Below are 69,523 nucleotides of genomic sequence, written 5' to 3'. Positions count from 1 at the left end.
GGCCAACAGAGAGGCTGAATTTCAGAGTGGAAGAAATCCGAAAGTGAAATCAGCTGACATGTGAATGAGGGGGAAGTGGACGCACGAATTTCAGCCATGAAGACCAGCACAGACACAGCGGATCTGTTGGCAGGCACTATGGGACCGGGGATGGCTTGCCAGGCTGGTTGTGTGGGACAGAATCCACCGGAGCATATAGTTTGATTAGAAAGGGGCAATCGTGAAGGAACAGATTAATACAGGCAAGGGGTACCAGATGATCAACAGGGATGGTTCTCAATAGGACAATACAGAAGATAGAATATCTTTTGGATGGAGAAAACACGCTTCCTCTGTGTGGCAAGAGGGAAGGAAGACAGGGATAAAGCAGCAGCTGTGACAATTGCTGGCAATGTCCAAGTGCAAAGGTTGCAATTTGACTCTGATCCGTCAAGTGTAGGCTGACACCATTAACTGACAGGGAGAGCCACACAGAGCAGGAGCCCAAAGAAGGCAAGGTAGGGAAAGGAGCAAGTAATTCTTCAAACATGAAACTTGTTTGTTTGGTTTAAGGGATAATGTAGGGAAAGTTTTGCCCAGATGGGCCTGGGTTAAAAACATAATAATTCCGTTCATATGAAATGTTGCCTCCTGGGAAATGCTAGTTCTAGTCCTACTTCTCAAGCTATTTGCTTCTTTTTGGAAAAATTTTATTTACTTAGTTGAAAGGTGGAGTGAAACAGAGGAAAGGAGAAACATGGAGAGAGAGCTTCCTGCTGCCACTGGTTCTCTCCCCGCGTGGCCTCAATAGTCAAGGTGGAGACAGGCTGAAGCCAGGAGCCTGGAACTCCATCTGGGTCTCCCACGTGGGTGGCAGGGGCTCAAGTACTTGAGTTATCTTCCACTGCCTTGCCAGGAACATCAGCAGGGAGTCATAACTGAAGCTGAGTAGTTGGGACTCCTCTATGGTGGGTGAGCACCCCAAGCACCAGTTTAACTTGCTGTGTGGCAGCACCGGCCCCAGATTTATTTTATCTTTGCTATTTTACTGCCTCTGCTTTACTTTGCATTTTGAGAAGGAATTTCATGTAAATTTCAAATCTAGGCAAATTCTCACTTCGTTCCTGCATTTCTCGTATCTACAAAGATGGTATCTTGCTTTTTTTTCTCAGTATATCCAAACTGAAAATCAAAGTCATCTGAACTCTTCCCTGCTCAAGCTCCTTCTGTCAGTCCTTCCAAATTGATTCTCACTGGCCTTTCTACCTGCTTTAAACTCTTCCCTTAAAATTGAGACTGCAGCCACACACTATGGTAACAATGACATTTTCAGCCCTTGAGGAATGTCAGTCAACGAAACAGACAAAAATCACACGGAACTTACTATAACGCAGAAAGACAATAAGAAGTAAGCACATCATTTTGTATACAAGAAGGTAATAAATGGTTTGCATAAAGGAGGGATAATAGATTTAAAGGCAATTGGAGTGTCAGGGGAGCAGATTAGAGCTTATCCACAAGGAGTTAGCATGGATCCACGTGACAGGGTGACAGCCACAACCGTGTCTGGCACAAATGCCTCTGGAGATTGTTGGGCTGAGTAAGGAACAGCATTCATTCAGCAGGGAGAGCAAGGACATGAGACCAGGAGTTACAAGGCCATGATCACGGAGAGCCAAGGAGGTCACCGTAATGATCCTGGTTATTATTGTGAATGACGAGAGGACCATCAGAGCATCACAGGATTCTGAACAGAAGTACGTGATCTGACTCCAACCTAAGTCACTGCATCCCCCATACCCGAGTGTACTGACAGCTTGGTAAGTGGTTTTACAAGACATCAGGTGCTATTCCACGTCAAAACACATAAAATGCTGTTCAGAGAACTTCTAAGTTAATTTTTAAGACAGAATCTCTGAAGGAAAAATACTTATCCTCATTTCTACCTCCAACTCATGTGTTGTGTCTGCCCCATGACAGCTCTGCCGAATCATCAGTACCAATGGGCTTGCTTACCCCGTCGAACTAAGGACATGAAAATGTAAAGGTACCATCAGGTCAAAGGATTCAAGAAGTTAGACTTTAATGGATAGGATGCAATGATGCAATATGGAAACAAAGTGAGGCCAGGCTAACACGGGATGATGACAGAGAGAGAGAGAGAGAGAGAGAGAGAGAGAGAGAGAACAGCTTAGTGTACTTGTGGACTTCTTGCCTTTGGGAGGAAGGCTCAGAGGACACCCATGTTGACTGGATGCCTGGCACAGGAAGAGGTAAGGTGTGGATCGGCACAAACTGGAAGCTTCTGCTGTTCTTTTTGACCCCATAAGCTGTTCTTACAGACTCTTCCCATCCCTCCTTCCTCAACACATCTGGGGAGCCAAGCGCCACAACTCGTCCTAGTCCCATCAACTTTGCTTTACAGGGTTCCATTACCTTGGGCCATCTGGCTTAGCAGTGCACAGATAGTGCAGGTCAGCATTAGGAGATTCATAGTGCTCAGGAGAGAGGAGCTCTAGGTCCCCAGGAAGCAAGAACGGTTTGCAGGTAGGGCTCTAAATGGGCACCTTGGCTGGCCCATCATGGGTGACGAACCAGAGAGGGAGAGAATGCCATGCTGTTCAGCTCTCCAAGTCAATCCTTGCATCACTGAGTGTGCATAACACCACAATGCCTGGTTCTCAAAATTACTACAGGAAACAGACACCTTCCTGGATGATACCATAGGACATGGGACTCCTTCAAGAAATCTTTTTGAGTCTTAAGTGAAATCCACTGTTTCTCTTCTATCCAAGTGCAGCATCTTGTACATACCCACTGGAAGCAGGACACGGGAAGATCCCACTTGTGGCAGATTAGCAGCTGACTACCTCCACTAGAGGGGTTGCCTTTCCATTGGCGTCATTGCCCCACTCTGAATTCCTTTGAAAAAAGGAAGACAGCTTTTCAACTATCGAGTTCATGTGAATTCATTGATTATGAGAATTGGAATGGGAAGAAAATAGAAAACAGATTTTATTGCTGGTTCCTCTGCTTCATTTTCCTATCAGTTCTCTCTCCCATTCACCATAACCAATGACAAAAAAAAAAAATTTAGAAATAAATTGAACGAAATAAGTGGAAGATGTGGGATGCTGGCATCATAAGTAGTGTGTGGCCTTCCGGGCTGTTCCAAACTGCAATGCCATTCCCAATGAGCCGAAAAATTAAAATATTTAGGAGTAAATTTATCCAGAGAAGTGAAAGATTTCTATGATGGTAATTATTGAATGTCTATGAATGAAATCATAAAGGAAATTAATAAAAGGAAATATAGTCCATATTCATAGATGGGAAGAACAATGCAGTTCAAATGTCCATATTACCCAAAGAAATATACAGATTCAATGAAATTCCCATAAAATACCAATGATATACCTTATAGAATAAAAAAGATCAACCTTTTTTTTTAAAGATTTATTTATTTTTATTACAAAGTCAGATATACACAGAGGAGGAGAGACAGAGAGGAACATCTTCCGTCTGATGATTCACTCCCCAAGTGAGCCGCAACGGCCGGTGCTGTACCAATCCGAAGCCGGGAATCTGGAACCTCTTTCGGGTCTCCTACACAGGTGCAGGGTCCCAAAGCTTTGGGCCGTCCTCAACTGCTTTCCCAGGCCACAAGCAGGGAGCTGGATGGGAAGTGGAGCTGCCGGGATTAGAACCGGCGCCCATATGGGATCCCGGTGCGTTCAAGGCAAGGACTTTGGCCACTAGGCCATGCCACCGGGCCCAAAAAGATCAATCTTAAAATTCACCAAGAACCATAGAAAACCTATAATAGTCAAAGTAACCTTGAGCAAAAACTAAAAGTAAGTAAAGCTGAAGGAAGTATTTACAGTACCTAGCACCAAGTGTACTGTAAAATTTTAGTAATAAGACAGCGTGGTCCTGGCATAAACATTGACACTTGGATCAGTGAAACTGAATAGAGAACCCAGAAATTAATCCAAGTACAATCAACTGATTTTGACAAAGAAGTTAAGAACATAGATTGGAGATAGTCTTTTAATTACATTGTGCCAGTAAAATATATACATAAATAGAGAAATGAAATTAGCTTCCTACTTCTTACCATAAAAAATAAACTCAATATAAATGGAAGATCTAAATTTTTAAAAACTGTTTTCTCCACCCACTCTTACATTGTAATTTCCTTCATTTTAACAGCAAAAGTAAAGAAAATTAAAAATAAGGAAGAAAACTTTTGCCTTTTATAAATGATAATTTTCAAAAAGATTTACTTATTTTATTGGAAAGGCAGATCAGATTTACAGACAGAGCGAGAGACAGAAAGATCCTCCATCTGCTGGCTTACTCCTGAAATGGCTACAACAGCTGAAACTGAGCTGATCTGAAGCCAGGAGCCAGAAGTTTCTTCTGGGTCTCCCACACAAGTACCAGTTCTTAAGACTTTTGAGCCACACTCTACTGCTTTCCTAGGCTGTAAGCAGGGAGCTGGATGTGAGTAGAGCAGACAGGATATGAACCAGTGCCCATATGGGATCCTGGCACTTGAGATGAGAATTTGCCATTGAGCCATCATGCCTGGCCCACAAATGAAATTTTTATTCTTTTCCTGTCGTAAGAACAAGAGATGATTTAACAGCTTCCGACAATATCAGGTACAGGCAACTTCCACGGTTATATTATTCCTGGTTGTATCCTTTTGCCCAGCAGTTATCGATGGGTTACATTGTCTCCAACATGAGCCTGGTTCATACAGAAGGAAGTGGGATTGGCCAAAAGTGGGATGGTGAGATGCCTCTTGAAGCTTTGCTCTCTTTCTTTTAAGGATGTCACTAGACACCTCTGAAAGATGACATGCTTTTTATTTTTGGTCACTCCTGTGCCACATTTCACCTCTGCGAGTTTTCAAGGTTTGGGACAACTGTCTATATGGGTGCATTGTTGTACCCAGGCAATTGCTCAGACAGATCTGAGGATAACAAGAAAGCAATGAGCATGCCAGGATTGTATTCAGAACTCCAAGGGTCTCACATAACAGATGGCCCTCTGTGCAAAAGGCAGCACGCGCCGTAGGGCCAGGTTAATGAAGCCTTGCTTAGAACATCACGGTCTAATCTTGTGGACACAGCCTGGGCTCTGGGCACTGTCCCACAGGGTCTAGAAAGGAACTGAACATCCTTACCATGTCCAAAAAACCAGTAGGTACGATGTACTAGATAGGAGGGGTTCAATGCTTCCAGGGCTCAAGAATTTTGAGAGATGATACCAATTTATAATCCGTGAGATACACAGGGACTTGTCAGAAATTGCCAGAACACAGTCTATGGCTATGAGTCCCAGTGAGACCCACTTCAAGGTTCAAATGCCTTCATGTAGGGTGCCAGTTGCCCAATTAATTGCTTTGGCCCCAGTTATCTACCTGGTGAATGCCATTTGTTTGCTTTTGATTTAACAAATAGAGGAACACAGATAGGTAAACTCCAAAGCTTACCATTTGAAAGTGATGGCTTGCTATGGTGAGACAGCTGGTCAATAAAGGAAGGCATTCGTAGTAAAATATTGAGTAATTTTTTGATAAGAAGTCCATGATCTAATTAGAGATAAACAGTACCCAGAGGGGCTCCTTCCTGAAGCAGGTGAAAATGGGCACTATCTCTTTGTCCCTGTCAAGCCTCCTCACAAGTTGGCCTTACAGTGCTGGAAGAGCTTGCTGCCTCTCCTTAGGAGAAACAGCGGCCGTGGAGAGGAGCAAACGCCAGTCTCCTACCATTCCAGCATGTTCCCCAAGGGGTCTCTTTTCTGTCTCGCTTCACATAGAACACGGAAAGTGCTGGCCTTGCCAGGCTCTCTGGAACTGGCAACAGGACAGACACCATGCTGTCATCCCTACATGTTCATCAGACTTGAAGAAGTCAGAAGACGGAAACTTCTTCTCCGGGAGGGGGGGCACCCCAATTGGCATCCTAACAACTAAGTCAAATAGCTGCTTAAGAAGCTTATTATTTTTAAGTTTACTATTATTTTAATTTTTCGTTTTCTTTTTATTATTGTTTACACAACTGAGAGGGATGCATGCCTATGTGAACCTCTGATTAGGGTGGAGAGAATCTGATACTCAGGAAGGCGATGTGGGGGACATGTTTCAGTCTTTTTTCTCCTATGACCTCAGGGGAGGAGGAGCAGTGAGTTGCTCCTTGCTGTCCAACTACATCAGCACCTAGATATGGGGGACGGTCCTTTGATGCCTTACAGACCCAGTATGGGGAAGAGTACGCCAAGGGTGCCACCTGAATGGTTTTGATAATTTTGAGAAGTTATTGGTTTTGTTGCTCTGGGTTTGAGAAAATCTTTCCAAGGTCTACTGATTGACAGAGTTCACCTGCCACCTGCAGATCTAGGAACATACTGCTACATTGACCAGCAGAACTCTCCAACCTATTCTGCTTTCCATCCTCTAATGAGGCAGTTAGTGTCCCCTCCTGGCCTAGATGAACTGGATGTTATGCTGTCTACTGCACAGGTGCCAGAAACTGAGGAGGTCCAGTCCCAATACATGTACCCCTAGGTTGGATCACATGTCCTGTGATTTTCCAGGATGGCAGGGGTATGAATCCAGCAAGTCTAGTTGGGAAGTCTCCAAGGAACCTAACCTGGGGTGACCTCAAATGTGACTTTTTTGCATGTGCCAACCAGTGCAGGGTCAGAGCCTATCTGTCACCTGCTCCAGCCAACATACATACCACTGGATGCAGCTTCCAGCTCGGTTCTTGTCCCAGCCCCATCTCTCACACAAACCAACAGGTGCTACAGCTCAGCCCAGCCAGCCCACGAAAGACCCGGTCCTCATGCATACCAGCCTATTTGGCATGTGCCAGCTGGTGCTGTAGTCTGGCATAGCCCAGCATTCTCCCAGCCCCAGCTCCCGCAAGTGTCAGGGGAGTTCCTGTCAGGTGAGTTCTGTGGTCCAGCCTGGCTTGTCCCATCACTACACCCAGCTCTCTGTGCGAACAGGTGGGTGCTGCAGTCCCACAGAGGTGAGCCACAAGTCCTCTACAGAAAATGCCCCCAGATCTGGTTATCTCACAATTCTGGTGTGTTCTGTGGCCCAGTCTGACGTGGCCCACCTCCGGCTCTATCATTCACAGGTAGGTACTGCTGCCTAGGCCAGCCAGACATTTTCCCCAGCCCCAGCTTTTGCGTTTGTGGGTGACAGGCAATATTATTTCATCCAGCCCAGATCTTCCAAACGATCTGCATTGGCCCAGACAAGCCCTCTGGCTTTTCCCTTGGCTTGGATGTGAGGGACTGATCCCAAGTTGAAGATTTTTAGGGTGAATCAGGAATGCCTGTGCAGATGGGAGCATGAATGGGGTGCAAAGAAGACAGGATCTTTGCGCTAGGCTGGTAGTAGAAAATCTAACGGAGTAGGCAGGGAGGGAGGCAACCATGGAATTAGGCTGACCCAATGTTTTGCAAGAGATTTGGTTGAGCAATGCCTTAGTGGTTGATTGTACATGAAAGCAAAATTAGTTGACCAGTGCTCACTTGGCAGCACATATAATGAAGTAGGAATGATACAGAGAAGATTAGCATGATTCCTGCACAAGGATGACACACACATTTGTGAAACATTCCATATTTTACTACCTATAAAATAAAATTAGTCTTGGAATAACAAATTAGTTGAATATTGAAATTGGAGTGAGGAGAGGTTGGGCATGGGCTGATTGTTGGGTTTTGAAGCTGGGTATTTGTTTTAGGGAGCTTGATTAATATTGTTTATCTTGAAACCAGGGCTTGGATGGAAATAGGATGGAGGTAGGATTTGGAAAGGCACGGTAGTCTGAAAAACTCTCCAGACAGAAGAAACAGCCTCTAAAAAACAAGTCAAAAATTAGATTAATGGTTTACCAAGATTAAAAGTTGTTTGTGAGACCCGTGTTGGGACATGGGAGGAGGGGCTGTAAATAAGATGACCAAGGTGAGAAGAAGCTTAGAATGGACTTGTATAATGGTTGTTGAGGTCACGGAAAATGTTTACCTATTAGTGAGACAGGGAGAAAGAACACTTCCTCCAACTGGTTCATTCCCCAAATGTCTCAGTGGCCAGACCTCCCATGTAAGTGACAGAGTCCCTAGTACTTCCTGAGAGTGCACATGTTGCCTCCTGTGTTTACATTAGCAGGAAGAATCAGGAGGTGGGGCCCATCATTTGAAGCAAGGGTAGCAACAGAATGCACAGTGTATATTTGCGTTCGTTCACTAGGGCTGCCATCACAAAGGACCACAAACTGGGTGATTTCAGTGACAGAAATTTATTGTCTCACAGTGCTGGTGGCTGAAGGTCCAAGAACAAGGCAGCGCTGGTCTTGGTTTCTTCTGAGCCCTCTGGCCTTGGCTGTGGACAGTCCTCATCTTCTGGACCTCAACATATTTTTTCTGTGTGTCATAACCATTTGCAAAATAATTACATCCTAATTTATTTTAATAAGCAAATCAATCATGGAATCAGGCACCACCCAAAATGACCTATTTTGTTTTAATTGCTTCTTGAGAGACTCTATTTTCAAAGTTAGTCACATTCTGAGGTTCGGGACTTTTGTACTTGAGCAAATAGGTTTTGGGAGGAGGGTGACAAGATGTACTCCATATTACAACAGCAAGGAAAGACTATGGCTACGTTGGAACAGCAGAGGAGGGGCTGGGAGCAGGTGCCACAGAGGTTGACTTGGAAGCTCTGTGTGGTTGGCATGTGTGTAAGGGACAGCGGGCAACAAATGGGCATCTGTGATGTATTTTATGGGTGTGTCACGAGTACTTGGATTGAGAGCTACTTTCCTGATTCCCAGCTTCACTCCCATTTTAGAGAGTCAGGCTGAGGCCAAGAGTGGGAAGATGACTCAAACAACATCCTGTGAGTGCATCAGAAGCTCCTCCACACCTTTCTCACTTCTTTGTGTCTATAGGTCTGACTCTCTAAGACTATTCAACTGTGGCCATCATTTCTCTTGCTAAAGATATATACAAACACTAGCTCTGTGCATGGCTTTGAAGGGCTTTCTGCAGCCATCCATGTGATGTGGGCTGGGGATCATTGTCTTTCACTGGACTCTGAACTGAGACAATCTTTAAAGTGGGACCCAGGATGATGTGTCTGTGTCTGGGGATATCAACTAGGACTAGGTTCAATGCGTGCCTGAACTACAAGGGGAGTGCAAAGATCTTTTCACTGCACTTTCTGTATGAAGGAAGTTGGTTCTGGATAGTAAGATTTGAGTAAAGCTCCTCTTACAGCCACGGATAATCTTCCACTTTCACAAAGCACAGGGTCTGAATGCAGGCACTGTGAGTTCATGGTCCCACTGCTGAACCTGTTGTCTGTGCCGCTTTTGGCAAGTCCTTGAAACTGCCTTCATTTTCTCTTCAGGCAAAGAGACCCGGCATTGGTTCCTATCTCATGAGGCCATTGTTTGCACAAAGTAAGGTTATGTATGGAAAGGGTCTAGGTTGAAGCCTTACAGGTGCTAAATTATCAGTGCTCACTGAACTTTCAAAAGCCATTTCTCCTTGCCTTGGTTGGGTCAGGAATGGTGGCCTTCTGTTCTGTTGGGTATGCCAATCTTTGGTTATCAAGTGTGATTAGCAACTTGGGCTAAGAGACAAATTAGAAGAATGAGACCAACAAGAGAGTCTAGAGTTACATGAATAGAGGAACAACCTTGGGCCCACACTGCCTATGTAAACTCACCAGGAGGAGATGTCAGATAAGAATCTGTGGCCAAGGTACACCTGCCATTAGCCTGGGGTAAGTTCGATATTCGGGTTCCTGGAAGCACCTAGACAGAGATTCAGGAGTCAGGTCAAGCTCTTATAAAGTCTTTCAGGGCAACTTCGAGTTGTTGGGCTGTGGCAGGCTAAAAGCCTAGCTATCCTGACAGCTATAATGGAATTTTCAGAGAATGGATCCTGGGAAGACCCCACGGAAATCTCAGAACCAGGCAGGTGCCTCAGATGGATGTCTCACTGACTCACTGGAGTGGCTATGAACTCATAAAGCTTAAACAGATATGTAGGTAGCCTCACTTTTGTCTTTGTTGTCAAACTGTGACAGATGAGCCTTTTCTTTGTTGATGCAACAGGACCATTTTCCCATACATATTCCTTTCTTCTTCTCATTGTCTCTGCATGACTTTCTGCATTTGCCAAGTCCATAATAGCACTTTCTGAGCCATCCTTCTATCAAAATAGACAAAGACATGGATAGATAAGTTACAGGAAAAAAATACAACCTTACTAAGTTGAAGATGCTGTCTATCACAGTAATAACAGAGAGAACACTGACCTTGACATTAGTAAGCCATTTTGGAACGCTGTCCACCTGTGCATGTAGCGCACCTCCTGCCAGTCTCAATGTCCAGTTGACACAACTAGGCGCCTGCCTTTCTCCAATCAGCCCCCACTGAATTTTATTTCCATGCTCTCCATCTTTCTAAGTCAGCCACTTTCCCTCTCAGCCTTCCCCCCACTGTAAAGCTAAGTGCTTGCCAAGCAGTAGGTCCAAGCCTTGAGGGATTGTTTATTTTCTGTATTCATCCACACACTCAACAACAATTTGTGCGGTTGCATGTAATATATCACAGTCTATGTAACAGATTCTGGGGCTGGCATTGTGGCACAGCAGGTAAAACTGGCGCCTGTAATGCTGGTATCCAAGTTCCCTGCTAAAGTGCCTGGGAAAGCAGCAGAGGACACCTTAAATGCTTGGGCCCTTGCGCCTACGTGGGAGACCCAGAAGAAGTTTCTGATTACTGGCTTTAGTTTTACCCAGATCCAACTGTTGTGGTCATTTGGGTAGTGAACTATCAGATAGAAGATTTTTCTCTAAAAATAAATCCTCAAAAAATCAGAGTGTCACAGAAATTTAAAAAAATAAATTAACAGAGGGTTCAGCACAATGGCTTAATTTGCTAATACTCCCATTGCATGTGTTGGGGTCTTATTTGAGTCCCAGTTTGTGTCCCAGCTATTCCACTTCCCATCCAACTCCCTGCTTGTGGCCTGGGAAAGCAGTGGAGAATGGCCCAAAGCCTTGGGCCTGCACTCATGTGAAGACCCAGAGAAGGTTCTTGGCTCCTGGCTTTGCTCTAGCCATTGCAGCCATTTGGGGAGTGAACCAGCAGATGAAAAATCTTTCTCTCTGTCTCTCCTTCTCTCTGTAATCCAATCTGCCTTTCCAATAAAAATAAATAAATATTTTAAAAATAAAATAACAGATCCCATTCACATATCTTTCCCCCAAATTCCCTGACTGGGACAGAGTTTCGTATTCTGTCTTTCTCACCAGTGTGTTCTTACTGGAAACATTAGCGTGCTATTGGTTCTTACTTATCCGTTCTAATACTTTTTATGTCACTATGCTTGTTCTTTTTCCAAAATGCCCATTACATCTGCAACCTTACTCGTTTATTACAACTACCCTCACCAGCTTTTAAGGCAGGCTACCAGTACCTCAAGGACTCCCCTTGAAACATATCCTTTGACCATTAGAACAACAACTGAGTTATTGGCAAAGACCTGAAATGCTGATTTTACAAAGGAGAGTTAACAGTGAAGATCCACAGGGAGTAGATGGTAATATTCCCTTTCTGGTGGGAAGCCAGCCAAATCATTAGCTTTGACCCTAATTATTCCATCTGTAATCCAGAATCTTCTACTCTAACCACAGCTCCACACTTGGAACCTTTTTTTTTCATATCTGTAGACATCAACTTTAGCCCCCATAGCTGTGATCACATGTTCTAAAACAGGGGTAGGATGCTTCTTCCCCCACCTGCTTTACAGGCAATGGTGATGGGCTGAGTTGTGAGGTGGTACAATCTGGGAGTGGGACTGAGGTAAGAGCTTCCTGGGGAGGGCCTCTGTAGTTGGCATTTGAGGTAAAGACATCAGGATACAAGCATTACTTCAGTGTGTGGAAGAGCCTGAGTGTGAGAAACCCTGGTCTCTGCAGGTGCACTCCAGTTGCCTGGGAGGAGTATTCATTTCGAGCCATCCCCAGTGGGCTCTCCACTCTCCCATGCACATTCCATTTCCCAATGACTCTTCTCACTCCTCCCCCCACCCCAAACCTCCACTCCCTTCACCCCTACACAGTTCTAATACCTGGGGCAGTCTGAGCTACCACCACAAGGACAGCCAAGGCCAGGAGCAAGAGTTGCAGGTGTCCTGACAGATGCAATGAGCGACCCGGCAGCATGCTGGAGGGACTGCGCAGGCTGGGTCCACACTCAGCATTTTATTGCTCTGGGTAGAGATGAGTCATGGGCAATAAATTAGAGACAGAGAGGCCCAACACTGAGAACACAGCGCCAGCTTGAAGGGCAGTGCCACACACTGATTAACTCATGTTAACCATCCTACACAAAATATGCCCTGGGAAGGCAGTGGCAATCATGCAGGGAGAGCACTTACACAGGTCTCTGGTCTTGAAGAAAGAACTGACCCTAAGAAACTCACCTGGCCTTTTTCTTTGGAGAGTTCCATGATCTCTGTTCTCTGCTGCCTTTTCTGCATTACACTTATCACGATGTATCAGAACTACTCGCTCTTCCAGCTCATCCCTCTGAAAAGACTGAAGTCCTCCAGGGAGGTGGTCCACCAACAGGAAAACACCTGCATGCAAGGACAGCCTGTCATTTCTGGATGTCCCGTGTGCAGCGAGCACCTGCTGAGAACCCCCACCAAAGGAACACACCCATGGCAGTGACTTGTGTTCTGATAGGTCTTGAAATCAGCTTGACTTTAAAAAAAAAAAAAGAAAAGAAAATCTTCTCGTTGATTTATTTTCATCTTTTTTGAAAGGCAGAAAGAGACAGAAGGTTCATTCATTCCCCCAAATTTCCACAACAGCCGTGGTGGGCCGAGCTGCAGCCACTGCGGCCTTTGAGGAGTAGACCAGCAGATGGAAGATATCTTTCTTTTTATCTTTTCTTTTCTCTAAGTCTGTCTTTCAAATAATAATAAAGTAAATCTTTTGAAAAAATAGCAACATATCTGGAGTCAAAACTACCCAGATCCAAATCTCTTCTTCTCTCTGTAACTCTGCCTTATAAATAGTTCCTCAAAATAAAGTCTTTTTAAACATTTGAAAAATATTAAAAATACACGTGAGTTAGAGATCATGAAAGGAAAAAATAACTTTGATTGTCCTAGTAGAGAGGGTTGCCTGGAACAAGTCGTGTCTTGTGAAAGGGTGAAATGGTTTGTTAAGGCGGCAACATCCCATGCAGTGCTCAACTCAAGCGTGCTGGCTTCATCCTCATTTCCTTTTCTAAAGCCCACCTGAGCCGTCTCTCACTGTGCCAACACTGGAGCTTTACCGAGAGCCTAAGAACAAATATCCTTCAAGTAAAAAGAAAGATGAAAGAAGGTAGGAAACAAAGACGTAAGTGAAGGTGAAATAGAAAGAAGGTCGGGTAAGGAGAAAAAGGAAAGGAAGAAGATACTGAGGAAGCTCCAAACACTCTAGGCACACTCTAAGATTCTAAGCACACTCTCCAGAATGGATGAACAACCTGCGCTTTCCACAGGGCTGGTGGAAGACACGTCTGTCTTTCCACACAACTGAGGCCTCACGGGAGACACAATAAATGTTCTCGTCTCCCAATTCTATTTATCCTCATCACTCAAACTTGTCGTTCTTCAGTGGAAAGCATACTCAAGAAATTCTTTTTCCCCAGAATTTAAGAACATCACAGATTTTTTTTTTCATGTGTGTTCCTTCTCGTTTCTTTGAAAGGCTGTACTTAGTACATGGAGGCATCGTGATGGGTCTGGAGGTCAGCTCTCACTGAATCTATGCTGCAAACCTACCCAAAACTTCCAAAAGTTTTCTGCCAATCGCTTATTTAATGATATTTTTCATGGATAAAATCTTATGTGAAGATGTATTTATCCATTTTTCGGCTATTCAGGATAGCATCGTTAGGTCTCAAAGCTATGATGGACAGTAGATTTCTAGACTTTATTCATGGAAGGAAAGGCTCATCCATGATTTAGGGAGCACTGTAGGCCTGCATGCTAGTGAATGCCACTGGATTCTTATCATGCTGCACACACATACATCACCTCGAAACGGATTCAAGCCCTTAGAAGAAAACGTCGCGGGGAAGCTTCTGGACATTAACCTTGAAACAATTTCTTGGTTATGATAGCGAAGCAAAAGGAGCCAAAGTGAATAGAGGTAGGCAGGATTTCATGACGCTTAAAATCAACCAAGGGGACAGTCAGCAGGATGGAAAAGCAACCTGCACGATGGAGTTCACATTGGCAAACTACATGCTTGGTGGAGTGGTCTCCTCATTTCCACAGATGCAGCCTTGCTCTAATGGGTTCGACTTGTCTGCACAGCAGCTTGATGAGCCTAAACTTGGGCCTGGTTAATGTCAAATTTGTATTAACTGTACCGGCATGCCAACATAGGTGTTTATTCTTTTACTCTTTTTTTTTTTTTTTCTGTTGTTTAAGGTAAGTGGAGAGGGTGGGAAACCCTGGGCTGGGATACACCATCCTGGCCCTCAGGTTGAGGGGATTGCAGATTGTCCGAGAAGGGTTGGGCTGGGGGGGGTCTGGGGATGTATTGGAGTGAGATCAGCTGAGGACATGTTTGAGAAGCGAGGAATGACTTCTGGGGTCATCCATGGTTTGAGCCAAGTAGGCAAGGAAGCGGAGATGGAGTAGTTTAGAGGGGGAAACTGTGGGGCATGTCTGGGTCAGGTCAAGGCACCCACCCACCCACATGGGAGACCTGGGCTAGACTAATAGCATTGCCCACCACCTGCTAGTGCTCACAAAAGTCATGGCTCGGGGGCACACCAGCTGGACTAGGCTGCAGTGTCAAAGTAGGGGATGGACCACGTCAGGCTGGGCCGTAGCACCTGCCAGAATGCGAGATAACCAGATCTGGGGATTCCCTGACACTTGTGGGAGCTGGAGTGGGAAAGACCAGATGGGGCCAGGATGCAGTACCCACCAGCACATGCGAGGACCAGGACTGAGGGCAGATCATGTCAAGCAGGGCCGCTGCACCCACTGGCATGTGTAGGATCCAGGGTTAGGAGCAGGCCTGGTAAGACAATTTGGAGAAATCTCCTATTAGGCAGCAGCCCCCAAGGGAGCATAGTAACTGGGGTTGGGAGCGTGCAAGGCAAGGCTGTAGCCACATCGGTGTTTATGTGGGTTGGGCCTGGGGTGCAGGTCAGGTTGGTCCAGGCCTCAGCACCCACTGGCAGGCACAAGAGCCAGGAAAATCTTCCATCTGTTGATTTACTCCCCAAGCGGTCTCAACAGCAAGAGCTACACTGATCCAAAGCCAGGAACCGGGAGCCTCTTCCGGGTCTCCCATGTGGGCGCAGGGTCTCAAGGCTTTGGGCTGTCCTAGACTGCTTTCCCAGGCCAAAGCAGGGAGCTGAACGGGAAGCAGGGCCACCGGGATTAGAACCAGCATCTGTATGGGATCCAAGCATGTGCAAGACGAGGACTTTAGCCGCTAGGCTACTGTGCCAGGCCCAAAATAAAGTATTTTAAAGATCCATTTATTTTTATTGGAAAGGCAGATCTACATAGAGAAGAAGAGACAGAGAGAAAGATCTTCCATCTGCTGGTTCACACCCCAAAGTGGTCACAATGGCCAGAGCTGAGTTGATCCAAACCCAGAAGTCAGGAGCCAGGAACTGCTTCTGGGTCTCCCATGCGAGTTTAGGGTCCCAAGGCTTTGGGCCGTCCTGGACTGCTTTCCCAGGCCACAGCAGGGAGCTAGGTGGGAAGTGGAGCAGCCAGGACACAATCTGGCATCCATATGGGATGGTGCTTACAAGGCCAGAATTTAGCCACTGGGGTAACTTGCCGAGCCTGGCAAATGACTTAGACAAAGTTTCTGCCATCTGTAGGTAAGAACACTGCTGAGTGTGTTGTCTGGAAGGCCAGAGTTTTTGCCAAAAGCGTGAATTATGATCCAGTCTTTGCTGAATCGTATCATGCCAATCTTTGGAATTTCCAAACATCTAGATTTTGATATGGGAAATCATTTTTGTTTCGACTGCAAATCAAGGGCTCTATAAAATTCTATAGATGCCAGTGACTTATAATATTCCTTGTTAAACCCATATCTGCCTTATCAACTTACCACTCCTTATCTTACCCATTTTGAATTCTTTATCCTCTGGAGCACATGAACCTTACTCCAAAGAATGATTTGACTAAATTCAATCAAGCCACTGACTCCCAGGAGCTTAGAGCCTCGCCATTGGTCTTATGAAGATCAAGGTTAACTCACAAGCCATTTCTCCCTTTCAGTCAGTTTGGGAAAGTGTTCTGTTCTTGTCTCATACAATGGAAAAACACGATGATCTGCTAGAAGAGCTCTGCTTAGTTACCTAAGGTTATTACGCCCCCTTGTGTTCATATATGGAGTAAGATGCTAGGAAGGTATGTCACTGAAACAGACTGAAACATCTGCTTTCCAGGGTTATGTTGCCTTCCTATGTCACCATTAACTTTGTATCACCACTTGGGTCCCTCTTTTACATTTTAAAGCATCTTTTATATTATAAATATTGGCTTTATCATGTAAACATCCTTAGGCTTAGTTGTTGGATATATAGACTAGCAACAGTCAACCAAAGAGATATCAACACCATATGCAAATTTTGCTGAGAATCTGTCATTATAGAATAGTATAGCACAAGAGAAAAAAGCAACAGACATCTCACATCAAAATACACGGGTTGGATTCGATTCCTGGCTGTGGTTCTTGACTCTAACTCCCTGCTAGAATGAACTAGCAGTGAACTATTTTATCAAAATGTATAAACTGGTTCTGGTGTGATGGCTCGACTGGGTAAATCCTTGCCATGCATGTGCCGAGATCCCCTTGGGGGGGGGCACTGGTTCATGTCCTGGTTGCTCCACTTCCCATCTAGCTCCCTGTTTGTGGCCTGGGAAAGCAGTCGAGGATGGCCTAAAGCCTTGGAACACTGCACCCACATGTGAGACCCGGAAGAAGTTCCTGGCTCCTGGCTTCAGATCAGCTCAGTTCCAGTCATTGCAGCCACTTGGGGAGTAAAATCAACACACAGAAGATCTGTCAGTCTCTCTCGCTTGTAAATCTGCCTTTCCAATAAAAATAAATAAATATTTTGAAATGTATAAACCACCTTTACAAAAGTATGCAAACCAATATTCCCAGAACAGAAGTTAGCCCAAGTCACAACCATCACTCAGGGCAAGACATAATTGTGATTCGCCACTCAAAGTAATTTCCATGTCCTTCATGACCTGTGAGGTTGTGGTCTTTCATATTTCTTGATCATTTACTTGTGCTTCTCAATACTTCGGCTTCTGAGCCCTTGGGGTGTGTTTGAATTTGTCCCAATAATTTGTAAAAAGTCCTCCATGTGTCTGAGAAGCAAGATCCTGCCTGGGGACGTGCTTTGAGGATAGTTTCCACAATTTCAGGACTTCCTGATGTCTTGTCTCTCATTTGACCCCATTTCTTCTTCAACAGATGCCTCCATTTTTTTTTCAAGATTTATTTCTTTTTATTGGAAAGTCAGATTTACAGAGAGAAGGAGAGACAGAAGAAAGATCTTCCATCCGCTGGTTCACTCCCCAAGCAGGAGTCTTGTTCTGGGTCTCCCACATGGGTGCAGGGTCCCAAGGCTTTGGGCCATCCATGTGTAAGAATTCTTCACTTATGCCAGCATCATCAGCATATGCTCCTATGTTCGATCTGAAATTTTATTTGTTACTAATTAATTAATTACCTTTACCATTAAAATCTGCAATCCACATGGAACCGGCTCTAGGTGTAAGGGAAAGAGCAGCTGATAAAGAACCAACCGTGTGATAAACCACCGTCCTCCCCTGTTAACACCCTTCTGGCATTGGGTCATGTCATCCCATAGGACTTGTTCTACTTTTACTCTATTTTGTTCACTGTATTTTTTTATCTTTGCATCGTAACATATCTTCCTACTTATACCTTTATCGTAAATTTCAATATCCAGTCATTGAAATTCTATGAGTCACATCTTCAAAATCGGTCTGGCTATTCATTGCTCATTTATTTCCAGAACTGTTTGAATCAGCTTGTCAAATTTCCGCAAGTTGCCAGCTAGCTTCTCTTTTGCACTCCTTGTATTTATTTATTTATTTTTTTTTAGCTAATAGCACAGGCCAGGTCCTCAACAGTTGTAATCAGTGTTTGCATTAGTAGCAGGAAACCTGTTTTCTTTGTCATTGTAAAGGTGATACATCTAAATGCCCTTGAATATCTGTCATGTTTATTGCAGATCTGGGCATTAAATCTTTAGCATGCTCCCTGAGATACTCTGCAGTAACTGGTTTTTGTCATGTGTGAAATACTTTGTCTTCTTGGAGGTCATCACATTTGTTAGGCCTCCTGATTCGAAGTCAGAATCAGGGCTATCCTACTGCCCTGTGGCATATTTGCTAACACTCTGACCTAGCATTTGACTTGGGAGTTTGGCACACACGTACAGAGCAGATACGGGCTATTGTTTATTCTTTGTTCTCATCTACGCTTGAGATTCTGGAGCAACTTGCCTAATGCATCAGTCACTGGTCCTTCAGAATTTGCTGGCATTAAGACCTGTCATTTCTATAATGAGGACACTTTGAGAGCATTGCGGGGTGGTGATTGTTAGCAATTGTGCCTGGGCAGAAGAGCATGAAGGAGGACTAGTCTAAGCAAAACGAACTAGAACGCGATGTTGCTACTTCAGGACCTGGGACCTGATAGGAGGGAGGGCCGTGCAGTGCCTTTCCATCTTCATGCTTGACAGGTTCCTGGAGGTTCAAGTTTCCTCCAGGGTTGTTCCTGATGGCCTGTGTCTCTTTGAAGTATTTTTGCACTTATTAGGTGTATTCGTTCATCGTGGAATGTTACTGTTGTTCAGCTCTCTGATGCCTGTACATATTTCTACCTTTTTCATTACTTTTTCCTTTTTTTCCTTAATAAGACTATCTTTAGCAAAAAATAAGACTTGGATATTTTTGTGTGTCTGTTCCCTGATATTTGTTATTACTGTTTTCTATTTCTCAAGCACCAATCTGGCTTGAATTCAATTCAGGCTGCTAAGTTTAACTCCATTCTCTTCTGATCTGTGGAGTTTCCTGTGAGAGGTCTCCTGTGAACTGAATCACCATTCCTTTATTTTAGTCAATTGATTTTTTTTCACGTGCACATTTAAGAATCTTCTCCTTATGTTCTAGCGAAGAGAGCTTGATTATCATGTGTTGTGAAGATCGCTTTTGGTCAACCCTGTTGGGAGTTCTGTGCACTTCCTGGATGTTGTTTCCCAATTTTTTCTCTAGATTAGGAAAATTTTCCCTTATTGTTTCATTAAATACATTTTTAATCCCAGCTTCTCTTTCTGCACCTTCTGCGACTCCCATAACTCTTATGTTTGGTCTTTTAATAGTGTCTTTCAATTCTTGAATACTTTTTTTTTAACTTGACCCAGCTCTGCTTCCAGCTTTTGTTTGTTTCCCCTGGTGAAATTCTGAGATTCTCTCTTCTGCTTCCTTCATTCTATGTTGGAGACTCTCCACTGTACTTGTAATGTGCTCCACTATATTCTTAATTTCTGATATATCAGCTTTCATTTGATTTATTTCCTGTGTCACTTGTTTCTGTCATGTCTTGAACTCCTGTATTACGTGGAACATCCTCCACTGCTTTCCCAAGCCACAAGCGGGGTGTTGGATGGGAAGTGGAGCCGACAGGACTTGACCCTGGCACCCATATGGGATTTGGAGGTGGAGGATTAGCAGGTTGAACCAAAGTGCCTGCCCCTTGAGGTGATGGTTACCACCTGTGGTGGCTTTTTCAGAATGCATACATAGATCGAACTTCAATATGTAAGTTTTTATATGTGTCAATAATCCTTGCATAAACCTGAAAAACAGTTCATTGTCACTCATAAAAGCCATTTGTCCTTCTGTGTGAGTTACAAATGATGCAAAATCTGTGTGTGTGAAATACATGAAATGTCTTCACCCTATGTAAATAAGAAATGTGCTAGAAACAAACAAAGTTTTGTTTGGAAGAAACGTATATCTAGGATCCTCAACTACCTGGGCCGCCTTGTGGTGGAAGTGTCATGGGGCCCTCCTACGCCAGGCACCTGTGACACAGGCACAGAAAGAAGGGAGAGAGGACACCGCATGTCCCCACTCGTGTTCCGAATAGCTGCTGGTGACCTTCTTACAGACCCGTACTCCCACCGGAAACTCATAGGGGAGCTCTTGCTTTCCTTACAGTAAAGATTGAGGACGCATTTTTATCCTGGAGAGCGGACAAAGCACGCTTTCTTCCCAGAGCAGAATGACATCAATGGAGCCTGACAACACTCTCCCCATCTTTTCTAAATAATCAGTCCTATTTTAAATATTTCCATTTGGGGATTCAGATAAGAAGCCTCTGCAAATGTTTCATTTGTTTGCTCTGCTGACAGGATCCTTGCAACAGCCGGTAGTCTCTCTTCTGGCTTTTTATCTTCGAGAAGCGATACAACATGATGCGATCAGCAGGTCAGACTGACAGGGCTCGCCAAGGTTAAGATTAATTTCAGTGGGCATCAGCATTGCTGGCGTCAATGGGCAGTTCTCTTCTGGGAATTGAATGTTATCACTGGGCCAGCAGGTTGCTTGCCTGGCAGGAGGGACCATTATCTCCTGGTTGAAATTTCATTTCACCAACAGGGAGGAGGACTTGTCATTTCAAGGGCGTGTGTTGGAAACTTAATGACTAAGTGAGACAGTGACACCGCATTTTAAGGTTGTAACACAGAAAGCAACAAGGGGATTTTTAACAAATAGGATTTATGTCAGGTCGTGTTTCCCATCATGGTGCTTCAGCCTCTTTTTCCAGAATTCATTATTCCTTAATACCCAAGTGAGAACTCGGAAACCAGGAAAAGCTGTAACTTATGCAAGAGTTCCTAAATGTCCCTGCTGAATGCAAGTGGGTGCTTCCGTATTGTTGCCATGCTGTGCGTTATACGAACAGAAATGCACAAGCTAGATAATCTTTTTTTTGCGTTTCGTCTCCAAAAAGCTCAGACTCCATCGACCATCGACGTACTTTGGCTTTCCACCAGGCCTCCTGGGTCAGGGCCCTTCACACTTTCCTTTGCATTTTCCACTCTCCCTTTTCTGTGTTCAAGCTTTATGGACGACGTCCTTGTCTCTTAGGACAACTGTGGCGGATCTCTCACTTCCACGTGAGCACAGACAGGAGACCATGGGGTCACTCAGTGTAAAACCTTGTGTCTTTGTTTGAGGGTTGCTAAACTGAGCCTGAGCTCGCAAGCTTGACATCTTCTCAGTCCAGCCAGTGGCTTGCTCCTTGGTAGACCATCGCCAGCACTCAAAACATAAACCGTGGAGTCTGAGCTTGGAAAGTTGGCTTCTGCCCTAATCTTCTTCATCTCACGGTCAGCACAAATCATGGCCACGCCACAATTAAGGGTGTCCACCAGATTAAATGGTCCACAGCAAGACACGTCCAGAAAGGTCTGAAGAGACACAGCTCTACTCTGACTGCTTCCACCCCTGCCATACACACACATACGCACTTGTACACCGCAGCCCCTTAAGTTCTGAAGGCTTCACCCCCCACCCATGTCACCCCTGGCGCAGCTGACTGACTCTGGGAACTGCCCCCTGCCGAAGGAAGTTGCCTCATCCACAATTTTAACCTTTCCCCAGGAAGAGCGCGTCTACCGAAGGGCAGTCCAGGGGGATTTGCAGGGTCCTCGTCTCACTGTTCCTTTCAGGGTGAACTCGGGTGTTCCGTGTCTGCCACCCGGCCTATCCCATTTGCCTTCCCCCTCTGTCCAGCCCTGCCCCTTCATTTCTTCAGGAGTGCTCGTATTAATCATGTTGTAAGGAGCAATTACTGGTTCACTCCCCAAATGATGCAACGGCCAGAGCTGAGCTGATCCAAAGCCACGAGCCAGGAGCTTCTTCCAGGTATCCCACATGGATGCTTGTGACATCATCTGCTGCTTTCCCAGCTCATTATCAGGGAGCTGGGTGGGAACTAGAGCAGCTACAGACCCAAACCAGCACCCACAATGGGATGCGAGCACTACAGACAGAGGATTAGCTTGCTACGCTGTGGTGCTGGACGCCAGGATTTTTTAATCCCCAAAATAAGAATGTTTCCCCTGCTTGGACATATTAATAGGAACTGGACATGACTACAAAATCCACCCCATCCCCATGCCTCTCTCAACCAAGTGATACTAAAACTTCATATGCCTGCTGTGGTTGCTCATTATAAAGCTGAAACTAATCTGCCCAGCTTCTCTGTTCTCCAATTCTATGCAACAGGAATATGAGGTCATTATACTAAAACTGGAATTTCCTTCAATGAACAGCTCAGTTTTTCAAGTGTTTGCCACTATCTGGAGTTTTTCCTAATTTTTTTTTTTTTTGTTAAGATTTATTTATTGGACCCGGCACGGTAGCCTAGTGGCTAAAGTACTCGCCTTGCACATGCTAGGATCCCATATGGACACTGGTTAGTATCCCGGCAGCCCCACTTCCTATCCAGCTCCTTGCCTATGGCCTTGGGAAAGCAACTGAGGATGGCCCAAGCTTTGGGACCCTACACTTATATGGGAGACCTGGAAGAAGCTCCTGGCTCCTGGCTCCTGGCTTCAGATCAGCTCAGCTCCGGCCATTGCGAACACTTGGGGAGTGACTCCCATTAAATGGATAATTTGGGGAGGCAGCCTGATCTTTAGTGTCTGCATACAGATGCAGGTGAGGTCAACTCCAATCCTCCATTGTCACTGTGCTCGGAAACTTGTATGTGTCTCCACTACACAGTGAACAAAACAACAGTACCCTTGGCCATCTCTTGAGCATTTACTGGGACAAAACCTCACAATAACATGAATATTTTTATCTTTCCTTTCCAGAAGAGAAAAACTGGTTCTATAAGGAAATGACTGACTAAATGTCACACAGCATTCAGTTATCCGTAATTCCTCAGAGGCTGGGCTAGGACAATGACAAGAGGGCCACGGGCAGTAGAAAGATTGGTAGGGAGAAGGCTGTTGACAGCAAAACATGGCAAGAGCCGATTCATAGGCCAAGTCTCAAGCAAATGATGCTGGTGTCAAGAGCTTAGGGGTCAATATGGCCTGAGACCAAAAGACTTCTTCTTGAAGGAGAGTGTTTAACAGGAGGGACCACAAAATAATTAAGACCAAAAGCTCAGGTGTCCAACACTCTTGGGTCTGAATCCTGGCCCTGCTGGTTAGTCCTAGAGGGGCAGTGACGGTCACCCAAAACTAAAGTAACAGAGCCGTTCTGCTGTCTGAGGGTAGGGAAGCCATGGGTTTGTGTCTTAGCCCGTCTCAAGTGACAGAGTGGGATCTCCAATCTCAATGTTTTCTCTGCTCAAGATGCCAACTTCAAGGTCAGGTCCAGGGCAGTTCCTGAGCCCTCACCAGCAGTAACAGAGTTTCGGTCCTGTTATTTGCCTCACCAAAGGCCGATCCCCCAGGGCTCAGGAAGTACAGACAAAAACGATTACTCCCACATCCTCTTTGAAGTGAAACTAAAGGAGGAATCAGATAGAAAAGTGAATTTGGGGACATGAGACTTTTGAGACTTTCAAGACGGTCAAAAAGTACCACCAAAAGGCCTTGTAGGACTAAAAAGTAATAAGATTGGCTTAAAATTGCATTACAGGAAATAAGCAACGAATAGTTACAATAGCAACTAACCTGGTGATTGTGAGATTACATAGAGGTGATATGGAGTTATGGAAAATTAAATACGACGAAATGAACTTTGTTGGCAGTGTGTGTCTGTGTTTGTGTGGGTATGCATATATGTGTGTGTGTGTGCGTCCTAGACTTCAAGTTTCACCAAAAAAAATATTTCTGCTACACACTGCAAGAGAGACAAGGACCCTCCCATGCCACCCCTCCAAATAGCGAGCTCAAGATTGAGGAAGGGAACAAGCAGATATAAGGATGAGTGACGTAACAGACGGACATTTCTCAGAAGAAAAATGAGAGCTTTGAGATTCAAAGGTTTTATCCAGTGTTCAGGCCTATCCCCAAGAAAGCTAGAAAATCCACATTTCCAGGATAAAACAGCACAGCAGGAGCTTCCAAGCAGAAAGGACAAGATGCTAACAATCAAGACTCGAGCTAACCCGCCTTCTCCTCATCGCCTGGAGTTCGGAGGTGCAGTGCAATCATTCCTACAAACTGTTGCATGAGTTGCACAGCACAGTATCAGATTCACAGCCAGCGACAGGCCCAGTGTTCACACAAAGATACAAGTTGAATCTAGGCGTAGAACAAAGAGGATGGATGGGTAAAGAGAAACATCACAGGCCCAGGGAAGCAGGAACAGTCAAGAAACTGACATACTGCAGAGTGAGTATATCCCACAAGAACTCTCGTAGGAGCTTTTTAGAATTTGATTACATGCTTAATCACCCTTGGAGAATTTTACTACAATTCTCACCATTCAAGTCAAAACAAAATAAGTAAGAATGTGAGAATTTGATTAGGAAAGTGAAAAAGCTTAACAGAGGATTTTTTCCTAGATTATTGATAGATAGATAGATGGATAGATAGATAGATAGATAGATAGATAGATAGATAGATAGAGATAGATAGATACAGACAGAGGATTGACTCCATGAGAGCTGAGTGAAACCCATGCCTGAGAGAAATGAGGCTGCCATGAATCCAGAGAACAGCAAAATCCAAAATCAGCCCTGAGCACCCCGAGTTCACAGAAGTCATGTGACCTTTCCCTGGAACCATGCCGCATCACCTGTCACCTGCTCTGGGAAGAGTGCATTTCTGACACTCTCAGGCTCGTTAACAAAGTCCTCTCCCCAGGACTCCCACCTGCCTGCTACTTTCCCCCTCTCTAATCAGGGGAGCAAAGCCACTTGCTTCCATAGGTCCTGTCCTGAGTGTGAAGATGGCCAGGGTGTTAGGCACTGTATAAAAACATACAGATTTGCTTTGGTAGAATGTCCTTTCCTGAGTTCCCTGTGTTGAAGATCCCGACTCTGGAAATGCAGGAGAGAGAATTTTTGCGTGAAAGGAGTTTTCAGGTGGTCCCAATGTAGCAGGAAGGGTGTTAGGATAGAATAAGAGGGTCTGTGAACAAACACATCCCAATTTTCCCAAGGGGGAAGTGAGAGCTGGGGACAAGGAGACCTCCTCGTGTCTGGATCCTTTTCAATGTGTTCCCACAGTAGCTTCACCTTCTCTTCCGTTCCCCTCGAAGTACCTAGACCCCTCTGAGTAGAGGGAGCAAAATACTAACACCTTTGGCCAAATGACCAGTGTCCCTTAATGGCTCTTGGCATCATGAGCTGTGACTCACTCCCTGGCCACCATCCCACAAAAGCGAATAAAAACCCACATGCCAAGCCCCACGGCTGAGGTTCGCGAGGCTTGCACCTGCCTTCTCTGTGTCTCTCACAGACCATGAAAATCTCGCTCGTGACTCTCACTGTATTTTTGATGCTGTTCCAGATGTTTTCAGGTAAAAATAGAAGCAAGGAAGAAAGAAGAGATGGGGGCGTGCAGTGGGGACTGTCCATGTCTCCTTTCCTTCCATGGAGACAGGGTGTTCTTGGGTAGCTGAAATTTGCTTGACCAGAACAACCCTGAGGCCTTCCTAACTGAGCATGCGTCAATCTAGGCCAGGATCCCTGGAGCCATGGGGGCTGGAGGGGGGAAGTGACATTCCATTCATACCCAGCTGCAGCCTAGGCATCCAGAACTGTGCCTGGTCCTCAGCACCCCCAGTCAGCGTCCCAGCCACCCAGCCAAGGTGCTGACTGCTTTCTGTTGGCTTTTCCACCTCTACCAGTTCCTGTGTCCTGAAGCCTGCCTAGGCACTGGAGCCGACCAGGCCTGGCACTGTCTCTGCTTTCCTAATCTAGCCCAAAAGTCGCTGCAGAATTGTGTGGAAGCAGCTTTCATTTCCTTCCCGATCTTGAAATCCGTGGCTTTGTCACTGGTTAAAATCGGGTTTCTCAAGTGGACAGAGATGGGGAACCATAGTTTGTGAAGGTCTGGATAATGTTTAAACAAGGGGTCTCTCTCTCTGTGTCTGACATACACATTCTAGGCATACACATCCATATGAATGTATAGGCACCTGTTGTTCTCTCTCTAACCCCAGCAGTTAACTATACATGCTTTAATTTTTTTAATGCAACAATACAAGGGTACTTCAAAAAGTCCATGGAAATACATATTTTGAGAAAATCTATGCATTGATTTCAAGCATTTTGTACCCAAATCAATTTATTTCCAAATTCCATTTGTTTGTGAATTTTTAGAAATGTTCTTTTGCATGTTGGATACTTTTTCTCTCAGCACACCAGAAATTGCCTTCATTTCTTCTGGAAGTCCCAGACTATTCCAGGATATAGATATGCCATCATTTGTGCATCTAACCCCTATAGAGGATATGAGATATTTGCAGATTTTTGATAAGACGAATAAAATGCCGATGAGTTTTTACATATGCATTTTTACTTATGCAAGAAGTTCCAAGTAAATTCCCGGAAGACAACTTGTTAGGAAAATAGTAGTTAAAAAAAAAACCTATAAATTAATCTGGGAAGCAGAAACGGAGAGCTAGGCCATATTCTCAGGTTTATTCTCCCAGAATGTCCACAATAGCTTGGACTAGGGCTAAATTGGGGTCTCCCACACAGGAAGCAGGGTTCCAACAACCTCAGCCATCACCCCTGCATTGCCAGGAAGCTAGAATCAAGCATCTGGACAGGGAATCGAGTCCAGATACCCCAGCATTGGAAACAAGCATCTTAGCTTGCATCCTAAGCAATAGACCAAATCCTTACCCTGGAAAACAATAATTGGATTGTTTTATTTTCATGAGCATTTGTCTGGGTCTCCTTTGCATTACACATAGCTGAAAGCAATCACTAACATTGCAAGGCAAAAGAACCTTAGAAAACCCAACTGAACGTTCTTTATGCAAACCCAGAAAAATCTGGGCTATGGAACTCCTCACCTATTAGTGTGAAAGGAAAATTTAAGTAATGAAAGAAAAGAATTTTAAGCCTGTAATTTCATTTCTATCTATCTCTATTGTTATTTGAACATAGGGCATGACAAAGATATTCTTAAGCATATAGAGTATCAGAATATTTGCCAGGGTCCAGCACGGTAGCCTAATAGCTAAAGTCCTTGCTTTGCTTGTGCCAGGATCCCACATAGGTGCCAGTTCGTATCCCAGCAGCCCCACTTCCCATCCAGCTCCCTGCTTGTGGCCTGGGAAAACAGTTGAGGACTGCCCAAAGCTTTGAGACCCTGCACCCACATGGGAGACCCAGAGGAGGCTCCTGGATCCTGGCTTCAGATAGGCACAGCTCTGGCCATTGTGGCCACTTGGAATGTGAATTAACAGGCAGATCTTCCTCTCTGTCTCCCCTCTTCTTTGTATATCTGCCACACAAAAATCCATATTGAAAACACTCAAAGGAAAAATCAAGTTCAGAATGCTGTAAATTATGAAATGAAAGAATGACCAAATACTTGCAACTGAATAGTTGATTTAAAAACTAGACTAGAAGGGGACCAGTGCTATGCTTCAACAGACCAATCATCCACCTGCTAGTGCTGGCAGCCCAAATGCCTGTAAGTCAATCAGGATGGTTCGGGAGAGGTTGACCAAAGCTTCACAGAGAAGCAGCTAAGGAATATGGGAGCCTTGCTGAAGCACTTACCTTATAAGAGGTAAGGTGGAATTCCTGGCAAGTTTCAAAAATAGAGACAGATTATTGTGAACAAAAGCTTCACAAGATTTCTTAAAACATCAGAATATAATGAGTACCTTTTAACTCAGTCCAGGGAACCCTCGAAAATAGTGAATTCTTAATAATTTATGTTACAGGTGCTGTGTCTCTCACTGCAATGAGTACGAGTGAGCATCAGTATCCTGAGTTCATTGCCTTTCTTTTTCAGTCTGTAGGAGTCGAAAATCTTGCTGGATCATAAAAGGACACTGCAGACAAGACTGCAAGGCTGGCGAACGTATGAAAAAGCCATGTCGAAATGGAGATTACTGCTGCATTCCAAACAAAACTGATTCTCAGCCCTACAAACCACCCCAAACACCCATCAGGAAAGCTCACTCTTTTCATGATAGAAGAACTAAGCTAAATTTCCCAGTGGTTTTCAATAATGACGACAACTTCGGAAACTAGTCCTTGTCAGCTCTAGTCTCCTTCCCGGGGGTCTGCTGAAGCCTATGGCCTCCTGCCTGCTGTCACTCATCTCTCTCTCTTCCGATAGGTCTGCTTTCAGGCAGCTAGGTGCCCTGAGCACATAATCCTAAAAGAAAGCAATGGTTAACTCATTAAAAAGAAGGAAATTCAGACAATGTTCAGTAATCCCTGAAAATGTCCCTAAAGAATTTTTATTTGTGAAGTACCAGGTGGCACCTGCTTTCACCCAAGAAAAACACTTCAGACTTTCAGTTTCTTGGCTGATCTCCCAAGTTTGTGGCACTACCCTCTCTGTAATGGGGATGAGGCCTCTTCTTTTCCAAAAAGAGTTTGGGAAGCCTTTGGAAAATTCGAAGTATCATTCCCATGCTTCCCAATTCAATCCAAGTAGCTTTCCTATTGTCATGACCCATAATAACTACCGTGACACAGAGTGGTCCTCCCAAAAAAAGCATCCAACTCAGAGGAGCCCGTCCCATTTATCGCCTCTGGATGAGATCTTGCCTACAAGGAGATCAAGGTCAGAGGTACTCTGAGAAGTCCCTTCTGCGCCCTTTGCTGAAGGCAGCCCTGGTGCTGTGCAGGCTCCATGGTTTAGTTCCTTGCTCCACATTCTGATCATCCTGAGCAATCCAAGAGCCTACGTGGTGGCAGCTGAGTCCTGCGTGATGCTCTTGGCCCATTTCAAGGGTGTGTGTGTTACAAAGGATCTAGAAAAGAAGTGGGAAAAAATAACTCAGATGAATATATTCGCATGTAAGCACTGTAGGGAGGAAAGAGATTCACTCCAGTTCTGTTTTATCTCCTTTTTCGTCCCTTGAAGAGGTGGGACATCATACCTGAGAGATCCTAAGACTCCATGTTTGTTTTATTCTTTGTGCATCTCCATCTACTCAGAGACCCAACCAAACCAGAAACTTTAAGCTCCATCCTCTGCTCAACCCATGATCTGAAACTGTAATGATTTTACCTGAAAGGAAATTGTAACAAAATTGTAAAAGAACAGAAAGATGAGGCACCAATCACAGACCATCAGAAAGTTTCTGGCCCAATAGCTTTTGGCCAATCCATTTTTGTTACTAAAGTATGATGAACTCCCCACTAATGCAATCATCTTTAAACTAAGGAGGTCAAACTATCAGGAGCTCTATTTCCCTTCTTGGGTATTTAACCACAAGGAGACTTAAATTCCAAACATTAATCACAAATAAATCAAACATAGAGGCACTGAAAAAAAGAACTGTAAAATTGACATTAAAAGCATCACTGGGTTACAAGTGAGAATGCTGAGACTTGCAAGTGTTCATTTCATTCATCTACCTAAGAAATATTTCCCAAACACTTATTGTATGGGGAGAGGTTGTGGCTGACACTGGAAGCTGAGACGCTGTTGATCAGCATAAGGGAGTGTATTGTCTAGCAAAGTAAGTGGGACACAAACAGGTGAAAAATTAAGTAGATTGTGACTGAAACGATAAACGAAGCATAAATGGGACTGAGATCCAGTAGAAGCTGGGGTGAATGTGACTACTTGAGGTGGCGCACTCAGGAAATCCTTTCTGAGAGTGTGCAATTGGAAGCAAAATCAAAAGAAATAGCCATGCAAACATACACACACACACACGACAGAGAGAGCAAGAGAGACAGAAATCCAAAAAAGAGATTCAAACAGTCGACAGAAGCAAGTGATGCAGCCCTATGTGTCATGGTAAGAAGTCTGATCTTACTCAAAACACTCTCTCCTTGATAGACTATGAATAAAGTGGAGTTAGGAAAAACTGCACACTGGAAGGCCAAAAGGGGAGCTAGTCAAAGTGGTCTGATTAGAATATTCACAGTGGGGGGAAAATACATGAATGTGTTACCTTTGCTGAAGGGAGGGACACAACTGGAGGGCTTACCCATGGGCCTGATGTAATGAGAAGAGGGGCGGCCATTTTGCATAGTAAGTAAAGCCTCCACTTGCAACACTGTCATCTTAATATGGTGGCTGTTCCAGTTCTGGCTACCTCACTTCTGAGCTAGCTCCCTGTTGATGGCCTAGGAAAGCAGCAGGGGGTAGCTCAAGTGCTTGGATCTCTGTACCCATGTGTGAGACCCAGTTGAAGCTCCTGCCTCTTGGCTTTGATCTGGACCAGCCCCAATCATTTTGGCCATCTGGAGAGAAAACCAGATGAGAGATAGAAGGATCTATCTCTCCTTTTATGTAACTCTTTTAACTAAATAAAGTTAATCTTAAAAAAAAAAAAAAAGAACATAAAAATGTCTCAACAGGAGCTGACACAAACGTTCAAAGGCTAAATCCTCACCTTGCAAGCACCAGGATCCCATATGGGTGCCAGTCCATGTCCCTGCTGCTCCATTTCCCATTAAGCTCTCTGCTTGTGGCCTGGGAAGGCAATAGAGAATGACCCAAAGCCTTGAGACCCTGCACCACATGGGAGACCCAGAAGAAGCTCCTGGCTCCTGGCTTTGGATCAACTTAGCTCTGGCTATTATGATGACCATTTGGGGTAGTTCCAACCAGAGGATGGAAGATCTTTCTCTCTGTCTCTCCTTCTCTCTGTAAATCTGATCTGCCTTTCCAATAAAAATAATTAAATCTTTTCTTAAATGCCTTAAAATACCTCAAAGACATTTTTTTTAAAAAAGTAAAGATGAAATAGAAAAATAGTGTTATCAATGATTCCGACACTGATCAATAATGAAGATGGTAACATCATTCACTGAAATGGAGAAGTGTAAGTTGGGGCAAGTAACACATGCTGGGGAGAAACTGTGACAAATCCAGGTAAAGCTGACCAATATAAAATTAGGAATATGAGTTAGCAGCTTAAATAATTTTAGGAAAGTATTATAAGGCCTGGTGCAATGGCTCAACTGATTAATTCTCCCCTTTCAAGCACCAGGCTCCCATATGGGCACCAGTTTGTGTCCCAGCTGTTCCACTTCCCATTCAGCATCCTGCTTGTGGCCTGGGAAAGCAGTAAAAGATGACCCAAGTTCTTGGGCCCCTGTACCTACACAAGAAGCCAGGAAGAAAATCCTGGCTTCAGATTGGATCATCTCTGAATATTCCAGCCATTGAGGAAGTAAACCAGTAGATGCAAAATCTTTCTTTCTGTCTCTCCTCTCTGTAAACATGCCTTTGCAATCAAAATACTATTTTTAAAAAGAAAGAATTATAAATTTAGTACTTTCCAGTACTTTAGTTCATAAAAAAGAGAGTTTTAACAAGAAGCAAATATGAAATAGAGCTTAGATTTTAAAAAATAGGAATAATATAGTTCATAAATTTTAGCAATGCATTTTACAAATATGAGATATTACTTTTAAAAAGAGGGGGCTGGAGTGGTGATGTAGCAAGCTAAGCATCTGATTGCAGTGTCAACGTTCCACATGTACACCTTTTCAAGTCCCAGCAGCTCCATTCCCATCCAGCTCCCTGTTTACAGCCTGGGAGAGCAGCAGAGGATGGCTCAAGTCCTTGGGCCCTTGCTCCCATGCAAGAATCCCAGAAGAAACTGCTAGTTCCTGGCTTTGGATATAGGGAGTGAACCTGCAGATGGACGATCTCTCTCTCTCTCTCTCTCTCTCTCTCTCTCTCTCTCTAACTATGCCTTTCCAACAAATGAGACAGGGTCAACATTGTGCTGTGGCTGGTTAAGCTAGCTCCTATAGGGCCAGTATCCCATAGGAGCACTATTTGAGTCCTAATTGCTCCATTTCTTTTAAGAGTTATCAATTTTTACTGGAAAGGCAGATCAGATTTACAGAGAGAAGGAGAGACAGAGAGAAAGATCTTCCATCTGCCAAATGACCAAAATGCCTGGAGAGAAAGAGAGGCACGGACAAAGATCTCCCATCCACTGGTTCACTCCCCAAATGGTCACAATGCCCAAAGCTGAGCTGATCTGAAGCCAGGAAGCCAGGGCCCTTACAGGGGCTCAAGGTTTTGGGCCATCGTCTACTGCTTTCCCAGGTCACAGGCAGGAAGCTGGATGGGAAATGGAGAACCAGGACATGAACCGGTACTCGTATGGACTCCCAGCACATGCAAGGTGAGAATTTAGCCCTTGAGCCATTGCACTGGGCCCCTGAGGGTCCCTCTGAAGCACAGAGTTGTCCCTTGTTCCAGCCAATCTCTTGTAAACTAAGTCACACTTTGTTTTTTTTTTAAAGGTAAGCCATACTTCTTGATGGTTGGAAGATGGACAAAGGCAATCATGTACTATTATAAGGGAAAATTGGCAAGGCATATGATTCCGACAAGGATCATAGTGGCAGTTCCAAAATTCAGGATTTGCTTGAAAACCTGATCCTAATGAAAGCTGTCCATTTCCTTCTCTTCACCGCGGCTGCCTCTCCTTGGGGAGGGTTATGAAGTTGATTTTATCATTTGACAGTAGAGATAGTAATTTTCATACTCTTTTGTGTCATCACAGTTTAAAAACACATTTCTTCAGGTAAATCATTACAAGAAAGAAGAAGTAAGATAAATAATTAGTTAACACATAAAACATACATGGATAGGTGGGTGGATGGGTGATTGATCAAAAAAAACAGTTAATGCAGAAAACATAGATGGATAATTGGTGACAGATAAATTAAATAAATGACAAAAAAGGAGTTTAATGTGTGTAGTTGCTACTGTCCCCACTTCTGTCATTTGTACTTGGGCTGTAGCTGATAATGTAGAATTTCCCTCTTTATATATTCAGCCATTCCATGGTAAGCGAGTTCTGCTTGTTAGAACATATTAATCTAGAATTAATCTGGAAAACAAAACCTGTCACCTTCCTAGACACTTCAGGTGGCGTCACCCAGAAGCATTGCCTGTTCCTGTGGCTCGTTCTCACAGATAAGATAAATCCCACGAGAAGAAAACCTCCTTTACAGCTTCCTGGAGATTCCCGGGAGCAAGTCAACAGGACGGCCGCACAACTGAACCAAAGTGGGGCCAGGCTGACTCCAAAAGTCACTAGGGAGTTCTGCATTCCAAAGGGGGTCTTCCAGCGGGTCACGGCCAAAGTGACAACCCTGGTCCTCTAGGTCTGCTTTGTGTAGGCTATAGTCTTTCAAAGATGCTGAGCAGCACGCTCCTGTGAGTCCTAATGTAAGGGCTCGGCCCCTCAGCCTCTGCAGTGAGCTGGGCTTGTAGGGTGAGTAACAGATTTGGCACACAAGTGGACTCATGTTTATTACCTTGTATCGCTCAAATCCTTTGCCGAGAATGCATTTCGGGCCTCAGAGGCTCACCATTGAAGTAAGTCCCTGCTCTGAGCAGGCACGGGCCAGTGCAGAGAGATACACGTGTAAGTAGTCCCAAAGCAGAGTCTGCTAGTGAGAGGGACTGTGTTTGGAGCTGAAACCTGCTGGGAGACGCGGGGCAGTTAGGGAGGCCAGCCTCTGTGCGTGTTCGGCACAACCCGGAACGCCTCCTGGAAGCTCCTGACTCACAGCCTTCAGGGTGACCTCCCAGGCCCAATATCAGAAACTCAGTTGCTGTACCAACCGGCGGCTTAATGTTTCACAGGGAAAAGTCTTTTTTTTTAATCACTCTACTTTAGAACAAAATGATTTATGATTTTAAAAACAGAGAAGAGTTAATAGATAAGCTTTTATGTGTGTGTCTGGTTCAGTGCCCGTCCCTCTGCCCCCACTACAAAGAGGCCAATCAAACTTTCTTGCAGATTCACATTGCACTTAGTATTTGGGTCTCTTGCATCGGCCGCCACCTACCACCCAAGAACCATGCGACTCTTCCTGCTGGTTCTGCCTGTCTTTGCGTTTCTATCTCAAGTGACTCCAGGTAAGCAGAGCTCAGGGAGGCTGCCAAGACAGAGGGACAATGAGCCCTGGGCCGTGGAAATGGCTGCCTTTTCCGCATCCTCCCCAAGCTGGGCAGCCCCACGGTTCCCACGGGTTATGTTCCCAGCAGGACAGGGACCTAGAGCTAGGACAATATGCCCTCAGTGGGCAAGGGCATCCCAACCACCTCAGTTATCTATCTGCACTGATTCTGTATTCTAAGTCACCCATCTATGGAGCCAGGTGGAAGCTTGACTAAAATCAGTTTTCTTGCTAGCATGGGCTAGCTCTTTAAAAACGAGTCCCCAACTCCACTTGCTGTATTTTCTTGGCTCGAAAAATCCTGTTAGCAGCTAAAGTGATGTTTTTGGGTTTTGTTTTCTTTTGTTTTCTCATATTGTAGCATTTGCTGAAAAGTCAGAAAATATCTGCAGAGTTGGGATGGGGAAGTTTAAAGTGACTTTTTTCCCCTCCCTTCCTCAATGAAATCCTGTTTTAACAATCTCTGTTCCTTAAAATACATGGTCATAACTTTGAAATCGCCACCCAAAGAGAACTTATTCATTTTCATCTTTCTTATGTGTCTTTTTCAAGATATATTTCAATGTATGATCAACCTCCTGTAAATCTAAATATTTTTTATTTTATAGAAAAATAACCACGTGATATGCGTGTTTATGAAACATTCTTCTTTCACTTAATAATATTTTTTGGTTATTTTTGCATGTACGCAACTAAGGCCAACCTCATCCTTTGCAAATGTGTGATGTCTTACTGTAGAAAGAGCCACAAGTAAACTGATCAAGCCTTCCAAAACTTTCATGAGACTTTGCTTAGAATTCAGTTTCTGGATTAACGCAGGAGAGAACGAGTCTTTTAACAATTAAGTTATCCCATCCAAGTTAACATCTTCCATTAGTTTTAAAATCTCTCCCCTAGGACCTGGTACGCTAATCTAGCGGCTAAAGTCCTCGCCTTGCACAAGCTGGGATCCCATATGGGTGCCGGTTCTAATCCCAGCGGCCCCGCTTATCATCCAGCTCCCTGCTTGTGGCCTGGGAAAGCAATAGAGGACAGTCCAAAACCTTGGGACCCTGCACCTGCGTGGGAGACCTGGAAGAGGCTTCTGACTCCTGGCTTCAGATCAGCTCAACTCTGGTTGTTGCGGTCACTTGGGGAATGAATCAATGAACGGAAAATGTTCCTCTCTGTCTCCCCTTCTCCCTGTATATCTGACTTTCCAATAAAAATAAAATAAATCTTTTTTAAAAAATCTCTCCCCTAGGATTTCAGGGGTATGCATAAACAAAATATCATAGATACCTACAATGAACTGCTACCGAGTTTTAAAAGCGAAGCACGTTCTGACACATACTAAAATGTAGAAGAACCTTGGAGACATTATGAAATAAGCCAATCAGAAAAGGAAATTATGTATAAATCTTTTTTTAAGAAAAAGAGATTTAGTTACTTTTTATTGGAAAGGCAAATTTGTAGAGAGAAGAAGAAACATAGAGAAAGATTCCATCCACTGGTTCACTACCCAAGTGGCCACAAAGGCTGGAACTGAGCCGATTCAAAGCCAGGAGCCAGGAACTTCTTCTAAGTCTCCCATGTGAGTGAAGGGGTCCAAGGACTTGGGCTATCCTCTACTGCTTTCCCAGGCCACACGCAGGGAGCTGGACAGGAAATGCAGCAGCTGACAGAAACCAGTGCCCATATGGGATGCTGATAGAGGATTAGCCTACTATGACACTACTTGTATAATTCTATTTTATAGTTCTATATTCTCATATCAAATAATTAGAATATTCACATTTGAAAAGACAGAAAGTATCATGGTTGATACCAAGGGCTGGGGATATGGGGGAAAAGGCATTTACTCCTGAATGGATATAGAGTCAGTTTTAAAGATGAAACAAGTTCTGTGCATGAATGGTAATGATATAGCATGGTGGGAATAGATATAATGCCACTGAATTATGCACTTAAAATGATACAAAAGTACAAAATACAGTATGAGAATTTTTCCAAAATCAAAAAAAAAAAGTCACTGAGGCTTTGAGGGAGATGACTTTTTCACTATTATTTCAGTTTCTTGACACAAGACTGATTCATTTATTTCTGGGTTCTTCCTATTCACATTTAAGGGAATTTTCCAATTTCAAAGAGTGTTCAATCTGATTAGTATGTGGCTGCTAATAATTCTCTTGCTGACTTTAATGTGTTATACCTGGTTTGATTTCACCATTTTCACTATGGATAGTGTTCATTTTTAGGATACAATTTTTGGTCAGAAGTTGGCTTTCACTACTTCTGAATTGATTAGCATGCTTATCTAAATTTTACTCTATCCTATTTTGAATAGAAGGGATCTTTTATTCAAATTGCATTTGATTGGAAAACATAGAAAGTGTGAGATGGTAGACATTTATGGCTTTAAATCTGGGTTCCAGAAGGTGTAACCCATGAGTTAACTGAGTTGACTTTCCCTAGAGATTTCTCAAATAAGTAAATCCTGCTGCACCCACTGAGTCAGTCTCTGTCTTTTAAAGCCCCTCTACATGGTCCACGTGTGTCTGAAGGTCTGAGTGCACTGGGCTAATGCCCAGGTAAAACGACCCAATCACCAAGGGTTAACTACAGTGATCTAAGGTTTTAGAAACAATTACTTATAAGAGTGTGAGTAGGTAGTGTTCATTTTATTACTAGTGTCTAACCTACACAGATAGATTTGCGGTTATAGATTTGCAGTTAAATGTCTTCAAAGATTTTAACCAATGCAAATCAGTCGCAGACACAGCAGCCTGAGTGTTCTCAATGTGGATGCGTTTATGAGGACCCAGTGCTTCTATTACAATTAGCTCCAGTTCCTTGTGACTGGCAAGTGACGTTTCTTACATGATGAAATTTAGCTCACTTTCAGAAAAATTACAAATGAGCAGGTTGAGAAGTCAGGAATAGGAATTCTAAAAAACCTGGTGTATGCCAGGCCTGAGCTGACAGTCTTACAGCCATGGTCTAAGTCCTAAGCAATGACTTACTCAGACACAATGGTGTTAGAGGATACCAGATGGACAGTTATGGTAACAAAACGGAGAGCGACAACAGCCTAAAGTCAGTGTTCTTTCCTTTTATTGTTTAGCCTATCGTGGTAAAAGAGAATGTTGGGGCAAAGCGGGACAATGCCGGAGACGTTGCGAAGACTCAGAAATGACACGAGGCAAGTGTAAAAATCATCAAGCATGCTGTGTCCCTGTAAATAAAGACCATGAGCCACAAGCTGAGAGGAAGACCAAGAACACGATTCCTGCATCGTCATCTTTCCCGGATCACACCACCACCACCACCACGATATCAATGCCCACCATGAACCCCTCGAACCTAGAGGACGAGGATGTGAATGAAACCCAGTATCCCTTCTCATACTTCAGCACCTCCTCTCAGACATCACTCAAGTTCACAGAGCAAAGGACTGACTCAGATCAAGTGATGAGGCTCCCTCCCCGTCCCCACCAACATGAGCTTCTAGATAACAACAAACACAACTACACAGAACCCCTCCCCATCCCCACCAATATGAGATACAACAACACGACAACAAACAACTACACAGAACCCCTCCCCATCCCCACCAATATGATATAACACAACAACAAACATAGCTGCACAGTTCTGAAGTAAATTAAACATGCACTATTGCAAACATTTTTAAAGGATGGAAGGAATGTAAGGAAAAGCACTATTATATTAGAATAGTATCTGTGAGCTACATACCTATTCTGTTTATATTAATCTCAAAAATATTTTCTAAAAAGCTGCACAGAGAATCTAAATTTTCCCTGTTTCTAATGATAAACTCTTTGGTATTCTTCTTGAAACAGCTAATTACTTCCATGACAAGTGCTGATGCATTTTTAATATTCCTTCTTTGCCAGTAAGCTCAGCAGCCTTCATGCCTTACATAAGGATTCCTACATTGATGTTTCTAAGTGTTGTTCTGACTTTCCAGCAAGTAATTTAGGGATACTAGAGGCATCCCTTGTAGGGAACCTGCCTCTTGAGAGCAGCACAAGTTGTCCATATCAAACCTCTAAATCCAGGGAGGCCACTTGGTCTCGCAATTAGGATGTTGGCTAAGACACCTACATCCCAGATCAGACTACCTAGTTTCAATACCCAGTTCCAGCTCCAGGCATCCGCTCTTGCTTCTGACTCCAGTTTCCTGCTGATGAAGACTCTGGGAGGCAAAAGTGAAGGTGCAAGTCCTTAGACTCCTGCCAGCCACATAGAGACCCAGATGGAATTTCCAGTGTTTGGCTTAGATCAACCCCAGTTCTTGCAAGCATTTGGGGCCTGAGAAACAGATCATTCATCTTTCTCTCTCTCTCTCTCTCTCTCTCTCTCTCTCTCTCTCTCTCTCTTTCTCTCTCTCTCTCTCTTTCTCTCTCTCTCTTCTTCCTTCCCTCTCTCCCTGGAGTTCTCTGTCTCTATGCCTCTCAAATAAATGATATATCTTAAAAATCTGTACCCTTGTGACAATACCTGTGAGGACATGGAACATTTTCTTGATAGGAGGGCAGACACTTCAAAGAAGCATTCGTTTTCCTCCTGATTAACATTGGCCCTGAAACCCCCATCTTACTGCTCACTGCAGAAAACTGTCAAGCCTAACTGTGAACTAGAGGACCCATTGAACAACCCTGCTTGTGTCAAGGTTGGAATAGGAGTTGCTGGAAGACAGGCCTTGCAGGTCTCTTTCCATACCAAGCTTCGATCTCTTGTGGATAATCAAAGGTGGGGAACCTACAGTTGTGAGTGAAAGGTTGGATGAGCCTTTCACGTGGTAACTAAGAATTTTATGTTTTCTCCATCATGTACCATAGAAGTGCTTTCCCACCCTGTCACCCTTCAAAGAGGCCCATGCCCCTGACTGCCACCCATCTCATCCTTGCAGATCTTCTAAGCAGACTCTTGCCCTGCACAGCTGGCCAACCCCTACCCACGCTACAGCAGTGACTGCAGATCAAACCTCAGGCCATCCCATCCTCCCCCCATCCTCTGCTGGAAAGAGTTGTTTGAGATGCTGTCTGCATCAGGCTAGGGTGCAACACTGGAAGTTCATGCTAGCCAGCCCCAGAGCCGCAGCACCAACACAGCCTTATGTCCTTATTCCTTGATAACTAAGCCTTGAAGTTCATCATAACGTCATCGTTTGTGTGTGATGAAAGACAGTCAAAAAGGCAGAAATGGGGACGAGAGGCACCTGGGGCCCTGCTCCTGCAGCATAGGACTTCCAGGTCTGCTAAGTCCCAGTGTGGAGATATTTCATTTTCTGTATGCTGGTACACATCCTCCCCAGCTGAGTCGTATGGCGGGGTCTTCAAAGTGCTCGTGGAAAATATGCATGGATTTCAAACAACTTTTGCAACAGGCCCAGCACTAAATCCTTCCCCTTGCAAGTTCTAGGATCCCATATGGGTGCCAGTTTGTGTCCCGACTGTTCCATTTCCCATCCAACTCCCTGCTAGTGGCCAGGAAAGGAAGTAGAGGATTGTCCAAAGCTCTGGGACCCTGCACCTGCACCAGTAGGACTCCTAGCTTCGGATGGCTGATGTAGCCACTTGGGGAGTGAATCAGCAGATGGAAGATCTTTCTTTCTGTATCTCTCCTTCTCTTTGTAAATCTGCCTTTCTAATAAAAATAAATAAATCTTTAAAAAATGAAAAAAAAAACTGTTGCAGCAAAACCAGAATATCCTGTAATCCCATTTTCCATAAACGTTTAAACTGCCCTCATATTATTCCAGGAGTTAAAGAATACCTAGTTGATAATGGGATATTCTGGTCTCATTTTTTTTTTTTCAAGTATAGTGATTCTGGAGAGTGAAGTCTTTGAAGCCTGCCTCTCCCATCTGTGGTTTGGGCTAACAGTCCTGGGTTGTGTGTCTGACGGTCTGGACAACAATCCACACGTTTTCTTTAGAACCCCATGGGAGTGTGCTCACGAAGGCCCCTGCTGAGGTCTGCTCCTGAAGGGCTTCTTTCATGGACATCATGGGGGCAACTTGAGGCTAAACTACTGGCTCTGCATTTCTGCTGCTCACCCACCAACTGCACATTCAAGCAGAAGGACTGTGTGGAAGCCAATCTGATGCCGTAAGTCCAAAACCAGAAAGCTGCTGGTGATGAAGAAGGAATACCCTGTATGGTTCATCCTTACACAAAAAATTTGGCACCAAATTGAAGAGTTTCATTTTTCTATGAACATCTTGAAGTCTCTTCCTGTGGGTGTGGTGTTTTGGTTGCAGAACTATCAGCCTTTTTCTAAAAGTGTGGAGAGATTCTAATGTTAGAAAAACAGAGCAATCCCAAAGAAATGCAAAGAGACCAATGACAGAAAGAGATTATCCAGCTAATAATGGAGAATGAGCAACCTAAAAGGAGGAAAACAAAGACAGGGAAGTCACGGCAGCCAGGTACACAGAGGAGCTCAAAGAAGGGGGTAAAATATAGTAGAAGTGCCCACAGAGGCTGCCTGAGAATGCAAGTCAAGCAACTTGCAGCAACTTTCTTTTTCTTTTAATTTATTCATATTGAAAAGGCAGATCCATAGAAAGAAGGCAGGACAGAAAGAAAGAGCTTCCATCCACTGGTTCACTCCTCAAATGGACGCAACAGCTGAACTAAGCCAATCCAAAGCCAGGAGCTTCTTCTAGGTCTCCCACACAGGTGCAGGGTCCCATGACCTTGGGCCATCTTCCATTGCTTTCCCAGGCCTTAAGCAGGGAGCTGGATGGGAAGTGGAGCAGTCAGGACACAAACCGGTGCCCATATAGAATCCTGGTGCTTATCGAGGCATTGTGCTAAACCCATCATCCAGTAACTTTCAGAAAGAAAACCCCCTGGTAAACTTGACCAAAGCCATGTCCATAAAACATTCAGCACAAAAGCAAATCAGAAGGAGCTAAAGAGAGTCCACGAAGCAGAGAAAGCAAGTGCACAAGCATAGCTACTCTCCTGACAGCATTTGAAACTAGAGACAGAGAAAGATGGCAGGAGTGGGAAGTAAGACAGAAAATAAAATTAGAATTTCATGTCAGAAATCAGGTACTGCTTGCACAGGTCTCCTAGTTCTTAGGGACTAAAGGATCTGGGTAATTGTCATCAACAACAACATGAGACATTCAAATTCTTTGAAACAACTGCCAAACAGGGTCCCCAGCCTGGCAACAGGAAACATTAAAAGGCTCAGAGGACTGAGAAGTTCTTCCATGAGCTCAGCAAATTCTCCTATCCTGCGGGCTCTTTGAGTCCACACAGGTTTTGGCTCAGCCTACATCTATCAACCTTTCCAACTTTCCGGACTTTCCCAAGTATGCTCCCCTCGCCCCGCCCCCTCCCACTGCCTTTCACGCCTCATTCTGATTTTCTAACTTTTTCTCTCGCACCATTGCCTCCACAATGGAACAAAAACATCCCATCTCTTACTCTGACTCCCAGGAGACAAAAGACAGATTAGTGGTGGCAGGTGCACCAACTTTAATGAGGAAGTTGACAGCACATTTGGGCTCCCAGAGAATTTGATGGTGACCACCAGCATTCAAGGCATGTTCGGCCACTGCTTCTCATACGACCACTCGTTGTTTTCATTTGGACCGGAAATGCTTATCCGCACGTAGGGCTGGAGGCAGCAGGACTGGTAATTTCTGCAGTGAAAGTAAGGCTGCTCATTTTTTTTGCAAGTGGTTCTACAGAACCCACTGCTGCCCATACATCGAATGGCTTTACGTCTGCCTGCTGGGGGAAAAATGGGAACATAGTTAGTTTCCACTCTGCAGTGACATGAATCTGACAAGCCCAAAAGATCCATGAAAACCTCAAAGGGGATGGCAACTTCCCCTTCTAGAAAATTACAGTAGGTCATGGACCCTTTTCAAGTGCTACTAAATGCAGCCAACAGCCTTGGCAGTATTCATAAAACAAGCATAAAATATTCTGAGAGATGAAGGCGAATTAAGAGTAACAATCAGGAAACCTGCCCTGGACTAGCGCTTCTGAAGCTGGGTACTGAGATGGCAAAACCAAAGAAGTCCCAAGAGAAATCTGCTCTGTGCAGTCAGTGCGCCGGGAAAGGGGCAATCACGTGAGCGCAAACATCTTACACAGTCACTGTTCTGCTTCCGTCAGAAGCCCACAAGTGCCAGGCAAGAGGGAGGCCTTCAGGAACGCTAACAAGAGGCAGATTGAGACAAAAGTTTGGCCACATCCAGAAACTTTCAAAAAGAAGATTCTTTTTGATCAATGCCAATTCCACAGAACTCTCAGCACAACAGCAAAATAAGGGATTGGTGTTGTACTATAGCACACTAAGCCACTGCCTGCAGTGCCTGCATCTTAATGCATAGGGGTGCCAGTTCAAGTTTCAACTGCTCCCCTTCTGATGTGGCTGCTTGCTAATGCACCTGGGAAGGCAATAAAGGGTGGCCTAACCCCACAACGCCAGGGCTAGGTCAGGGCTAGGTTAGCCTAAAGCCAGAAGCCAGGAGCTTCAGCCAGATCTCTCTCTCTCTCAAGATTTATCCATTTTATTGGAAAGTCAGATTTAGAGAGAGAAAGAGAGGCAGAGAGAAAGATCTTCCATCTGCTGGTTCACTCCCCAAGTGACTGTAACAGCCACAACTGAGCCAATCTAAAGCCAAGAGCTTCTTTTGAGTCTCCTACATGGGTGCAGGGTCCCAAGGCTCTTTGGCCCATCCTGGACTGCCTTCGCAGGCCACAAACAGGGAGGTGGAAGGGAAGTGGAGCAGCTGGGACACGAACTGGCAGCCATACGGAATCCTGACACATGAAATGAGAGGATTAACTAGTGAGTCATCATGCTGGGCCCATTCAGCTCTCCCTTGTGGGTGGAGGGGCCCAAGCACTTGAACCATCTTCCACTGCCTTTCCAGGCACATCAGCAGAGATTGGCAGTGGAGAAGATGGATCTTGCACCCTTGTCAAATGGGATGCCACCATCACAGGCAGCAGCTTAATAAGCTATACCAGCATTTTAAAAAGCGGCACAGCAGTAACAAGGACACCACCCTACAATGCCACTGGAGGCCATATGGGGGAACTGAATTCTCTCTTCTCTTCTCAACCACGGTAGTAAGAGGGAGGCATTCCTGGGGTTGGAACTCCCACCCACCCCAGGCATTAACGAGAAATTTCTTACCCATCCATCTCCCTGTCCTTGTGCCAGGGAGACCAACACAAACCATGGACTTCTACCCTCCTCCCTCTGAAAGAATCTTGACTGGATTTGAACTGTATATTGCAACAAGGTGGAGGAATCCACCATGGGGGGAGGGCACGGGGAGGGGTTGGGGGAATCCCAGAGCCTATGAAACTCTGTCACAAAATGAAATGTAATCAAAAATAAATTTTTTAAAAATGTCATTTTATTAACTCAAAAAAAACTTTACTTTTTTCAGTTTGCAATTCAGGAAAAATAGGCTTTTTATCCTGAGATACTTTAAGCTGCAAACATACTTTTGCTCTGATTTCACCATTGCTTGGTGCTTGACTACCACATTTATAGTATTTGGCCATTGATGATTTTTTTTAAATATGTAATGATTTGTATCTTTTTGCCATATTCACTTCACAGGCAGGTATCATTTACATACAGAGCACAAGCCACTAAAGCGAAGCTATGCTGACTTTGTTGTAACTATTCTGATCCCTTTACAGATTTCCTTTCGGCCAGGGTAACAGGCAGCATAACAGGGTCCATCTCTATAAGAAAGCCTGCTGGGGCCTAGCGACGTGGCCTAATGGCTGAGGTCCTTGCCTTGGACGCGCCCCAGGATCCCATATGGGCGCCGGTTCTGATCCCAGCAGCTCCACTTCCCATCCAGCTCCCTGCTTGTGGCCTGGGAAAGCAGTCGAGGACAGCCCAAAGCCTTGGGACCCTGCACCCATGTGTGCCAGACCCGGAAGAAATTCCTGGTTCCTGCAGCCACTTGGGGAGTGAACCAGCTGATGGAAAATCTTTCTATCTGGCTCTCTTTCTCTCTGTAAATCTGACTTTCCAACTTCCTGCCAGTGTGCACCATGGCAGGCACCAGGTGATGGTTTAGGCCATTGGATCACTGCTCACCCCTGTGAAGATGGAGTTCCTAGATCTGGGCTTCACCCTGGCCCAGCCCCAGCTGTTGCGAGCATTTGAGATGTGAACCAGTTGATAGATCTCTCTCTCTCTCTCTCTTTCATCTCACCTCCTATCTTATCCCTGTCTCTCCCTCTTTCCCTCTCAGTCTTTCTGCTTTTAAAATAAATAAGCAAAAAGATAAAAAAGAATAAAATAAATAAGCAAATACATTAATACATTGATTTTTTTAAAGGAAACTGAAGTGGGGGGGTGTCCTCGGTTAAACACGTGTGTTGGTTAGCACCGGGTGAATGCCTGCACTCTGGCATCATCTTCCCTAAGTCCGTAAGTCATATCATCACTGGGAAATGGCAGCAGCTGAAGCATATGAGTGAATAAACACGTCCGTGAAAGAGTGGGAAAAGGAAATGATGAGCGGCTTGTGTAGAAATGTGGACATGCAAGTGCTTTACCTCTTTTTTGATACTTAAAAGCCTTCTTACTCGACTCTGGGCACCTGCACATCGGGTGTCTCAAAGACTGCCCTGGAAACTCAATGATTTGGGTTCTGCTCAGCCACTGTCCACCTGTCTGTCTCCAAAGCCCACTCACTCCCCAAATGGACCAAGACTTGTTCCACTTTCTAGGCATCCACTTGCCTTCTAATCTCTCAGCCGCCCCCATCCCCTCCTCACTCTATACTCAGCAGTCTCTCCTGGGACAGGCAGACAGGGAACTGTCATTGAAGCCGTCATCATTCCCACCCCCCACGTCCCCCCACCCTCCTAGCTGGTACCCAGGCCCTGCAACTACTGCCCCTATTGTCCCAGGCTGCACTGGGACTCTCTCCCCATTCTCGATCCACTTTGGAGTCTCACTCTTTTTGAATGACAGACACAAGAAACCAATGTATAAGTTTTAATGACACACAGAAAACCCAGGCACCTGCAGCGAGATCATTTCTAGCCACGGTTTTTGTGTTTGTGGACTTTCTCGCTTGTTCTCAACACTTGAGGAGTGGTCCAGTCGAGTTGTCCATCAATGGGTACTGGTTGGATGGTTAGGTAGCGACTGGGAACACAGCACCGTTTACGATTGTGGCAGCGGACAATGGGCTCCTCACCATCTCTGCACACCAACCGGCAGTGTCCATGCGCCCAACATTCCCCTTTGGGTTGAGGATCAGGCAGGAAGCAAAGGTTAGTATCTCCCAAGCGGATCCATGAAAGGACACAGAAGAGGAGCAGGAGAAGACAGGAGAGGGAAGATCAAGGAGATCCCAGGGGGAGGTAAGAAGAGACCTTGAGATGGGAGAGAAGGATGGGGAACTCTGGAGTGTTCAAGAGTCCATTTTTAGACTTTCCACATTTTCAACCCCCCAGTGGCCAACTCCCTGCTTTGTAATCAATTGACACTAGTGCAGGTCCCAACCAGTGGGGTTTGGGAACAATGGGAAAAGGACAAGAGGTATCTGTCATAGTAAGGAGCAGAGAGGACCCACTCACATCCCCACAGCCCCAAGATCCTTATCAGGAGATTGGTCCTGTCCTGCTTAAACCAAACAGCCTCCGCTCCAGCCACAGCCCAGCCTCTGACCCACTGAGACTCAAACTCTAGTCCAACTGTAACTAGAACCCCTGGTCTTATCCAACCTAACACCCCCAAGCTCCAATGCCAAACCAAACAAAATGCAATCATATTACCAACCTCAACATCAAGCAGTAATAGTAGCAGCAGCAGCCCCTTGTCAAGCTAAACCCAAGCACCCTGCACCATCCAGTATGGATTCCCAAGTATTACCTCTGTTACTCCAATCCCAGGGTTCCTGCCAACACAACTCATCTCCAGCCCCCTATATACCCTCTCAAAGTCCCCGAGAAGTTTCCAGCTTGCACCCAACTCTCCACCCCCAAGCTCCCATCAGAATGTCATCCCTGTAAGTGCCAGAATGTCCAAAGTTCTACCAGCCCACCACCTTGGCAGAAAAGAATCAGGATGACGTCATGCTGAGAAAACTTCCCAGAGCTGCTTGCAGGCCATGAGGAAAAGCCTCAGATGTTGCCCACAGTGCGAGGGGATAAGTCCCGGAATCTCAAATTCTTGTAATGAGCATGGTGATGCTTGCATCCTACCCTGGAGTGCCTTGGTTCAAGTCTCCATCTCTGCTTCTAATTCAGCCTCCTGCGGATATGCACCCTGGGAGGCAGCAGGTGCTGGCTCATCTACTTGGGTCCCTGCCATCCATGGGGAAGACCCTAAAGAAGCTCCTGGCTTCAGCCTGCCCCGGCCCCAACTGTTGCAAGCATCTGGGGAGTGAATCGGCGGATAGAAGAGCTATCTCTCTCTCTCTCTCTTTCACTCTCCCTCCCTCCATTTCTATCATTCTGCCTTTCAAATAAATGAAAATAAATAAGCAAGCCTTTCATCAAAAAACATCCCCAACCCTTGGGAGAGGCTCAGGTTACCTGATATGGTTGGCTCCTTGGCCAGGAGGATGAGAAGGACCAGGAAAAACAGCTTCATGACTTGCAGGAGCGGGAGAAGGAAGCCACGGAGCTGCCAGAGACAAAAACAGAACTGCCTGTTGCGGGGATGGGCCTCCCTCTTATCAGCAGGGCCGTGGGCAGTGTCTTAGAACAGTGGAGGATTTATACCGGGAAGGTCAGTCATGCCAAAGGACAGCATGTAGCTGATGTCTCAGTTCAGTTCAAGATGGGAGTGTGGGACATGGGCCAGCACCGATGCTGCTAAAGGAGTGGGCAACTTAAAGCCGTGGGGGGCCTTTTGACACCCACAAAGTAACTATTAATACACAAACATATGTCAAGAAATATTTCTCTTTTTTAACATTTTTAATTGGAAAGTCAGATTTTACAGAGAGACGGAGAGATAGAAAGATCTTCCATCTGCTGGTTCACTCCCCAAGTGGCCACAACAGCCTGAGCTGCTGATTCAAAGGCAGGAGCCAAGAACCTCTTCTGGGTCTCCCATGCGGGTACAGGGTCCCAATGCTTTGGGCCGTCCTCAGCTGCTTTCCCAGGCCACAGTCAGGACGCTGGATGGGAAGTGGAGCGCCCAGGATACCAACCAGCACCCATATGGAATCCTGGCATGTGCAAGGCGAGGACTTTAGCCACTAGGCTACTGCGCCAGGCCCAAGAAGTATTTCAGTTTTAGAATCCCTTGTTTTCAGCTTTTGGAACATGCATGAGTCTTTTTGAGTCTCAAACTTGCCAGATTCTTTCCCAGTGTTTTTGTACTTGGCAGTTGTGGAGACCTGCCTGAGTTTTGTCTGTTGCTTCAGTCTCTTCTCAAACGGGGGCAAGCACTGGGGTGAAGCCACTGCTCGGGACACCTGCTCACTATACTCGCGTGCCTGGGATTGTCTCCTACCTCTTCTTCTGATCCTGTTCCTGCTCATGTCTGCCCTAAGAAATGGAGAAGAACGACCCAAGTCCTTGAGTCCCTGTCCCCACCACGGAGGACTCAAGGCCGCTCCTGGCTTCAGCCTGGCACAGCCCCTGGCTGTTGTGAGCATTTAGGTAACGAACAGGTAGCTGACAGCTTCTCTCTCTCTCTCTCCCCCACCTCCCTCTCTGTCACTCTGCCTTTGAAATACATCAGCTTTTTTAAAAGAGATTTATTGATTTTTATTAGAAAGGCAGATTCACAGAGAGGAGAGACAGAGAGAAACATCTTCCATCTGGTGATTCATTACCCAAGTGGCAACAAGGGCCAGAGCTGAGCCAATCTGGTGGCAGGAGCCAGTAGCTTCTTTTGGGTCTCCCACATGAGTGCAGGATCCCAGGGCTTTGGGCCATCTTCCATTGCTTTCCCAGGCCATAAGCATGGAGTTAGATGGGAAGTGAAGCATCTAGGATACAAACCGGCACCCTTAGGGGATCTCAGTTCCTGAAGCGGGAGGATTAGCCAATTGAGCTGTTGCACCAGGCCCTTAAGTTTATACTACTCTTCTCCCTTTGGGGTGTCAGAAACTTGGCTTGTGCTGTAGTTTGAACATGTCCCCCATAGGATTGTGTGCTGGATGCTTGGTCACTGGTGTGTCCATGTTGAGAGGTGATGGAGCCTTTTAGCCATGGAGCCTAGTTCAAGGTGTTGAGTCATGCAAGGACCAGTCTTGAAAGAGATTAAGGTAGTTTTCCAGGGACTCTGAGATCTCCCACCAAAAAAGGTTGTTATTTAAAAAAAAAATAGAGTTACAGGGAACCTGCTTTCTGAGCACTTCTGGTTTTCTGTCCCCCCACGTGAACCCCCCATGCTTTCCCACCGCCGTGATGTCATCCTCCCAGGTCCCTCAGAAGAAGCAGAGCAAGTGTTGTCCCTTGATCTTGGACTTGCCATCTCCAGAGCTGTGATCTACATAGGCCTCTTTTTTTCAGAATGTTCCCGATCTCCAGCTGGGACCACAGTGCACACAATGTCGTCTGAGGCATTCGGGGGTCAATCCAGCTGTTTTAGCCGGCACCCCTCCAAGCAGAGGTGATTCTGAAAGACAGTGCTTTGTTTTTTTCATGGAAGACTGTGGGCACGGTTCAGGGCAGGCAGTGGGGCTCCCTCTGGCCTCACCCTGTGCAGATGACCCAAGAGTCTTTCCATTCTCACCATCCTGTTCCCATTCCAGCCACCAGGGAGCGAGAGAGATGGGATGGCAGGGCAGGCCCTGTTCCCTGAAGGAGACCACTCAGATGCTACACATGTCTCCGCTCCAGTCCAGCAGCCAGAGCCATTCTGGCTTTCAGATGGACTGGACATGGGTTCCTCTTTTTGAGCAATCACAGTGAGCAAAGATTCAGGGTTGGTGTTACCTGGCAGATGGAAAAAACAGACTCTGAGGGAGAGTTAGCCACCCCTGGCATTCCTGGTATCAAATATTAACTAACATTGGCTAAAAATGTGAAGATTTGATGAATAATAAATACTACTGATTTTAATTTATAGTAGTGTACAATAAACAACTCACGCACTGGATAAGGCCAGAGAACGTTACCTCACACAGCCACCAGGTGGCGATCTTTTCCCTCTTGTTGTACTGAGGAGCTAACAAATTTGAGAGCATTTTTGCCCAAGTGATCACCTAAAAAGGTTCTGGGTGTGGAATTCCCATCTGGCTCTTTTGCAAATGCTCTAATCATGACCTGGGCTCCTCTTGGGAGAGCAGCAACTCAGCCGAGGCAGGAGCAGAGGGTCTCTGCAGTGAGATGATGAGGGTTAGGCCAGAGCAACACTGGCTTGTGGCCCTCAATTTTACAGCAGATTAAAATGGACTCACTGACTGTACCATTGGATGATTATAGGATTGAGCCACCACCTAGTTTGAGGACATATCCATCACCCCCTCTGCCAGTCACTGCTCATTCCCACGCCCGCCCTGATGGAACTGATGTTTCCGTAGGGTCACCACCCCTGAACTGCACTCTTCAGGGAGTTAGTCCTCACCAAGCAGAAAACCACAACCTCTGCAGGTGAAATGATTTAGCAAGGCCACGGTGGGGATAAGGATTCAAACCCTGGACTCCCTCCAAAGAGTCCCAGGCCAGAGAGGAAGCTGTGTTTGCAAAGATGTGAGAGATACAAGCAGATTCTTCAAACTGATAGCAAATGCCATGATGTAACCAAAGACTTAAAAATACAGAAAAGAATAATTTAATTGCTATGAAACACTTATGTTTGGGTGCCTGAGTTCATGTTTGTATTGCACATGTTTTGTTTATCTGTAGCTAAATTTGTGCGTAGGTATGTATAACTAAGATTCGGGTATTTCATACGTATGTGGCACGTGTGCCCTATGTCTATGTGTTTTGTGAACATGAGCTTTTGAAAGCACATGCATGCATACAGGAGTACTTTGTGGTAAAAATGTATCAAAAAGCTGCTGTGCATTCTCCATGAGCTTTTCGGAGGCCCTTGTTGTTTGCCTGTAGACACATCCGTGGTGCACGAAAGTGCATTTGTGTGGGTTTGGTCCTGTTTGCATGCGCACCTGTCCTCAGAACGTCCCTTCGCGTGCCACAGATAACGGCTCTGTCCAGTACACCCCTTTTCTTCTCCTCAGGCCCCTCCAGCCCTGGCTCTGGACCATCCCAGCAGGGTACTGCTTCTCCTGCTACCCTGGGAGAGCTGGGCAAAGGCTAGAGGGAGCAGCTGAAGGGAGTGTGGGGAGCAGACACTGCCCTCTTGGCCAGCAAACAGAGGCCACTGGGAGAGAAGAGGCCCGGAAGCAGGGAGCTAGGTGACTCCCAGGTAGGTGACCAGCTTGGCTCATGACCGCTGTGGAATAGCTCGCCCAGACGGATGCCTCCCACGCGGGTACATCCTGACCTGGCCCGTTCTGGACACAGCACTCCATCCACTGCCTCAAGTCTGGGCACTGGCCACCCACTCCCTGGAGCCTGAGTCCCACAGAAGGGAGGGTAGAAACAATCCAGTCATCCAGTTTTCGGGGAGTCCTGCCCAGGCCAGTGACTCTCATCTATGCTCTGTGACCCCCCGTTCCCCACTAACCTAGTAGGTTAATCACATGACAAGAAGTGGAAACCATGAGAACTGTAAAATCACAGCCTGTTAGGGATGACTTTCACATGCAAGTCTTCAGGCCATCTCCTCACGTCCCAAGCAAGGGCCTGCAGCGCAGAGGTACATCCTCTCAGTGCCCAGGGTTCACACTTGTGGGGGCAAGGCCATCTGAGAGGGGCTGCCCTCTGGAGGAAGGCCTTTAACCAGCCTACCTCCACCTGTGAGCCTGTCTCAAGAAGTGTTCTTGGAAAGAAAGAGCAAAAGTATTCCTCCTGTAATTTACTAAAATAATGACAGTTGTGAGCCAACCATGAATGCCTCAGCACACACTCAGGCCTTGTAGATGCTGTTGTGTGTCTTCCCAGTCCAGCTCTGTAGTTGGTGAGCTGGCCGAGGCAGGCTTGCTGGAGGTGAGTACCACTCTCTGCTGTGCGGTCCAGGAGCCTGTGGTTCTGAGAGGCGAGGAGAGAGCTGACCCGTCCTCCAGCCTGCTGACCATGGCTGTCCTCGCTCTTTGCACTCAGAATAATGCTGTTGAACTCCGTTCTTTGGGAAGGTCCAGACAACAGGAAGATTGTTCTTCAGGGCAGCTTCCCTTCCGCCAACCGCAGGTGGAGCCACGTAGGTCTGTGGTCTGTCCTGCTTCACCGGGCGGCAGAGTCACAGTGACTCTCCACAGTGGCCGGCATGCAGGCAAGCCTGGCCATACACCTGCCGCCGTGGGGTGGTTCATCTACCACCCTGCTTTCCCATCTACCATGACGTTCCTCTCCTGCCAGGAAAGCCAAAACTCCCAAACCTGTTCCTCCAGAGACCATCCTATTTACAGAACTCAAGGAATGACAGCGTTTGTCTTCAAGGCAGTTCCTGAAACACTCTCTCTCTTACACACACTCACACACTCACACACTCTTCAATTCCCCATTAGAAAAGGAAGGCCAAGGTTTAGAACACAAAGTCTTTGTTTCCCTTGCAAAAACAGGGCAGAAACAAGTTATCTTTTCCCTTGTTTTGCTGATGCCTGCTCCCATAAAATGGGGGAAAATTACCAGGTAATTGCTACATTGAATTCTTCATACATCACTCTGATACAATGCTCATTTAGAAAAGTCCAAACACACGTCTATTGTTCCTCTCACTAACATAAAATTATTCCACTTTTAAGACAAAGACACCATGGGGCCTGGTGCAGTAGCCTAGTGACTGAAGTCCTCACCTTGCATGCTCTGGGATCCCATATAGGCACCAGTTTGTGTCCTGGTTGCTCCACTTCCCTTCCTGCTCCCTGCTTGTAGCCTGGGAAGACAGTTGAGCATGGCTCATGCCCTTGGTACCCACCACCCTTTTGGGAGACCCAGAAGAAGCTCTGGCTCATGACTTCAGGTCAGCTCAGTTCTGGCCGTTGTGGCCACTTGGAGAGTGAACTGGTAGATGGAAGATATTTCTCTCTGTCTCTCCTTCTCTCTGTAAATCTGATTTTCCAAGAACATTTTAAAAAATAAAATCTTAAAAAAAAAGACATGGACACCAGACAGTGGGAGAATGTCACCTGGTTCACCAAAGTACATCTTATAATTCAAGTGATGGATGTGGCCACCACCACCTGCTCTGTCTTATAGTATCAACATGTGGGAATCAAGATGCGGAATAGGGTAAGGACACGTTTAATATCAGGACACTCTTAAATAACAGAATGATGGGCTTATTATTGCTTATAAAGGACTATACTATTGTAATAATATGGGGAAATCTCAGACCCTATGGAATTGTACCATGAAATAGAAAAAAAAATCCCTCAGTCACACTAGCCACATTTCAAGTGCTCATGAATCACATGTAGCTAGGAGCTACCATGCCTGACAATCCAGATGTGAAACATCTCTATCATTATAAAGTTCTATTGACAGTGCTGATCTAGAAGAAATGAAGAATCGTTTGAATGGGAAACTTTTTAATTTAATTGTTTATTTGAAAGAGAGAAATACAGAGAGACATCTTGCATTTCCTGGCTCTTACCCCAAATGGCTGCCTCAACCAGGATGAGCCAGGCTGAAGCCAGGAGCCAAGCTCTCCATCCAGGTATCCCACATGGTAGCAGGAACCCAAGCACTGTGCCATCATCCACTGTCTTCCAGGCACATTAACAAGAAGCCGAGTCAGAAATGCAGAGTAGCTAGGACTTGGATCAGGCACTCTGAAATGAGTTACGGTCATTCAAGGAGGAGCTTAACTTGCTGCATCCAATGCTTACCATGTCAAACAATCTTTAATCATATCCTCCAGGACTAGCCGTGAAACATACACTAAGAGCTCTATGCAAGATTGGTCCATCCTGTTCTCTACACACACATGCGCATGTGCATGCACACACACACACACACACACACACACACACACACTCCTTCTATATTTACTTAGCTCTAAGTAGAAAGCAAGTGGAATGGTCAGACAGAACCAGGATATGGCCCAAGAATAATTTAATAAAACTGTGGAATCCAGCAATGTTGAGATCAAGGTTGGGGAGGGATCTCTGCCGAAGACGTGGCTGCCGGCTTGCTGGGTAGGAACTTGGGATTCACGCAACATTTGATATCGGATTTGCACAGGATGTGGAATACTTCACTGTCTTTACACATTTCTCTGCACCTGCCTGTACTCCCCCAGCACTTCATGACTAAAAGCAAAGGACAAGGAGGAAGCAGGGTTGATGTTGAAATAAAGCCAAGGACCAGTCTCAAGCTATTGCAAAAGAAGAGTAGGGGAAATAAGGAGGCTTGTGGGGAAGCAGCTGTCACAAGGAGGCCTCTGAATTTAGTGGGGCTTATCAGTCATTATCTTTGCTTCCACCACTTGTGTCCCCTGTCACAAACCCCTAGGTCAGTGACCTAGGGTCTACCAAGCAGCTTTCCCCTCGTTGGCCAGCTCCCTTAGGGGAAGAAAGAGCAACCTTCTCTCCAAGACTTCATCTCCTCATGCAGTCTAAGATGCTCACAGCCCAGTATCAACCAGCCACCTGTTCCCTTTGCCTTTTGGTCACCCTCCTCCAGCCATGTCAATTAAAGGATCCAGGAATATGGAGTAAACCCATTTGTACACCTGTAAGTCTTCTAAGACATCAGTGAAACTTCCAAGAATCTTACACTTCCTTCTCCACTGCACCTTGGGGTTTCTCATGGCCCAGGGAATGGTGAACAACTTCTCTGGGGAACCTACAACCTAAGGTTGCCATGTGGTGTTGCAGGAAAAATTGTGAATCAGAATCCTCAGTCAGAGATTTGAGGACCATTTTCACGAAGGCAACAATAAGTTAATGTTCAAGTGCTTCCAAGGAATGTTTTTTTGAAAGTCTACACTTCTTGTACACCCCACACCCCCAGCCCAGGTCATCCTGTGCAACTTCACCAGAGAGAGAGAACATAAACGGGCTTGATGCATGGTGTTGGAAAGGTCAACTGGCACTAGAGAAGTCAAATGTTTTCTTGATTAGAGACTACCAGCGGGCTTCTGCAGTAACATCCTCTCAGCCATGCTGTCAGAACATTCAGAAGGTTCCCTGTCCCAAAGCCCCCTTGGAGAGATGCTGTTTACCTGGGGAGACCTGGGCCAAGAGCAGGGCAACAGTCAAAACCAGGAGCAGGAACTTCATGAATGACAGGGCTCAAGGAACAAGTGGAGGCTTCCAGATCGGCGGAGCAGGAGGATGTCTCCATGCTGTATGCTCCAGGTGGGTATTTATTTGCGCTAGGGAGCCAAGCAGAGCTGTGATCAATGAATCAGAAAGAGAACAGTAATTGGAGATCAGACAAGCAGGCAACCCGTGAACTATGCTGATTAAGGAAGCCAGGAGAGAGGAAGGGAGGCTGGGAAACCAGCCTGGTCTTTGAAGAGTTACACAATGCCACTGGGAGCTAAGAAAGAGAAAAAAAATGTTTTAGTTACTGACTCATTTCTGATAGCAGAAAAGAAAGAGACAGATACCAAGTCAACCAGAAAACAAGTGATAACATACAAGTGTCCTGCATTCTTTTCCAACATTAAGGATGTTTTAGGATGTCCAGCATAGTGGTGATTCATTATCAAAGACAGGGCAGAAAATGAGGAAAATACCTTCATAGTTTCACAGTCATCACCATGGGAAATGGGTATGTCAGGATTCATGCACTGGGCAAAGTGGGAAAAATACAGCGTGTTCTCTCTCTTTCTCACTCCTCTCTCTCTCTCTCTCTTTCTCGCTCCTCTCTCTCTCTGAATTTATTTATTTGAAAAGCAGAATGAGAGAAAGAGAAAATATTTTCTATCTGCTGGTTCACTCCCCTAAAAGGCTGCAATAGCCAGTGCTAGGCCACATTAAAGCCAGGGACCTGGAACTCCATCCTGAACTCCTATGTTGGCACCAGGGACCCAAGTACTTGGCCCATATTCTGTTGTCTTCCCAGCACACTAGCAGGAAATTGGATTGAAAGCAGAGTGGTCAGACATTCAATGGAGGATGTCAAAAATATCAAGTGGTGGCTTAACGCACTGTGCCACACGCTAGTCCCACCCAGCTCTTCCTTCAAATAGTGCATGTTCCATGGGAAGCAATAGCATCCTCCGAGGTGGCAAAGGAAAAGCTGTTTATTATCACCATGGTATTCTTACAAGGTATTGTAGATTGACTCCAGTTCTTCACCTCTGCTTAAATCCGCACATTTGCCAAGGTCTAGTTCTGGCAGGGGTTTATTTTACTTTGGTCTAAGCCTATGACTCGCTTTGGCCAGTGATCTAAGCAACAGAAGTGACCGCGGATCAGTTTAAGCCCAAGCTTTGCAACGTGGTACATGTTTTCATTTCACCTTTTGTGCCTCGACCATCACCATGAGAAGAATCTATCCCGGGTCCAATGGCCTATGAATGAGAGCCACACGGAGCAGAGACTGTGGCATTCGGATCAGCAGGGAGAACTAGAGCTGCCCCAGCCAGTCCACACTCAAGCAAAGCAATGGAACCAAAGCCCAGCAACCTGCTGGCAGGTGAGTGAGCAAAAAGGATTGTCACTTATTTAACCCAAGTGTTTTAGAGCAGCATACTGCTTAGTAATGGCTAACTCACGCACAAAGCCAGCATTTATCAGCCTGTCATGTAAAAATGAGCAGACACAAAAATATACTAACAAGAGGAAAATCTTCTTTCCGCCACAGGATACAGAAAATTCATGAGAAACCAAATGTCATGAGATCTTTTTTGGAAATAGGCAGAAAATATATTCTTAGAATTATTTGTTTTTATGGGACCAATACAATAGCTCAATAAGCTAATCCTCCACCTTCAAGCACCAGCATCCCATATGGGCACTGGTTTGTATTCCAGCTGCTTCGATTCCATTCCAGCTCCTGCTTGTGGCCTGGGAAAGCAGTCATGGGCAGCCCAAAGCCTTGGGACCCTGCACCCATGTGGGAGACCCAAAAGAAGCTCCTGGCTCCTGGCTTTGGATCAGCTCAGCTCCAGCCATTGCGGTCATTTGAAGAGTGAGCCAGCAAATGGAAGATATTTCTCTCTGTCTCTCTTTTTCTCTGTAAATCTGTCTTTCCAATAAAAATAAATGGATTTTTTTTTCAAAAGGGAGAGTTGTATCAGAACTACATGGAATCTGTTCTCTCTGTATGAATGAAAAGGATGCAGACAGTAAATACTTGTCATTCTCAGGCCATGTGGTCTCCATCGCAGCTGCTTGGTTCTGCTACAGAAAAGCAGCCACAGTCACATGTGTGTAGCTCGACTGCAAGCAAGCCTCACAGAAGCAGAGATTTGAATCTCACGCAATTGTCGCCTATCACTACATTATCAGCCTTTTTCCCCCAACTACTGAAAAGTGCAAAAAATCATTCTCCACTTGTGAGTCACATGAAAGCAGGTGTCAGGCAAACATAGAAGAGTGAGTGAATGATGCCAGATCAAGTCAGGAAAATGGAATAGAAAACACACACACACTGTCAGTGGGCGTATAGATCAGGGATGCATGGACCAGGAACCTCACCAAGGGTCAGAACTCCAAGGCTTCCAGAACCACCCCCCGCTGCCCTGAGTGCAGAGCATTCCTAAACACTACAAGAGAAGGGCTCTGCCCAAGAACAAGTCTGTCATAATTAACTCAATCATCTGCCACAGAGGATGACAACAAAAGGGCCATGTGCTCTATCAACAGAGGGCTTGCTTCCAAGGATTCCCAGGGAGAAAATCAGCCGCCAACTCCTCTTCCTTAGGAAAGTCAGATCTGCAGAGAGAAGGAGACACAGAAAGATCTTCCATCTGCTGGTTCACTCCCCAGGCGGTGCCCTTATGGGAGCCCAGCACATGCCAGGCAAGGACTCCAGCCACTTAAGAAAGCAATGCATAGAGGAGGCCTGAGAGGCCACTAGAGTTTACAAGGTCGGATGCTTTCCAACCCCAGGGGTTTGTGGCTGTGGTTGTTTTTACTATGAATTGTCACCTTCAAGATTCCTCAGGGTGTTTGTGTGGCAGCCACTCTCATTCTGCAGCCTTCCTAGCTATACCATCAGTGAGTCAGCTCCCTCCCTGGGCTTTTTCCAGCTCAATCTGAAAATGTCAAACCTGCATGGCTTAGGTCTAACACCCAGCAGAAGGCTCACCCAAAACCCATCTCAAGGACAGCTCTGTCCTTTGTGTCCTATATACACCATAACTGGGCTGAGGTGGAAGATGATAAAGACTCGGATGTTTTATGGAAACTTGTTTCCAAGCTGTTCCACTCTAGCTGTTCTGCGGGCACCTCCCAGGATCTCTTCCCCCAGCCCCTTATCTTTCCTGTCTTTCCTGTTGTCCAACCCTCTGCAGAAGCTGCAGATTGGTTTACTTTTATTGGCACAAAAGCCAAAAAAAAAAAAAGCGCGAGAGAGAGAAAGAAAGAAAAGCTTATGCACAGTTAAAGAAACAATCAGGCGAATGAAGAGATAGCTTATAGAATGAAAGAAAATATGTGCAATCCGTACACCTGATAAGGGATTAATATAAAAAAGTCTACTTATAAAAACTTGTATAACTCAATGGTAAGAAAAAAAAAAAATAACCCAGGGCTGGATCTGTGGCATAACAAGTTAAACCTCTGTCTGCAATGCTAGCAACCCAATGGGTTCAAGTTCCACTTCTGATCCAGCTCCCAGCTAATGTGCCTGGGAAAGCAGCAGAGGATGGCCCATGACTGTGGGCTCCTGGCACCCATGTAGGAGACCCAGATGGAGTTCCAGGCCCCTTCTTTTCTCTGACCTTTGCGGCCCTTTGGGGAGTGAACCAGCAGGTGGAAGAGTCTCTCTCTTTTTGCAAATTTGCCTTTCAAATAAAAATAAATAAATATTTAAAAATAAAAGAACCCAACTAAAAGTAGACAAAGGAGCTGAACAGACGTTTCTCAAAAGAAATGTTGGTATCTGAGCCGTCAGCCAGTGTATGAAGAAATGCGCAAGACCACTGGTCACCACCAAAGTGCGAGTTCACCTCACACCTGTTAGAGGGTGGTTTTCAAGATAAAAACTACAAGGGTTAGACAGCATATGCATGTTCTTGATGGAATGTGAATAAGTATAATTATTATGATAGATAGTATTGAGTTTCCACAAACAATTAAAGACAGAGCTATCGATGGCCGACATTGTGGCACTGTCAGTTAAGCCACGGTGTGAGGTGCCAGCATCCCACAGCAGAAGGCCAGTTCTAGTCCAAGCTGCTCCACTTCTGACCCAGCTTCTGGCCAAAGCCTACCCTGCTCAAGTCCCTGTCACCCATGTGGGAGACTTGAGGGAAAGTCCTGACTCATGACCGTTGTGGCCATTTAAGAAGTGAGCCAGCAGTCAGGAAATCTGTCGCTCTCCCCCACCCTCTCTGTCCCACTCCTTCCCACTCTTCTTCTCACTCTGACAAACAAATAAAAATGGAGCTATTGTGTGATTCTTCAAATCCAAAAATGGTCTATAGGCATCCAGAGCAAAAGAAATCAGTACGCTGATGGGATGCCTGCCCTTCCATGCACACTGCAGCGTTATTCCCAACAGCTCCCATGTCTGCTGCTGGAGAAGTGGGTGAGTGCGACACTCAGTCATCAAGGGGAGGGAATCCTGCCTGTGGCCACAGCACAGATGACATGGGGAGGCAAAGACCTGAAGTGCAACAAGCCAGTGACAGAGAAGGAAACGTTGCATGATCGCACTCATGTGTGGACCCTTAAATCAGACTCACAAAAAGCGGAGAGCAGAATGCGGCAGCCAAGCCTAGGGATGGGGTGAGGAGGAGACGCTGGGAAGAGAGCATGAACCTCCAGCTCCGGAATGAATGAGTTCCAGAGAGCCCATGTCCAGCACAGGGCCCATCTCACTCTGCTGCTACCCAAGGCTGGGCCATTTATAAAGATAAGAAATATATTTCTTGTAAACCCTGGAGACTAGGAAGCGCATGGTGAGGGCTGGTGAGCAGCACAGCTCTTGGCTTCCCAGATGGCAGGCCCCCCAAGGAGGAGCAAATCTGTGAAATCACATCCTGGGTGGCGGGAAGAGACTCAAGAGACCAGCTGCCTCCATCAAGCCCTTGGACACATGCCCCTGACCCGATTCAAGAGAACAGAACCCTGAGGGCACAACTGCCTCTTACAGGCCACACCCGCCTCTTACAGGCCACACCCTTTAATAGCATTGAGGGCCGTTGCAGGCAGGAGACTAGGCAGGTGTATGACACAGTGGAAAAGACATGGCTCAGGAGAGCCTGTCAGAGTGTCTGGTCAAGTTCCACCCCTGTTCCCACTTCCAGCTTCCTGGTGGTCCACACTGGGAGAGAGCAGATGATGGCTCAGCAGCTGGGACGCTGCTGTTCTCACGTCCTAGCTAGCTCTCGCAGGCAGCGAAAACCAGCAATTAGGAGTCTCTTTTTCTTCCTCTCTGCCTACCTCTTTCCATGTACGTGGTGTCCACCTGTCAAATGAATCAATTCTTCAAAACAGATGATTATTTCTAAAAGACAAAATAATTCATTGCATTGGAGATTCGCTTTTCACGTGATTTTGGAGGGCACAAAAACACTCTAATCACAGAGGTGACTGCAGTTAAGGGTGTTATACAGCTCAGTCATAGGAAATTTGCTAAGAGAGTAGATCTTTACTCACCACAATAATGAAAAACCAAAAGGCAGAGGTGGGTGTTGGGCACCCTGTAGACCCTTTGCATCTGTGCAGCTGCATGGCCATGATTTTAACCAAGTGTGGATCAAATACAGCTGTGGAAAAGTGTCACACCTGTACTGAGCGCATACATACAAACTATTTTTTCCTTTCCATTTTGCCGCCCTCAAACTCTGTGTAATAACTATTTATGCAGCATTTACATTGTGCTGGATAGTGTAAGTAATCTAGCAATGATTTAAAGTATATGGGACGATATGAACAGGTTATGCGCAAAGACTAAGCCATCTTACGTAAGGGTCTTGTTTCTCTGCGGACTTCAGTGGCCGTGAAAATCAAACCAAGCTTCTCAAAGTACCAAGGGAGACTCTATTTTAAATCATTTGGAGATTATTTGTAATACCTGTTGTTATCTTGTACTGTTTATGGGGAAAGTGTGTACATATTCTGTACACCATCTTATTTCTGATATTTTATGATCCACCGTTGATTGAATATATAGATGTAGAACCCTGTCCGTCCCCTTTTCTTTTGGAGTGTAATTGGGTGTATTCAGAGACAGACACAGAAGTCAGCCAAACAGGTTTTATTAAAACTCAGAAATCTACAGAGGTCAGCGTCAGGGCAGCTGTATCTCCACGCCAGTGGCCCTGGGGGTCAGAGGCAGCCATCAGCGCCCCGGCTGCCGCAGCTGCTCCTTCAGCTTAATGCAGCACAGTTTGCCACTGCCACATAAGACGTAGAATTTCTCGGTCTTGGTACACACATCACGGCAGTGGCCACGAAGATTCCAGCACTTTTCAGTCTTGCCTAATAAAGAAAATAGATACTGGATTGAGAGAATCAATAGGGGTCCCGGCAGGAAGGAGCCAACGTGAGGACAGAGTCCCCTCTACATAAGTAGATAAAATTCATAGGTAGATGATAATATAATCTCTTATCATTTTGAGCTATCCCAACCCAAAGCCAGCTAGCTTCTCACAAATGTCCCCTCACAGAGGCCTGTCAGACCACAGTGGTTAATCTGGACAGTTGGAGCACATGGACTTGGATTGGGTACCTGCCTGCAATGCAAGTCAGCTGGGAGAACTTGAACACCAATTTCTTCTTTTCTAAAACAGAATATAGAAGACCTACCTCGGAACCGGTGCCTGGCTCCACTTCCAGCTTCCTGTTAACGTGAACCTTGGGAGGCAGCAGGTGAGCTTGGGGTCCCGCCACCACGCGCGGATGTGGCTGGAGTTCCTGGCTCCTGCACTCAACCTGCTCCAGCCCTTGCAGTTTCACGTATCCAAGGGAGGAACCAGCAGATAAAAGATCTCTCTCACTTTCTCTGCTCCCCCAAAACTTCCAAGTACAATTAAAATAAATAACTAAATCAAAATTAAAGATATGCTTACTTGATGCAAAAAATCTGAGTTATACATAGTTTTCTCAAAATTTACACTTCATTGGGAAGGCAGATTTACAGAGAGAAGGAAAAACAAAGATCTTCCATCCTCATTTGGTTCACTCCCCAAATGGCTACAATGGCCAAAGCTGAGCCAATCCGAACCCAGAAACCAGGAGCTTCTTCCAGGTCTCCGACATGGTTACAGGGACCTAAGGCTTTGGGCCATCCTTTACTGCTTTCCCAGGCCACAAGCAGGAAGCTAGATGGGAAGTAGAGCAGCCGGGACTCAGACTGGCACCCATAGAGGATCATGGCGCTTGCGAGGGAAGGGTTAGCCAATTAAGCCATCCCATCAGGCCCAGCATACCATATATGTAATGAGAGACAAGTCAGATAAGTCACTATGGGATACTTTAACTCTACCCTGTAAATTTAAGAACCAAAAATCTCATTATAAGGGTGGGAGGGGGGGATTCTGATATCTTATAGAAGAAACTGATTCTGAATTTGAGTTCTGAATTTAAATTGAAACTACCAATATGACCTCATGAATACTTTACTTTTAGAAGAATAAGGGAGGAAGGGTGAGGTTCTTTCATCTCTGGTCACTGAAACAGCTTTGGCATAATAAGTAACTGACATCAGTATCCCTGGCATCTTAAGACAATATCTCCCTCCAAAGTCTGAGATCAACCAAGGCTTCTTGGAAATATGGCTGATTTTCATCCTTGGGCAGACAAGTAGAAAACAAATCTCAATCATTCTGTCATATCAGATACCAAAGGTGCATGGGGATGTACCAAAAAGACTCAAAACCCCAACCACGGGGAGAACTGCAGGTTCCATGGTCTGATCATGGAGTGCTTGTGTCAGAGCTGGGCCTCCTCAGTGGCTTAGACAGAGCGGTGGATAGCATATCCAGTTGCACATGACGACATGGCAGTACATTGGAGCCTGCAGAAGACACCTGGTACCATAACAGAAGATGGAGGACAGAACAAATCGATCAACTATCCCAGTCATGTGTTTGCAGTGAATATCTGGCCAAATGGAGACTCTAAGTTGGACTATGTCAGCCAGTGGATTCTGGAGAGATTTCATTGGCAAGATTGGCAGCAATACAGAATTGTTGAACTATCAAAACGTCTTGAGCAATGCCCTTGGAGCATGCCCCACATCAGGGACCCTGGGATGCTGGGAAGCTGGATGTGACTTCTCCCCTTATCTCCCCTCTCCCCCCAGATTCAGGAAGGAAAAAAGAGAATGTCAAAACAATGGTCACACCCACTTTCCTATAGCCCTTGACCCTTCACACCCTGATCAACTAGGCAAAAAAGCATCAAAAATAAAATTTATACAATTAAAAAAACTCATGATCCAACTTAAATAGGCTCCCCCCTGGCCAAGTATAGAAGAATTTATTTATCAGCTGCGATAAGAATTGCTGTACCTTGAACTTGTAGCTTAGAACCATGGGTTCCGAGTAATATTTAGAAGAAAACCAATTGCTCAACCTCAGAGGTTAACACAAAATGACTGTATTTTCTTATAAATCCATAAGCAAAGATAGTTAATTGTTTGTCCTGCATTTTTCTCTCTGAGCTTTCTGCACCCCAGGGTAACTGAAATGCAGACTTCAACAGCAGTTTACCTATGAGTGAACGCTCTACCCAGCATTCCTACCTGACCCTCCCCCTCTCTTCCTTCACATCTATATTGAACTGTTACTCTTTGGGGCATTTCCTTAACATCAGATTTTAAAACTAGAACATTCACCTCCTCTAATACTTGCTACTGCATCCCCTGTTTCATCTACTCATTCCTCCCCAATAAAATTGTGAATTCCAAGAGGATGGGGGTTTTGCTTGTTGGTTGGTCTTTTCTCTCTCGTTAGCAACTATCACCATTATGGGCACACGGAATCCACTCAGTAATATTGGTTGAATGAATGAGTTACTCAATTAAGGATGACATATAAATTGTTCCATAAATCCAACTGCCTTCATGGGAGTAAGAGGATGGGATTAAAGTAGAAACACTGAAAAATTAAACATTTGGGGCCAGTGTTGTAGTGTAACCAGTAAGGACACCACCTGCAGCACTGGCATCCCATTTGAGCACCAGCTCAAGTCCCAACTGCTCCATTTCCAACTCAGCTCTCTGCTAATGTACCAGGGAAACAGTGGGAGATGACCCAAATGCTTGCCCCTCCGACTCCGTCCACATGAGAGACCCAGAAGAAGCACCTGGCTTCTGGCTTCTGGCTTTGGATCGACTCAGCTTTAGCTGTTGCAGCTATCTGGGGAGTGAATCAGTAGATGGAAGATCTCTGCCTCTTTCTCTCACTTTCTCTGTAATTCTGACTTTCAAATAAATAATTTTTAATGCTAAACTTTTATTCAAGCCAGAATGAATTAGTCTAAGAGGCTATCTTAAATCAGATAAAATGGATTGAGTTGCCTTCTGAGTTTAAGTACAGCCCTCTCTTCCCTTTCCAATTCCCTACTTTCCCTATCAACAGGATAGATTGCCATAAACATTCAGATGAAGAGAAAATAAAGAAGCTATATGTTTTGCACAAAATTTCAGCACGTTCGGTGAGGATCCCTCAACGTAGCTTATTCTTTCAGATGGAGAAATAAGGAACTCAAAATTCAGTGAAACCAAGTGTTCTGGGAGCATCATGATGTATCTCAAGGTCAGTAACTCTTTCCCCAGCAAGTGCATTTCACACCACCCACCCATCAGCCCCTCCGCCCACACATCCCGAGGCATCCAGATCAAGACTCCTTCTTCGCCACCTGTGCCTCCCCCAAAGAGGGTCTAATTTACCTAGAATGGTCTGGGATGAGAGCAGCAGCAGAGTGAAAGTTAGCAATAGCATCTTCATGACTTTAGGTAGTTCTCAGCGATGTCTCAGTTCTGGTGAGCTGACAAAGAACTGAGGGAGAGCTCAGGATTCTGAGCTCTTCTAATCAGCTGGAATGTGTATCATTGCACGTGTCCCCAGCTGCCCACGGGTACAGTCCGCTCTGGTGCAGCCTGCCTTCCTCACACGCAGTCACCAGTCAAACACCCCCGCGTCCACATGCGGACCACTTACCCCTGAGCTGACATTCCTCCTTTCATCCACTTGCAGCCTTTAGGAACCAGTGATAATAAATCAGACAACAGGGCCTGGTACAATAGCGCAGTGGTTAAAGTCCTCGCCTTGAACGCACCAGGATCCCATATGAGCGCTGGTTCTAATCCCAACAGCTCCACTTCCCATCCAGCTCTCTGCTTGTGGGCTGGGAGAGCAGTCGAGGACGTTCCAGAGCCTTGGGACCCTGCCTCCGTGGGGGAGACCTGAAAGAAGTTCCTGGTTCCCGGCTTCGGATCAGCACAGCACCGACCATTGCAGTCACTTGGGGAATGAATCATCGGACGGAAGATCTCCCTCTCTGTCTCTCCTCCTCTCTGTACATCTGCCTTTCCAATAAAAATAAATAAATCTTTAAAAAAATAAATCAGACAACAACTGGGGGGCATTGTTGAACTAAACCCCATTCCTTGTTACAAACCAGCTTCATGGCTTCCGAGACTTCATGTCACACCTGCAGAGGAAAAACCCATGATCTTTGTGATGCCTTACACAGTCTCTAACCATTGTCTGATTTATACATCATGTGTCATGATTTGATTTGGTTAAGCAAGTTCCATTTCAGTGCAATTCTCCACTTGAGGGGGTGGGAGCTGAGGAAGGCCGAGAAGAGACTCATACAGACCAGAGGGAGACCATGTCTTTGGGACTGAAGGGGTCCCACTGACTCACAGGCTCTATTTCAGGCAAGATGTGGGCATTGAGGGTGAGCAAGGGCAGAAGGGAACATATTCGCCTCGGTGTGTTTAGCAGCTGTGTGGACTTGGGAGCATCTCTTTCTCTTTATAGACGTCAGGCTTACTGAGGAGCAGATGGGAGCAGACAGGCTGTAAGCATAAGCCCAACACTTGTATACTGCGATTTTTGGAATGCTGGAAGACATTGACAATGCAAGGGTGCCTGACTTCAGGTTTGCCCCACCAACACAAGCTCAACTAGCTGGACAGACACATAAGGATTCTCTGAGCTCCAGCTCTTAGTGCATTGTAGAATCGGAGGCCTCTTCCCCTTAATATCTGTATCGAATAGGCTGTATGGATGACTCCTGTAAACCACCGTCCCTCTGTAGAGTTGTTGGTACTATAATAAAAGCACAAAGGTTTGCTCTGGTGATTACAAAGACTTAATATTCCTCCCAGGACCCTCGAGTTGCTCAGAAACCTTATGCTTCCCTCTTGTGTTTAAAGACTTTCATTTGGAGCTGGCACTGTGGTATAGTACGCTATTTCTGTCTACTATGCTGGCATCCCATATGGGCATGGGTTCAAGTCCCAGCCACACCCTTTCTTTCTTTTTTCATTAATCATTTTTATTATGATTTTTACATAGTTGATTAGGGTGACAAGGGTCAAAGGCTATAGGAAAGTGGCTGAGATCACCATTTCCACATTCTCTTTTTTTTCCTTCCTGTGTCTGTGGGAAGGGGGGAGATAAGGAGAGAAGCCACATCCAGCTTCCCAAACACCTCTGCACCCTGGGATGGAGGACCACCTGACAGCATCCCAGGGTCCCTGATGTGGGGCATGCTCCAAGGGCATTGCTCAAGACGTTTTGATAGTTCAACAATTCTGTATTGCTGCCAATCTTGCCAATGAAATCTCTCCAGAATCCACTGGCTGACATAGTCCAACTTAGAGTCTCCATTTGGCCAGATATTCACTGCAAACACATGACTGGGATAGTTGATCGATTTGTTCTGTCCTCCATCTTCTGTTATGGTACCAGGTGTCTTCTGCAGGCTCCAATGTACTGCCATGTCGTCATGTGCAACTGGATATGCTATCCACCGCTCTGTCTAAGCCACTGAGGAGGCCCAGCTCTGACACAAGCACTCCATGATCAGACCATGGAACCTGCAGTTCTCTCCATGGTTGGAGTTCTGAGTCCAGCAATTCAGTGGGTGGGATCCCTAAAGAAACTTCATCTGAGGTAATCCCAGACCTGATTCTTGTGTGTGCTTGCTAATATAGGGTCCAGCACAGTCCTTTGCCCATTGGTGATTCCAATTTCTGGGTGAGTTCTGCCTCCAGTCCTGTCTTCTACACAAACCAATGGGTGTTGCTGCCCAGCCCAATTCTGCCCACCACACTCTTGGCCTTCGCATACGCCAGTGGGAGCTGCAACCTAGTTGGAACGACCCGCAACTGTTGGCCTTGGACCCACTCTCACTCCCGGATCTTGTGCTATCTAGATGATTCTGCAGATGAACTTGACAGAATTTGCTCCCCTCCTCCTGTGCCAGCATCTGCCAGCTGATGCTGTGGCAAACCCCAACCAACTCATACTCACTCTGACTGCTTGCACCAGAAGGATCCCAGCCTGGCATTTCCCTAATCCAGCTCGCATGAGGCCAACAAGTGTTGCAGCCCTTCCCAGCCTGGTCTGCCCCCATCCCAACTCACACTGTCCAGTAGGAGTGGTGGTCCAGCAGGGGAGCCCCTCGCAGTCCCCCTACCAGCTTCACCACCTTCCCCCTTGGTCACATGTGTATTAGTTGGGTGCTACAGTCTAGTCTGGCAAGGCCTGCCTCACCTTGGCCTTTGCTAGTGGGTGCTTGTACCTAGCCAGACTCAGCCCACTCCCAATCCCAGCTCACACTGGTGGAGGCTACAGCCTAGCCTAGCCCACCTGGACCCCAGTCCTGGCCCTCATGTGAACTGGGTTTTGTTGTGACCCAACCCAGCCCTACCCACACTCTATTCTGCTGCTTGGATTTGCACCGGTGATATGAACTGGCCCAGCCTCGTTCGCCCCCAACCTGCACCAAATGTATGCTGAGGGGCACCATTCCCTGGTCTGGTCTGGGCTGCTCCCTATCGTGCTTCTTGTGCTACTCCATCAGAACCTCCCCCAGTGCCAGATCTTGCGCCCAGCAGTGGGTCCATGGGCCATCCCTACTTAGTCCACTTCCTGTCCTAGCTGGAACAGTGGTCTTTCCTGACTGGCCTTCACACATTTTGGTTGGATGTTACAGCCTTGCCCAGCCTGGTCTACACCCATACACAGCTCATACATGGCTCAGCAGTGACAGAGACCTAGCCTAGCCTGTCCTACACCTACCCTGCTTCTCACGAGCATCAGTGCTCAAATCTGGCCCAGTCTGGCACATCCCAGACCCAGTCCACACTTGTGCTGAGGGACATTGCAGCCATGTCCAGACCAGACAGCAGCCCCTGCTCTGGCCTTCACACTCACCAGTGGGAACCACAACCCAGCCAGGGTATCCCCTTTGCTCCCGAACTAAGGCTGTTCCCAGCCATAGATCTTGCACATGCCAGGGGTTGCCTGACCCAGCTTGGCAGAGTCCCTCCCCTGTCTTGGCCTTTGCCTTTGGATGCTATAGCTTGGCCTGACCTGGACTGCCCCAAGTCCCAACTCTCACTGGCAGGTGCTGTGACCTGGCCCTCCCATCCCTGGCTCATGCAAACCAGTAGGCAGCCACACCACTTCTAATCCAGCTCCTAGCTTATGGCCAGGGAAAACAGCAGAAGCTGGCTCAAGTCCTTGAGCACGTATATCCACGTGGGAAACCCCAGAAGTGATTCCTGGTTCTTGGCTTTGGATTAGCTCAGCCCTGGCTCTTATCATTTGAGGAGTGAACCAGTAAGGAAAGATCCTTCTCTCTGTCTCTCCTTTCTGTGTGAATCTGCCTTTCCAATAAAAATAAATATATATATTTTTAAAATCCTCTACTCTCTTTTCAAAATTAAAGTATTAGAGAAATACATTGATGGCTGTCTGCAGGAAAAGAAAAAGAGGTAGTGTAACTAAGGATTTCGTTCTTAATCATTATTTCAAAGAAACCTTTTTTTTTTAAGATTTGTTTATTTTTATTGTAAAGTCAGATGTACAGAGAGGAGGAGACACAGAGGAAGATCTCCCATTCGATGATTCACTCCCCAAGAGGCCACAATGGCCGGAGCTGAACCAAAACTGCGCCAGTTCAAAACCAGGAGCCAGGAGCTTCTCCCGGGTCTCCCATTTGGGTGCAGGGTCCCAAGGCTTTGGGCCGCCCTTGACTGCTTTCCCAGGCCACAAGCATCCTGCTGGATGGGAAGCAGGGCCACTAGGATTAGAACCGGCACCCATATCAGATCCAGGACTTCAGCTGCACCAGGCCTAGGACAGGAATATCATCTAAGCACATTAAATGTCATTCCACTCTCTTCTGTATTCATGGTTGTTATCGGCACAAAACAGTTGCTTCTCTAAGGATTTTCTTCTTTCTCTTGCTATTTTTAGGACATTAGTGTGTGTGTGTGTGTGTGTGTGTGTGTGTGTGCTATCATTTCACTATAACGTGCCTGAATATTGTTCTCTTTTTATTTTTTCTATTGGAGTTTCATTTGGCTGTTTGACTGTATGTATTTATGTACTTCATTCATTCTAGAAAAATTTTTTTACATTAATTCTTCAATATAATCTTTGCATCATTCTCGTTTCCTTTTAGTATTCTCTTCGAATGTATATTGAATATATCACTTTAACCTCTTATTCTTAACTTCTTATAAATCCCTTCATTAACTTTTCTGCTATGTTGTTAGTAATTTCTATGCATCAGGCTTCAAGTTTGCATATTCTCTTTAGCATTATTTATGTAGCTGCTAAATCTGTTCATTGATGTTCTCATTTTGGCAGAATTCTTTGTTTTTGTGGGGTTTTTTATATTTATTCATTTTTTTATTAGAAAGCCAGATTTACAGAAAGAAGCAAAGGCAGTGAAAAAGATCTACCATCTGCTGGTTTACTCCCCCAAGTGGCCACAATGTCCAGAGCTGAGCTGATCCGAAGCCAGGAGTCAAGATCTTCTTCCTGGTCTCCCACGTGGGTGCAGGGTCCCAAGGCTTTGGGCCGTCCTATTCTGCTTTCCCAGGCCACAAGCAGGGAGCTGGATGGGAAGTGGGGCAGCCAGAACACAAACTGGTGCCTATATGGGATTCCAGCACATGCAAGGCAAGGACTTAGCAACTAAGTCATCTCACCAGGTCCAGCAGTTTTTAAAAATTTGTTGGA

At 45.6% G+C, this 69,523-nt stretch overlaps 6 protein-coding genes and 1 non-coding gene across 8 annotated transcripts in view; 3 read left to right on the top strand and 4 right to left on the bottom strand.

The window, feature by feature from the left end:
- Positions 1 to 2,561, bottom strand: part of DEFB125 (defensin beta 125) — a 5,267-nt gene extending 2,706 nt beyond the window's left edge. Inside the window, exon 1 of the mRNA XM_058679890.1 lies at positions 2,416 to 2,561. Within this exon, the coding sequence (XP_058535873.1) occupies positions 2,416 to 2,473 (58 nt within the window). The 5' untranslated portion in view covers positions 2,474 to 2,561. The remainder of the gene's footprint in view (positions 1 to 2,415) is intronic.
- Positions 2,562 to 7,528: 4,967 nt separating this feature from the next.
- On the top strand, positions 7,529 to 7,634 carry LOC118760218 (U6 spliceosomal RNA). Its single transcript, XR_004996654.1, has one exon. It is a non-coding gene; the product is annotated as a U6 spliceosomal RNA (small nuclear RNA).
- Positions 7,635 to 9,739: 2,105 nt separating this feature from the next.
- DEFB115 (defensin beta 115) lies at positions 9,740 to 12,286 on the bottom strand. The gene is made up of 3 exons (XM_058679758.1): positions 12,154 to 12,286; positions 10,075 to 10,227; positions 9,740 to 9,827 (listed from the first exon to the last, which is right to left on the bottom strand). Exons 1-3 carry the CDS (start codon positions 12,245 to 12,247, stop codon positions 9,787 to 9,789), a joined length of 288 nt encoding a protein of 95 aa, XP_058535741.1. The 5' UTR covers positions 12,248 to 12,286; the 3' UTR covers positions 9,740 to 9,786.
- A 13,193-nt stretch (positions 12,287 to 25,479) lies between these two features.
- On the top strand, positions 25,480 to 28,490 carry LOC131482986 (beta-defensin 122-like). Its single transcript, XM_058679649.1, has 2 exons — positions 25,480 to 25,611; positions 28,071 to 28,490. The coding sequence occupies exons 1-2, from the start codon at positions 25,554 to 25,556 to the stop codon at positions 28,310 to 28,312; spliced, it is 300 nt and encodes a 99-aa protein (XP_058535632.1). The 5' UTR covers positions 25,480 to 25,553; the 3' UTR covers positions 28,313 to 28,490.
- A 5,076-nt stretch (positions 28,491 to 33,566) lies between these two features.
- LOC131483025 (beta-defensin 125-like) lies at positions 33,567 to 38,517 on the top strand. Its single transcript, XM_058679889.1, has 3 exons — positions 33,567 to 33,599; positions 33,947 to 34,145; positions 37,290 to 38,517. The coding sequence occupies exons 1-3, from the start codon at positions 33,567 to 33,569 to the stop codon at positions 37,790 to 37,792; spliced, it is 735 nt and encodes a 244-aa protein (XP_058535872.1). The 3' UTR covers positions 37,793 to 38,517.
- A 3,153-nt stretch (positions 38,518 to 41,670) lies between these two features.
- On the bottom strand, positions 41,671 to 54,533 carry DEFB119 (defensin beta 119). 2 transcript variants are annotated; one of them, XM_012927236.3, is made up of 4 exons: positions 54,404 to 54,523; positions 46,747 to 46,837; positions 45,227 to 45,449; positions 41,671 to 41,943 (listed from the first exon to the last, which is right to left on the bottom strand). In XM_012927236.3, exons 2-3 carry the CDS (start codon positions 46,802 to 46,804, stop codon positions 45,244 to 45,246), a joined length of 264 nt encoding a protein of 87 aa, XP_012782690.2. In that variant the 5' UTR covers positions 46,805 to 46,837; positions 54,404 to 54,523; the 3' UTR covers positions 41,671 to 41,943; positions 45,227 to 45,243. The 2 variants fall into 2 exon arrangements, with proteins under 2 accessions (XP_012782690.2, XP_004585757.2); XM_004585700.3 differs by lacking the exon at positions 45,227 to 45,449 and having other exon boundaries at positions 41,671 to 41,940; positions 54,404 to 54,533.
- Positions 53,271 to 54,543, bottom strand: DEFB121 (defensin beta 121). Its single transcript, XM_004586011.2, has 2 exons — positions 54,404 to 54,543; positions 53,271 to 53,489 (listed from the first exon to the last, which is right to left on the bottom strand). The coding sequence occupies exons 1-2, from the start codon at positions 54,459 to 54,461 to the stop codon at positions 53,326 to 53,328; spliced, it is 222 nt and encodes a 73-aa protein (XP_004586068.2). The 5' UTR covers positions 54,462 to 54,543; the 3' UTR covers positions 53,271 to 53,325.
- Positions 54,544 to 69,523: the final 14,980 nt, after the last annotated feature.

This window comes from Ochotona princeps, chromosome 22 (genome assembly GCF_030435755.1).
Source record: "Ochotona princeps isolate mOchPri1 chromosome 22, mOchPri1.hap1, whole genome shotgun sequence".
Lineage (NCBI taxonomy): Eukaryota > Metazoa > Chordata > Mammalia > Lagomorpha > Ochotonidae > Ochotona > Ochotona princeps.
Note: the sequence above shows the minus strand (reverse complement) of the source record. Positions and strands in the feature narration are given on the sequence as shown.

Bases quoted from the DNA above. Each gene is read 5' to 3' on its own strand.
- DEFB115 (XM_058679758.1), bottom strand. From the start codon at position 12,247: ATGCTGCCGGGTCGCTCATTGCATCTGTCAGGACACCTGCAACTCTTG. The intron at 10,228-12,153 runs GTATTAGAACTG...CTATTTTGATAG, and splicing joins GGTAGCTCAGACTGCCCCAG to AAGGATGGCTCAGAAAGTGC. The intron at 9,828-10,074 runs GTGAGGCTACCT...ATCTCTGTCTAG, and splicing joins GTTTGACAACAAAGACAAAA to GTGCTTCCAGGAACCCGAAT.
- DEFB119 (XM_012927236.3), bottom strand. From the start codon at position 46,804: ATGAAGCTGTTTTTCCTGGTCCTTCTCATCCTCCTGGCCAAGGAGCCA. The intron at 45,450-46,746 runs GTAACCTGAGCC...CTCAACCCAAAG, and splicing joins CAAGGAGCCAACCATATCAG to GGGAATGTTGGGCGCATGGA.
- DEFB121 (XM_004586011.2), bottom strand. From the start codon at position 54,461: ATGAAGTTCCTGCTCCTGGTTTTGACTGTTGCCCTGCTCTTGGCCCAG. The intron at 53,490-54,403 runs GTAAACAGCATC...CTTTGCTTTTAG, and splicing joins CTTGGCCCAGGTCTCCCCAG to TCATGAAGTGCTGGGGGAGT.
- LOC131483025 (XM_058679889.1), top strand. From the start codon at position 33,567: ATGCATTTCGGGCCTCAGAGGCTCACCATTGAA. The intron at 33,600-33,946 runs GTAAGTCCCTGC...AAGAGTTAATAG, and splicing joins CTCAGAGGCTCACCATTGAA to ATAAGCTTTTATGTGTGTGT. The intron at 34,146-37,289 runs GTAAGCAGAGCT...TTTATTGTTTAG, and splicing joins TCTATCTCAAGTGACTCCAG to CCTATCGTGGTAAAAGAGAA.
- LOC131482986 (XM_058679649.1), top strand. From the start codon at position 25,554: ATGAAAATCTCGCTCGTGACTCTCACTGTATTTTTGATGCTGTTCCAG. The intron at 25,612-28,070 runs GTAAAAATAGAA...TTTCTTTTTCAG, and splicing joins GCTGTTCCAGATGTTTTCAG to TCTGTAGGAGTCGAAAATCT.